The sequence below is a fragment of the Vigna unguiculata genome, chromosome 1 (assembly GCF_004118075.2).
Source record: "Vigna unguiculata cultivar IT97K-499-35 chromosome 1, ASM411807v1, whole genome shotgun sequence".
In the NCBI taxonomy this organism is placed as follows: Eukaryota; Viridiplantae; Streptophyta; class Magnoliopsida; order Fabales; family Fabaceae; genus Vigna; species Vigna unguiculata.
In genome coordinates, this window is record NC_040279.1 from 19,937,146 (window position 1) to 20,009,234 (window position 72,089).

General features: G+C 35.0%; 2 protein-coding genes across 3 annotated transcripts; one reads left to right on the forward strand and one right to left on the reverse strand.

Annotated features, from left to right (window-relative positions):
• Nucleotides 1–7,983: 7,983 nt before the first annotated feature.
• Nucleotides 7,984–21,826, reverse strand: LOC114177812. 2 transcript variants are annotated; one of them, XM_028063368.1, is made up of 8 exons: nt 21,663–21,823; nt 21,462–21,552; nt 20,462–20,692; nt 19,768–19,876; nt 10,890–10,935; nt 10,356–10,441; nt 9,802–9,860; nt 7,984–8,406 (listed from the first exon to the last, which is right to left on the reverse strand). In XM_028063368.1, exons 1-8 carry the CDS (start codon nt 21,664–21,666, stop codon nt 8,295–8,297), a joined length of 738 nt encoding a protein of 245 aa, XP_027919169.1. In that variant the 5' UTR covers nt 21,667–21,823; the 3' UTR covers nt 7,984–8,294. The 2 variants fall into 2 exon arrangements, with proteins under 2 accessions (XP_027919169.1, XP_027919176.1); XM_028063375.1 differs by lacking the exon at nt 9,802–9,860 and having other exon boundaries at nt 8,107–8,406; nt 21,663–21,826.
• A 25,535-nt stretch (nt 21,827–47,361) lies between these two features.
• Nucleotides 47,362–54,426, forward strand: LOC114164167 (probable metal-nicotianamine transporter YSL6). The gene is made up of 7 exons (XM_028048725.1): nt 47,362–47,924; nt 48,899–49,071; nt 49,892–49,989; nt 50,200–50,337; nt 51,846–52,035; nt 52,561–52,693; nt 53,186–54,426. Exons 1-7 carry the CDS (start codon nt 47,561–47,563, stop codon nt 54,118–54,120), a joined length of 2,031 nt encoding a protein of 676 aa, XP_027904526.1. The 5' UTR covers nt 47,362–47,560; the 3' UTR covers nt 54,121–54,426.
• The last annotated feature ends 17,663 nt before the right edge of the window (nt 54,427–72,089 follow it).

Consider the following 72,089-nt stretch of genomic DNA (forward strand, 5'->3'; position numbering starts at 1 on the left):
TCTTGAATCATTAAAGAACTTAGGAGAATCACTCTCACTAATAGATAGAAAAAATAATTTCTTAACAAAACTCAATTTTTTTCATTGATGAAAAGGGTTCAGCTTATATAGAAGCTTTAACCATCAGAATTACAAAAGACCCATAAATTGCAATTAAATCCCACTTAGGCTATTAATGATCCCCTACTTAGTGACTGATTGCAACTACAATTTTGGAAACCCAAAAGTCACCCCAAAAGCATTCAACTATGCTTCTTCCTCTTTGTCTCCCAAAGGTTAATTCTTAGGTTGATAAATGATCCCTTATTACAACTTGAAAATAAAGCAAAACTAAAGTCCATTAATTGGTTAACCCAAAACATAATTTTGTCAGTCAATTTTTACAACGGATTGGGCCATTATTTAAACAAACTAATTACATTAAAAAAAATTGCAGTAAAGTGGTGCATTAGTCCTTTTCCATTTGGGCCATGATGCAATTCACAACCTTGGTCTTTTCTTCTTGAAACTTGGGCTTGTATTAAAATAATATAGACAACACTTGTTGAAGAACTTCCTTTGCTTTCCTTTCTATAGTCCTTGTCATGGGTCCTCGAAGTTCTACAAGTGCATCCTTGCCTTTGCTCATTGTCACATCTCCATTACCATCTATCATAAAAGTCTATTATGATTTGAAAGTACTTTCGGAAGAACATGAAACCTATATGCATATTCCTTGTTGTGCTTACCCAGTCAAATGCACTTGCACTGCTATGAAGAGTGCTAAACACTTCCATAATCTTAATCGTGTTATGAGATTAAGGTGCTTATAAAAGTGGTTAATGATAAGAGGTCGCAAGGAAGAGGGAGAGGTTTTGTTCAAAATTCTTGACCAAAGAAAGTATGCACTTACTGTGGACGAACATGGCATATAGTGGAGACTTGCTACAAGAAACATGGATTTCCACCTCAATTTTGAAAAGGGAATTCCTCAATGATCAACAATGCTTTTAGTGACAATATAAATTCAAAGGAAGATTTTTCAACAAATGCAAATATTTCCACTACACCACCTACTTTCACTCATGAGCAATATGAGAAGTACATTTCCCTACCATGGAGGTTTCATTCATGTGCAAAATTTCATCAAATTAATTAAAAAACAAAATAGTGCAAGAATATATGTTGCAAGGATAGATAAGGTTCTTGAATTTTCTATACCACAATTTTATGCCTCAAAAGGAATAATACATCAAACAAATTGTGTGGAATCCCCAACACAAAACGGTAGAGTTGAAAGGAAGCATCAACATATCCTTAATGTAAAAAGAACACTTCTTTTCCAATCAAAGTTACCAAAATAGTTTTGGTCCGATGCTATTCTCCATGCTACATACATAATAAATAGAGTACCTAACACTCTTCTTACAAATAAATCATCATACTTCTTATTACACAAGAATACACCTAACATGCATGATTTAAAAGTTTTTAGTAGAACAAAACTTGCATCAAGAGCTAGGAAATTCATATTTCTGGGATATAAACATTGTGTCAAAGGAACTGTTCTATTGGATCTCAATAATAGAGAGATTTTTATTTCTAGAAATGTCATTCATCATGAACACATACTACCATACAAGCCTTCCTCACCTTTATCAACTTGGTCTTATCATTTATCACCATCCAAGCACCAACAAATTTATGCTTCATAATTTATGACTCAATCTACATCTATTGACATTTCTGCAATAGATTCTACAACACATGTTAACATTCATAAAGAGCTTGCAGAACATATCCTAGTTGTTGAAAATCCAAGAAAATCACATAGGCAAAGGCACCCACCAAGATATCCCAATGACTATATGTGTAGCCTTTCAAGCAATTCAAAGGAAACAATATAGTAATCACATATACTCATGAGCCATACACATATTTGGAGGCTAACAACTATCAATGTTATAGTAATGCCATAAAGTTTGAATTAGATGCTCTTAAGAGGAATGATACATGGTAATGGTTGATTGCTAGAAAATGTGAATCCAATTGGCAGCAAATGAGCCTACAAGGTGAAATACAAAGCAGATGGGTATGTAGAGAGATACAAGGCTAGGTTGGTAGCCAAGGGTTAAGACTATATGGAAGGTTTTGATTGTTTTGATACTTTCTCACTAGTTGCTAAGCTCCCCATAGTGAGAATTTTTGTTGGCTCTTTCTTCTACTTACAACTAGCATTTAAATGAATTAGATGTTAACAATGCCTTCTTACATGATGGTTTGGATGAAGATGTTTACATTGCTATTCCACAAGGTGTTAAGATCTTAAAACCTAATCAAATTTGCAAGTTACTCAAGTCCTTATATGGTCTCAATAGAGAAGTCAGAAAATGGTATGAGAAACTCACATCATTGTTGATCAGCCAAGGATATCAACAATCAAATGCAAACCATTCTTTGTTCACCTTGAAAAACAGAAAGATTTCCATAGCTCTTCTCACTTATGTAGATGATGTGGTTCTTGCAGCAAATTGTCTTGATTAATTTACCAGAATAAAGGTTATTATTGACTCCAACATCAAAATCAAAGACTTAGGTCCATTGAAATACTTCCATGGATTAGAGGTTGCACATTCCAAACTAGGAATATCAATCTGTCAAAGGAAATATTGTTTGGATCCTCTACATGAATCCAATCTGCTTGGATCAAAGCCTCCCAAAATAACTCTTGATCATTCAATTAAGTTACATAAAGATGTAGGGAAGCCACATGAAGATGTAGTAGCATACAAAACATTAATTCGAAAGTTACTTTACTTGAATACCACTAGACCAGACAAGCATCACGTTTGCCACTCAATTAATTAGCCAATTTCTAAATAAGCCATTGACACACTATCAAGTTTCTTAATAGTGAGATATCTTAAAAACAACCTAGGTAAAGGATTATTCTTTCCAAGAAAATAAGAAATTCAACTATTAGGATTCTTTGATGCAGACTGGGTTGGTTGTCTTTACTCTTGAAAGTCCATTTCAGGATATTGCTTATTTTTTGTTCATCATTAATTTCTTGGAAAGCAAAGAAGCAACATACAATGTCAAGATCCTCCTTTGAAGCTGAGTATAGGGCACTCTCTACTATTGATTATAAGTTACAATGGTTGTTATTTCTTTTATATGACCTACACATCATTTGTTCTAGAGTGCATGCCCTTTGTTATGATAATCAAAGTGTCCTACGCATTGCCGCTAACCTTGGTTTTCATGAGAGAACAAAGCACTTAGAGATTGATTATCACTTTGTTTGAACCAAGCTTCAAGAGGGAGACCTACGTTTACTATCAATTTCATCTAAAGAGAACCTAACTGATTCTTTTTACAAAAGCATTACCTCCTATAGTCTTCACACCATTCATTTCCAAGTTGGGCATTATTGACATTTACCATGCTCCATCTCATAAGGATTTTAATTTATAAAAACAATGAAACAACAAATACATTTCACAAGGATAATATTGAGTTTTCATATGAAGCACTAAATATGTCAACTCAACTGCTGAAAAAACAATCATATCATCCCTATAAAATCTTTTCTACTCTCCATAATGACCTTTAACAACCACACCAGACAATAGGCTGGAGAGGAGAAAAAGAAGCATCACTTAGAGTAGGGTTTTTTATTTTACACCTTTCTTTTGTTATAAATAAAAAAACTTTGGTCATTGTTGTAACATCCCATTTAATAGTCATAAACTACTTAACACAACATTATATATTGATAATGTAAAGCAGATAGTGGAACGAGTGTATAAAAACATATATACATATACATACATACATACATACATATATATATATATATATATATATATATATATAGTTTTCAAAGTTAATTATATTAAAAGTTTACTAGTATAAAAGATGATTTCACTTTCTTTAATAAGTTTCAGTTTCAAGAAAAACGAAATTTTCAATAACATTGTGACATTTTTTAAAATATTTGTAACTTTTTATGCTTTAGTTCTAAAATAATCTAAGTCTAATTTTTGCAACCAAGTATTAGGTTTTGGTTATTAGGTTTTAAAAATGTCATCCAATTTTGAAAATTTTATCCACAAGGTTTAGGGTTCAGGGTTAAACTGAACCCTAATCCTCGAAACTAGATAAAAACTAGATCATGCCCTTCTATTGGGTGGACTCACTATTGCCCATGACAGGAGTATCCTAACCTCCATTTTCCTCTACTCACACAATTAAGTGATCATTGCAAAATAGATAACATAAAACATATACACAGAACAAGCAAAAAGGTAAGCTAATGTATACAAAAATGAGAAAATCAGAATTCAAAGGCAATCACATTCACCAATAAACACAAAATACATATGCAAAGAGAATGAATGACTTTAAACTCAATTATCCGAATATATACATTTAACATCAGACTCATGGTGATGTGCACTTGTGGTGGTTTCCAAACTCTGCAGAGTTTGACCTTAAGGGGTTATCACCCAACCACTTATAAGGTAAGCCCCATTCGCGCCTATGACCTGATCAAGTCCAGTGGCTAGGACCTCATGTATCTCCTCACGACATAACGTACTCTACTTTATTTGAGTGTGAACAGTTATTAGAGACAGGATATCACCATAAAGAATGCTTATGCTAATGCATACACTAAAATTCTTCCCCTTAGAATTCCTGCATGAAATTCCATCATTCACATCTCATTCCATTCTATCAGTAACACAATAATATGTATTTATCATCATCAATTATATACAGAAAACATAAGAAAATCCTTAAATTTCAAATTGTAAAATATTTGTGCAGAACCTGGAACACTCACCCAGTGAACCTATCATGTCGTTGCGCGACACACACGTTTCAACTAGCGATCAAGTGGTTCACCCAAAGAGTGTCTCATTGGGAGTTCAGGGAATTAAATCCCCAATAAATCGCCTAATAAGGAGTTCAGTGAATTAAATCCCCAATAAACCTCCCAGTAAGAAATACTAGCCTAGCGAAGCAAGAATTAGAGATATCCCTGTTTTGAAAGTCGCCCAACAAGAATTACTCGCCCAATGACTCCCATATCAAGGTTATCCTTGATTCATAATTCACCCAACAAGTATTTACTTGCCCAATTCGGTCAACACATGATGAGGTGCACTTCGCGTAGAATCGTCGGAATAACGATCCAATTGGTGGAAATCCTTTGTGAAACCTCTAATCTTCAATCTATCTAAGAAGTTTGAAGATTCGCAAAGCGAAAGACTTAAATCCTCTCGGTTAAAGGACGATTCTCTCTCATTCCAGTGGGGAAGTCTCACTTGGATTCTCACTACAACTCTACCTTTAAGAAGGATAGTCACCTACAAAGGCTGCCAAAACAGTGAGTTTCCAAAGCAAAGAAAGCCAGGAAAGTCAAGTGCTTCCACGAAATAATAGCAAATCAAAAAATCAAGAAAAGCTTAAATCTAAAACTGGATACATCAACTGATAGAGTAACTGGACATACTCAAATGAATAAGCAAGGAGACAAACAAGAAAAATAAGTTATAACAAGAATGGTTGGCACACAAAAAGAACCTAAGGAGTAGGTCTAGAATATGATTAACAAAACCAAAATCAAACAAGACTAGAAAACAAGTTGAATCATGAACATATGCAATTAAAATTGAAGAGGGCAGTAGTAACTTTGTGAGTTGTGCTACACTCTTAGCACACTAAGGAATCAAAGAATTTGATATTCCAACAACAATTTTCATTCTATTTTTAGATTCTTTTTCCCATCCTACTTCTTTTTCACTTATTTTTCTTTCAATTCAACTCTCAATGATCTTTTGATAGCAGCTCACAATAGTTTCAGTTTTCCAATTCCAATTCAATCTAATAATTGAACATGACAGATTTCAAAATTGATTCAACTAAAAAACAATGTTGAAAAGCACACTAGGAAATAAGTAAATCTCGGATAGTGTTGTGCAGAAACATTACTATGGTCAATTGAATAATTGAGACTGTCAAACAACACAACGTCCAATTATAAACAATTCAAATTCATGTAACAAATGAATCAACCAAAATCAGAATAGAACCATGAATCAAAACTTCAATCAAGACTTCACAAAGGATCAGAATCTCAAATAGTGCAATAAACTCAATTTATGTAGCAGATTTTCACTCTAACATTTGGCCAGACAGGAACAACATTGTGATTCAATTTCAACACAGGAGTCTATCACAACAAAGACTGCAAGGCAAAACACAACTAGGACAAACATACACTGCACTCAAGGTATGCATCAAATCTTAATAATGCCAAACACTAGGCTAATCACAAAAAACAAGAAAATGTGATGTAGCTTTTAAAGAATATACACGAATGCAGTTTGTAATTCAGATTCAAATAGCCACAAAGACCAATCAAGATTTTCAAAATCTGGATATGATTCAATCATATAGTACAATCTAAATTGCAGAAAGAAACTCAATAAAACTTGTTCATGCTCAAACAGAATGATACAACACCAAACTCAATCAAATATACTAGGCCAACAACAAACAAGTTACCACATAACCAAAATTTAGTTCTTTGTGAAGGAATACAACCCCAAATTATAATTTAGATACAAATTCATACCTCACAAACATCAATGAACACTTCAAATTCACTAGTTAAACTCAATTGAAATCATGAAGGACTAATAATTTCACAATTTCCACAAATCAAATTAGTCTAACTAGCTTCCCTTACCTTTAGATGACTCAGCGACCTAGAGTACCAAAAATCTCCTTTTCACTGACAAATCAATCTAGGAACCACATAAACATTATCAGGGAACATCATTAGAACCATTGATCATCAGAGATTCTCAAGGAAAACTCAAAATTCACATGCAAGCTTTAAGAGAAGTTGACAAAGAAAAGAGCATAAACACGACTTACTCAATTTAGAAAACTGATCGGACAAACGTGAAGATCTCGCTGCAATTATCACTCTCACGATCTTCGATCTTCAAAAAGATGAGCTTACGATGAGAGGCTTTAGAGATAAGTAAGAGAGTTCTAGAAGGATGTATTTTAGAGAGATCAAATGATTTCTAAATAATGAAATTCTTTTATGAAATTTTTATTTATATGTAAATTTTTTATTATTAAAATAAAATAGGATTATTATTTTAAAATATTGTAACTCTTAAAATAAGATTTTCTAGGTTCTCATAATTGTAATATGATTTTCTTATTAGATATGAATGAAATTCTTCTTTCTTTTCTTCCTTATGTTTCATATGTCTTAAAAGAGTGTACAAAAATTTTATAGCAAATAAGATAATCGATTGTAACTCATTCTCCGTTGTATCTATAATTTCATAGAAAAAAATGATTTTCAAGTTGAGAAAAAAAAGTTGATACACTGTATTTCCACCGCTTATGTTACATCTAGTTTGTCATGTTACTCGACGACTCATTTCGTTTTCACATTTTATTTTCAATATTTTGTTTCACTATTATTAAAAATTACTTTTTATCTCGCTCTTCTTAAATTGACTCATGGATTGTCTATTAGAAAATTAAATATTTAAAGTTATAATTTGGTCTATTTTTTTAATAGTTGAGTATTGTCTACCAAAGAATTCAATGTAGTATTGATGTGACGCTGAGATAAATTATTGAATAAAAATAATAAATTAATCTATAATTTATTTTTAATATATAAATGTTGTAATTGAGTGTAGGATGAAAATGACGTTGCTATCATCTTCACATGGTATAAATGCCAATTTCATCCATTTAATAGAAGAAAAAACAGTCATATCTTTTTTAAAAAAAGCCAAATTAAAATTTCAATAATGGTGGATAAAATTTGAAAAATTACTGGACTAAAATTTGAATAAAACTACAAGAAAAGTTAAGAGACTTGATTAATACAACTAAAATCCTAAAAACCAAAATCTCAATCCTGATACTTGAGTTAAGAAATACAATTGTCTCACTAAATTTTGTAAACTTTTACCATTTGTCATTTATATACTGATATTCATTATGGTTGTATCTTTGCATCTCACTGGTGTTAAGCTAGCCATAATGCTTAGGAGGTAGATAGAATGTATTGTGATAATGTTAAATAAAAGAAACAGAGAAAGAGAAACTGTTACTAACTAGAAGTGTATTGTTTACATGGACACAGATTTCAACCAAGGGTCTCTCAGAAATCTATATTCTTTCTCCTTTTCCCAGAAACATCAACTGTTCTTCCTCTCTCTCTGTTGTCTGTATCCAAAAATTGTGTACATGCAACTTCTCTATACCTAGAATCCTGATTTAAGAGAGTATGATTGCTTTTCAACCCAGGCATCATAATCTTGTAGCATCTGCTGTAGTAGCAGTGGCACCAACTTGTCCACCAAAGCCTGCATCATTCTGTTGCATAGCCAAAAGAGATTAATCATCCTAAACAAAATGGAGAGTTACTAATTTTTTCTTCAAAGTTATAGACAAGGGTAAGAACATACTTTGAGTACAAGGTGAAGACATGCAGAAAAGAAGAAAAAAAAAAACCACATCCTTCTATTTGCATGCTCACTTTCTTATATGAGTACTTATTCAAAAGGTTCTTACAAAATGAAACTTATTCATAAGTTTTAATACTAAAGCATATTGAAATAAGCTAAACTAAGTTATAAACCACTTAAATTAGCATAAATAGGACCCTAAATTCATCCTCTAAAAGAAATGATTTAACCCAAAGCATAAACAAATTGAATGGCAGATACACAACGTTGAAAAGAAGAGCTATTCACCAAAATCCCAGGAGATTTAAATTCTTGTCACTTTAAACCTCAATCTGTAATTTCTCATTTAAATCCAAATTACAAAATTGGTTTCTGCCATAAGGCTACAGGTTTTGTAACCCAGAGAGACAACCAATATCTACTGTAAGTTAACTGCAGAATATGACAGCAATCACCTTGCATAAACTGAGTTCTTATTTATCATTTATGTCAAAACAGAATCCATAGCAAAAATAAAAATCTAAAAATAAAACTCTCAAATCCATAAAAAAATTGAATAATTTAGGAAACAAGCATAGCCTAATCTAGGAAACAAGTCACCGAGATTGCTTGCTTCATATGTTAGTGATAAAACCAAGATACAACAACCATACAAAATTACAACCAATATGAATAAAATCTGAAACTTTCTTGACAAAATAAAATCTAAAACTTCTTAAAATATCTCGACAAGAACTTTTGTGCACATCCAGAGAATCACTTGGAATTCAATCTCAACATTTACATTATCTAATATCATAAATTGTAAAGTCAAAACTGAAATTAGGATTGTTCAACTTAGCAGATTAGAAAGACTATTGAGGTGAAAAGTTTACGTGAAGATAGACCACTATGGTTTGAGAAAAGTTCAAAGGATACATCATAGAAAAAAAGTGAGGAGGAGAAACTAAGCCATCAATCAGAAAAATAGTGTTTGATGATTTTCCTTAAATTTAGTCAACAAAAAACTCATCAGACTGCAATACAGTGTCCTACCCGTCATCTAAACTATGTATTCCAGTGTTCTAGAACCTTTCAATTTCCACTTAGTTGCTTTTGAATATATTCCTCATTCACATGAAGTACATAGACCTTAGTGAAAGACATAATAAAAAGGGTTTTGCATGTCATTTATAGCCAGCAATAGTTGGTAATTTAAATTGCGAATCTACATGCAACAGACACTTTATGTACAAATATATCGTAAGACAACTTGACTATGCAGAGTAAACAATCTAAAAGCAAAAAATTAAAAGTAACTAACATATTTCCCGGACCCTCAACAGCAGAAGTAGGCATCATGGTAAATGGTTGTGTGTAGATCTGCAGACAGAGATCTTAATTTTAATGATGAGAAGCAAACACAAAAATGAGTTATGTCAAACTGAATTGATGCTAATATAGTAATGGCTACTAATTTTGATCAAAATCAGTGACCTTTAGTATGCCAATACGCAGCTTCAAAAAAAGAACTAGCAAGGATTACGTTGGAGTTAGTTGGACTCCCACATTATGTAGAAATGAACAGTTGAACGTTATATAATTGAGAAAGAATGAATCTATCAACTCAATTCATAAGTTTTTAGAAAAGAAACAAACCAAAAATTTCACTTTGACAATAAAATTCAACTGAATACCTGAACTTTTCTTACTCTTAAGGCTACAATATAATTTACATGAAGTAAGGCAATTCATGACTTCATAGTCCTTGAAAACAATAACATACATGATTACCACTCTTATATCCAGGAAAAGCGAAACAAATATGAATGCTACAGTATATGTAATATGTATATACTTTATGAGGATAAGACAAACCTCAAGTGTGAGATTTAACTTAACATCAACTTCTAAATATGATTCGGCACCAGCACCACCCCATTTCATGTGGTTTACCATGAATGCTGCAAAAAGGAGAAGTTATTAACAAATTACAATGACAGTTGTTAAAAGCACTGAAAAAACCAAAAAGTCTCACGAAACATGCATCGCATATAAACTTGAATTCAGCAGAAAATTGTGATGAAAGACTAGCAATTAAAAAGTTAATAATTTTAAGGGTTCTCAAGTAAACTTCTCCAGATATCCGGATAAATTGCATTATTTTCTCCCTGTGTACCCAAAGTCGTTTACAGTATTCAGCACCAGGTGATGGAGAATATTACCCTTAATATATGGGCTATGCAACGAGGAGAACGAAACATTTTTCTCTCTATTATACGGAAGACTGATAAATTTCTTTGCACAAGGCTTTTTTTCGACAGAAAATAAAATTTTTTTATGCTTCAATTTAACAAAGGGGGGATTTATAAAACTAGGTACAACTACGCACACAGTGTACATTGTAAATACCTGAAAAGTGGCGGTTTTGCTCTTTCACAACTTCTGAACCTTCAAACTGTGAATAATAAAGTATGAAACAATTAAAATGGGATGAGTAACAAAAGGAATATTACAAAGACTCATGTTCAATCAAACTAAGGTTTATATACATGTATTAAATCTCAGGGCATTGATTAAAGCTGGAAAAAATAGGATAGTAGCTAAATAGAATTGAGAGAAAATGATCAATTTTATTGATTAAAAGATTGTTACATAAACTCTCAAATAACCTCACACTACCCTTCTAGAGAACTCATATCTCAAAACTCTTTTGTTTTGTTTGTAACGTTTATCAATTAGTATATACACATGTCTTTCTGTTATTAAAAACAACATAGGAACCTTTAAAACTTTACATGGATAAGAATGCAGTAGATATGCTTACGAAAGTGCTGACTACAGAAAAGCTAGAGTTGTGCAAAGACATTGTTGGAATGAATGTTAGATAATGACATCCTAGACGTAGCTGGAGGGGAGGAATTGTTGTATAGTTCCACTACATCTAAAATGAAACCAATGGAAGAGTCTCATCAATTTTTGTTGAATCCATGGTCTTGGAGACAACACTTCAACGGTAATATTTCTTTTCCAACTGACTCCACTGTGGATAAAGCAACACACTTCGACATCCTTGATTGCTAAGACACGACTCCACCTGCAAAAGTGTATATGTAACCTGATGTCAATTTTCTACCATCAAGAACTCCAGCCATATCAGCATCTACATAACCTATAGGATTGGCTCAACTTCCTGTAACACAAACACGTCTTAGACGTGCCTTTAAGATACTTAAAAATCTATTCAACTTCTTTACAATGATCCTTTCCAGGATTTGAAAGGCATTTGCTCACTACTCCAACAATATGAGTTATATCTGGTCTCGTTCACACCATCACATCCATCAAACCAACCACTAAGCAGTAAGGAATTGTTATCATTTCATCCATCTTCTTTTTAGAATAGAGACACAAACTCTTAGATTGAATTGATTAGCCAATGGTTAGCTTACTAGCTTGATATTCTACATGTATAACCCATGAATCACTCGTTTAACATACTTCTCTTGTGATAGCCACAACTTGCATACTTTTCCTTCATATGTTTTTTTCTTTATTGCATCCTAACCAAGTATCACCATGTCATCCATGTACAGTAGCAATGGAACAAAGGCTCCTCTTGAGAATTTTTCGAAGTAGACACATTGCTTTACAATTATTCTCTTATCCTTGACTCGTGAAAGACTCGAATATCTTATAGCATTACCTTGAAGCTTGCTTAAGGTCGTATAAACTCTTCTTGAATTTCCATACAAGGTTCTCCTTTTCTAAAACCTCAAAACATCAAGTATACTTCTTCATCAAGTCACCATGAATGAATGCAGTTTTCACATCATTTCAAACTAACAATCAATCCGAGCATGACAAGTATCAATGTCATTTTTAACCCCTATGAGAAGTGTTAGAAGTGGGCTTTAAGCCTAACTCAACCTCACAAAACCAATTTTCTAAGATGAGGTTTGCACCTCACTTATATAATATGAAACTGCCTATGTGGGACTTCCAACACACCCCCTCACGCCGAGGTATATACATCTCGTGTGTGGGACTAGAAATTAATGGATGATCCGTTAGCGGCCCGATAGCGGGTAGAATAGAATGTCCAAGGAATCTCATTAGAATAGGCCTTTTTTTTTAAACGATGGCTCTAATACTATATTAGAAGTGGGCTTTAAGCCTAACTCAACCCCACAAAACCGGCTTGTAAGGTGAGGATTGCACCCACTTATATATTGTGAATTGGTCTTATCTCTAGTCGATTTGGGACTTCCAACAAGAAGATTTCATAAAAATCAATTGGAAGAATCCTTTAACCGCTAGTCACCTTATGTACTTTTTGACCTTTCCACTACTATCTTTAATCTTGCAAACCCATTTATTCCTTAGCACCTTCTTTTCTGTAGGGATCTTAGCTAAGTCATATGTCTGATTATTCTACAAAACAATCCATCTAGTCACACATAGTATGCAACCATTTCTCTATGTTTGGATAAGACAACACTTTTTGGAATCCTTTTGTTTCTCCATTTTCGATGAGAAGAATGTATTGTGATTCTAGATACGTCTTTTAGAACTCTACTTCTCTTTTATCTCCGTAATTGAGGCTCATTAGGTTTTGAGGTGTACATGGTAGTCATGTTAATTGGAAGAATCCTTTAACCGCTAGTCACCTTATGTACCTTTTGACCTTTCCACTACTATCTTTAATCTTGCAAACCCATTTATTCCTTAGCACCTTCTTTTCTGTAGGGATCTTAGCTATGTCATATGTCTCATTATTCTACAAAACAATCCATCTCGTCACACATAGTATGCAACCATTTCTCTATGTTTGGATAAGGCAACACTTTTTTGAATCCTTTTGGTTCTCCATTTTCAGTGAGAAGAATGTATTGTGATTCTAGATACGTCTTTTAGAACTCTACTTCTCTTTTATCTCCGTAATTGAGGCTCATTAGGTTTTGAGGTGTACATGGTAGTCATGTTAATTGGAAGAATCCTTTAACTGCTAGTCACCTTATGTACCTTTTGACCTCTCCTCTACTATCTTTAATCTTGCAAACCCATTTATTCCTTAGCACCTTCTTTTCTGTAGGGATCTTAGCTAAGTCATATGTCTGATTATTCTACAAAACAATCCATCTCGTCACACATAGTATGCAACCATTTCTCTATGTTTGGATAAGACAACACTTTTTGGAATCCTTTTGTTTCTCCATTTTCGGTGAGAAGAATGTATTGTGATTCTAGATACGTGTTTTAGAACTCTACTTCTCTTTTATCTCCGTAATTGAGGCTCATTAGGTTTTGAGGTGTACATGGTAGTCATGTTGAATGCCATATCCCTTGCAATAGGCATTGAACACCTTAGAAGTATACTCTCCTCTCTCCTTTGTAGGCATTGAACTCCTTAGATGTATACTCTCCTCTGAGATAGTTGTCTAAACACAAACACGTCAACTTCTTTCCTACCTCACATTCTGCCATGGTATTAAATTGCAAGAACTTTTCTAATAGTTGATCCTTGGTCCTCAAAAAATACACAGAAACCTTTCTAAAAGTATCTATCATCAATAAAAGTTAGAAAATACATGTTACCATCTAGTGATTCCACCTTCAAGGGACCACATACAAAAAAGTAAACAAACTCAATAATTTTAATCTTCTTACAGATAAGGAGCTGAAACAAATTCTTCGTTGTTTACCATACAAACAATTATTACAAAGATGTCTTGTCATATCCTTGATAGTGATCAACTATTTATTCATCAAGGTTGACAAACCTTTCTCACTCATGTGACAAATTCTTTGGTGCCACAAATCCTACTACTATTGTTCCGCTGTGTTAGATATTGTTTGATATTATTAAGATATTGTTAGATATTGATAACCACAATATCAAACAATATCTTCTATTTAATCTTTTTATTTTCAGTTACTCTTTTTACTTGTACCTCTCTCTATTATAAATAGATTACCCTATGTGTGGTTTATACACAAGGGAGATTAATCTCAATCCCTATTTTCTTTATTCTCAACATGGTATCTAGAGCTTAAGGTTTTTTTTCGCTATCGCTGCCTCCGCCTCTGCCGCCACCGCCGCTGCTGCCACCGGAGCCGCCGGCGCCACTGCCGGAACCGCCGCCGGAACCGCCGCCGGAGCTGTCGCCGGAGCCGCCACCACCGTTGCTGTTGAGTCGTCGTCGCCGGAGTGTTAGTTCTGACCGGCGCCCATTCAGTTCTGCTCGTCCCTCATGCGCCATTCGAAGCCGCGTCTCTTCTAGTTCTTCTATGGCATCTTCCGCTGCCTCTTTCAGTTCTGAAATCTCTTCTGTTTCATCCAATATACTTGTTATGTTTAACAAATTTCTCAAATGGTATAAGGATCAATAGTTTTCTAGTTCCACTGCCTCTGTTGCTCACAGAGGTACATCTTTTGTTGGTCTGACTCAATCTTCTTCTACTGGTCCTTGGGTTTTTGATTCAGGAGCCACTGATCATATTACTGGTAACAAATCTTTGTTCTCTTCTTTATCCTCTACTAGTCCTTTACCTTCTGTTACACTGGCTGATGGTTCTAGAGTCTCATCTCATGGTGTTGGCACTGTTAAACTTTTTCCTTCTTTAACCATTGATAATGTTCTTTATGTCCTTGGGTCTCCTTTTAACCTGTTGTCCATCAGTCGCCTAACTCGTTCTCTTGATTGTGTTGTTTCTTTTACCAACAATTCTGTCTGTTTACAGGACCGGAGTTCAAAACAGGTGATTGGCACAGGATATGAGTCTCATGGTCTTTATCATCTCCGTCCCTCTACACACGTTGGTGCAGTTATGGAGTCTCCCTCTCTTATTCATGCTCAGTTAGGTCATCCAAGCCTTGCCAAGTTACAACAGCTTGTCCCTGCCTTGTCCAAGTTGTCTCGTTTGGATTGTGAGTCGTGTCAATTAGGCAAGCATACTCGTACTTCTTATCCTCGTAGTGTCACACGTGATGCTTTGTCCCCTTTTGCCTTGGTTCACTCTGACATTTGGGGTCCTAGCCGCGTTAAGTCTACTTTAGGTTTTCAATACTTTGTTACTTTCATTGATGATTATTCCAGATGCACTTGGTTATTTTTAATGAAACATCGTTCGGAATTATTTCATATCTTTCAATCTTTTTTTAATGAAATTAAAACTCAGTTTGGTGTTTCTATTAGAGTTTTGCGTAGTGATAATGGTCGTGAATATCTTTCTCATTCTTTCAAACAATTTATGACTTCTCACGACATTCTGCATCAAACTTCTTCTGCTTATACCCCTCAACAAAATGGTGTAGCTGAACGTAAAAATAGACATCTTATGGAAACCACTCGCACTCTTTAGTTTCATGGCGAGGTTCCTGAACATTTATGGGGTGATGCCATTCTTACTGCCTGTTATCTCATTAATCGTATGCCTTCTTCGGTTTTAAAGAATAACATACCTCATTCCATTTTATTTCCTCATGAACCTCTTCATCCCTTACCTTTAAGAGTTTTCGGGTCTACATGTTTTGTTCATAATTTAGTCCTAGTCTTGACAAGCTTTCTCCTAGGTCACATAAGTGTGTTTTCTTAGGGTTTACAAAATCACAAAGAGGATACAAATGTTTTTCTCCTTTTCTTAACCGTTATTTTGTGTCTGCAGATGTCACCTTTAATGAGTTCTCCCTTTATTTTAAGAGTCAATCATCACCTCTGACTCCATCCAATCCTGACAACTCTTCTAATACCTTTAATGTTCTTATTGTTTGTGACCCTCTTACTGTGTCTTCTTCACCCTCGGTTCCTGCTCCATAGTCACCTGCTCCTCCACCACCTCTTCAGGTTTATAGTCGTCGTAATCGATCACAACCACCACCATGTGACTCCACTCCAGTGCCAACTACTTTGTCTCCTCCGGCTCTAACACTTGAGTCTGACCTTCCCATTGCCCTCCGAAAAGGTATGCGTTCTACCCGTAATCCCTCTCCCCATTATATTGCTTTGAGTTATCATCGATTGTCATTACCTTTTTATACATGTCTTTCCTCTCTTTCTTCTGTGACCATTCCAAAAACTGTCTGTGACGCTTTAGCCCATCCTGGTTGGCGTCAGGCCATGACAGATGAATTAAGTGCTCTTTATAACAGTGGAACTTGGGAACTGGTCCCGTTGCCGTCTGAGAAATCTGTTGTTGGTTGCAGGTGGGTGTTTGCTATCAAAGTTGGACCTGATGGTACTATTGATCGCCTCAAAGCTCGTCTTGTGGCCAAAGGTTATACTCAAATTTTTGGGTTGGATTATGGAGATACTTTTTCCCCCGTGGCAAAGATGACTTCTGTTCGTTTATTTATCGCCATGGCTGCTCTTCAAAAATGGCCTCTCTATCAACTAGATGTTAAAAATGCTTTCCTCAATGGTGATTTGCAAGAAGAAATCTATATGGAGAAACCTCCTGGATTTGTTGCTCAGAGGGAGTCTTCTGGGATGGTATGTCGTCTTCGCAAATCCCTATATAGCCTAAAACAATCTCCTAGGGCTTGGTTTGGAAAGTTTAGCAATGTTGTTCAGCAATTTGGTATGACTCGTTGTGAAACAGATCATTCTGTCTTTTATCAACACTCGAGTGCTGGATGTGTTTACTTGATAGTATATGTTGATGACATCGTTCTTACAGGGAGTAACAACCATGGCATCTCTCAGTTGAAACAACATATCTGTCACCATTTTCAGACCAAAGATCTTGGCAAACTCAGATATTTCTTGGGTATTGAGGTGGCACAGTCTAATGATGGTATTGTTATATCTCAGAGAAAGTATGCCATGGATATTCTAGAGGAAACTGGGTTGATGAGTTCAAAGTCTGTTGATACACCCATGGATCCCAATACTAAACTTCTACCAAATCAGGGGGAGCCTATATCTGATCCTGAGCAGTATGGAAGATTAGTTGAAAAATTAAATTATCTTACCGTTACTCGTCCTGACATTTCTTTTGCAGTCAGTGTGGTAAGCCAATTTCTTAATTCCCCATATGAAGATCATTGGAATGCAGTCATTCGTATCTTGAAGTATATTAAAAGATCCCCTGGAAAAGGATTGTTATATGGTTCTAATAACCATTCAAGAGTTGTTTGCTATTCAGATGCTGATTGGGCAGGATCTCCTTCTGATAGAAGATCTACATCTGGGTATTGTGCCTCCATTGGTGGTAACTTGATCTCGTGGAAAAGTAAGAAACAGAGTGTTGTAGCAAGATCCAGTGCAGAAGCAGAATATAGAGCTATGGCCTCAGTTGCTTGTGAACTTGTTTGGCTCAAGCAATTGCTTCAAGAGTTACAATTTGGAGATGTTACTCAAATGACACTTGTGTGTGACAATCAAGCTGCTCTTCATATTAGCTCTAATCCTGTCTTTCATGAGAGCACCAAACACATTGAGATTGATTGTCATTTCATTCGAGAAAAGGTTTTGTTTGGAGACATCAAGACTGAATTTGTTAACTCAAGTGATCAGTTAGCAGATATTTTTACTAAGTCTTTACGGGGGCCTAGAATTAATTATATTTGTAACAAGCTTAGCACATACAATTTGTATGCTCCAGCTTGAGGGGGAGTGTTAGATATTGTTTGATATTATTAAGATATTGTTAGATATTGATAACCACAATATCAAACAATATCTTCTATTTAATCTTTTTATTTTCAGTTACTCTTTTTACTTGTACCTCTCTCTATTATAAATAGATTACCCTATGTGTGGTTTATACACAAGGGAGATTAATCTCAATCCCTATTTTCTTTATTCTCAACACGCTGCATTAATGCATTCTGAGTTGATCATTACTCGAGTTTTGCATAAGCTACGATAAAGTTTTCCATGAGCAAGAACAATAACTCCTTAAGAGAAGATTGTCACAAGAACTTTCAAATAATTTCAACGGACGCTCAAGTACCTCTTGTTGGGAAAAATGGGATAATAGCATAAATAAAACTGAGAGAAAACAATCAACTTATGTGTAAAAGATTGTTACAAAAACTCTCAAATAATTTCACACTACCTTTATATACAACTCATCTCTCAAAACTCTCTTTTGTTCTGTTTTTAATGTTTTAAAGTTTCCTAGTTGTTTTCATCAACCACATTAAAAGAAATGTATATATAGTAATTATAAATAATTTAAACCACTCATGAGTATAGCTATCTTCCTAACTTTTAGTGCATGAAATGGTCAATAAAAAACTTTGGCTTCAGTGTAAATGGATGCACCGATACTTTAATTTGTGCCACGTCTCCGTGTATGATACATATCTATATAAGATACTTTAGAATACTTCACCGATACTTACCAATGAAGTATCTAATCTATAAAACAATAATACTTTTATGATGACAATAATTTATAATTTTTTATTTTGACAATGTTTAATACATATAATTTTAATTTGGATTTACACAATAGCAATCATATATTTATCATATTTAAGATTTTTTGTATATTTTTCGATATGTATATATAACGTACCATATCATATTATTTTTACAATTAGCGTATTGACATATCAGATATGTGTCGTATTCAATACACGTATTGTATCCATGCATCATAACTATGCAACAATTAACAAGCGTGCTTGAGGAATATTATTGACTAAAGTTTTCAAAAGGGGCTTACAAACTAGATATTAAGAAACTTTACTATTTGGTTTGTATTTCATTTACTCTCTCTCACACAGCACTAGTGGACACCAATATCAAGCACTTCCTCACAAACACTATTTGATAACAACTAGAAAATTTACTTTAAGAAATCCAGTTGTTGAGCTACACTTGTTTAACATATTCACTCATACTATTTTATAATATGGGAGTAGATAGTGCAAAAACGTTGTTGGGTCTTTCACACATGTATAAGATAAGAGGGGCAAGGGTGCATAAAGAGAAGTGTTGGCCGAGGTTTATAAGAGAAGAATTACAAATGTATCATGTGACAACAATGTAATGGAGAGGGGAATTGACAAATGATGGGGAGAGGGAGACACAGAAGGAAATATGAAAATGGAGAGGGAAAATAATGGAGAGGCACAACAAAATTTTAGGAATGAATTGGTGGCTTAGGCAAGGAGGGCAGAATCTATGTATTAGCCCATGTTATCTCTTATTGCTTTGTTTCTATTGTCGGTTGAGTTTCAGTTTACTGAAAAGAAGTCGAAAAATTAAAGCTTACAATTACATCATGATCAAAACATTTTTGTTATTTTTGGGTTGAGGAGGACGAGGGATCACACCTTACAAGAAAGCATCTCAACCAAGCAATCTTCATCCGTTGAGGTAACTCGAAGATCTAGCAATGGGGCAGCTTCAAAGTTTAAAAATTGAAGTTTAGGCAGTTCACATCTACACATTCAAGAATAATAATTTGATTACAGATGTATACTTCTGTACAACCCAAGTCCAGTAAGATATTTGCCGTAGTTTATAAAAACGTTTACAAAAGAAGTACTTGCTTTCTAAAATCAACAGTTTCTGACTGTTCGTTAGATAATCATAACCTGCATATTATAAGGAATAGCATTTTTAAACCGATTTTGAATTAGTGCAACTGATTCTATCAGCTGAACCATTTCATTTTAAGTGTAGTTCAGTATAAGCACCTAAATTTAAGAAACAGCTCTACTTTCTTATGAACTCATGAAAATCAACTAATTATCTGCATATGTTCTTCAGTAACACAAAATACTTCAATAATTTATGAAAAATATATTAATTTTGAGTAGTTTCCCTTGGAGAAAAATTCAACTCGACCTATTCTGTTCATTTGTATTGTCAGTGCCCAATATGGCAATATAATTTGGTAAGCATAATAACCTGCACTCTGGCCCTTGACGTGACTCTAATTTTATGTCACAACAATATTTGCATTAGCCAAAACATTGGAAGAACAACTCAAGCCACCAAAACAGAATTAAGGAGGCGGCAAACCTGTATGTGTTGCCATCAATAGATTGAAATGATTGCAAGGCCTTTGTGTTCAAAACGGCTGCAATTCCACTTGGGTGGCTCAGAAATTCACTGATGTGATATTTCTTCCCTCCAAAATCATCACTATATGTTGGAAGTCTGATTCTCTCCTTTTTCGCAGCAAACAAATTTGCCCTCTTTGAATTTGAATTCAAGGAAGCTACTGCCTTCCCCTTGAGGTCTATTTTCTTCCTAAAAATTCAAATTCATGGCCGAAAAACTAACTATTCTTAGCAAATTTGAAGGTTCAAAACAAACCCAACCTAAAGAAAAAGATAAAAGAAAAACAAATTACCCTAATACCTCTAGTGGTTTCTTGAGATTACACATATTCGTCTTTTTAACCCCTATAGTATCCCCTTCCATAGGTGTTTGTAATACATTATAGTGAGAAGTATCAAGAAAACATTACACACTTCTCTAAAAGAAGTTATTGTAAACATTACACACTTCTCTAAAAGAAGTTATTGTAAACATTAAAAAAATAGAGATATGGTGGGCAATTTGAAGAAGTCTCATGAAATGTGAGTGAAATTTGCTCTTAAAATTAAACAAACAAATGCTTCTCTAATCTCTTTCATAAAGCACAAACAAAAAGTGCTACAACTAGATCTCACCAATAAACAAACACTCATAGAAAGGGAAGACTATCCTTCAAGCAAGTTCACCCAACTTAACCCGAATCATTTGAAGCTTGTTGTGTTTTATGGTCACTGATATAACTAAGAAAGGAAAAGAAAACATGTACATGCAATACCCACAACCATATAGATACCTTCTATCACTCATATTATTACTACCTCCGTTCTCATCATAGGAAAAAAAAATAACCAAAATTCACATAATAAATTATATTTAATTTTCCTAATTTCTTAGTATTTTTCCTAAATTGTCTTTACGAATGAAAAGTGAGTTTTAAATTCATTATGGAACCAGTAACAAGTTAATTACGCTAACTAACCCGTTGATAAATTGTTGCATCGTGGGGAATGAACGTGTGGCCCAGAGTTGTTCGTGTCCGAAACATTTGTTGCTCAAAAGGATTGCTTTTGCTGCAAAATGAAAGCAGGAGAGATTAATGGAACCAGAGAAAGAGAAGTTAGAATGGGAGTGTGTGGTTGCAGAGAAAAGGAGAAAAGGAAATGGGGGTTGGAGTAATCACCCATTTAAGTGTTGGTGGAAATGCTGAGAACGAAAAAGATTGAAGCGAAACAAAGCAGATTACGTTGGACTAAGCGCTGTTGTCAGTAACTGACAACTTTGACGGAAAGAAAGGTGATTAACCGGAAAATTGATGTCCCTGTTTGCATGAACAACACACATGATCAATTCTTTCCATTAATTATTAATCGTATATTAATTTAAGGTTAAAATGTTAAAATAATTTTTTATCTCAATTCTTATCAATTTTTTTAAATCGGTCTTAATTTCGTTTTAATATTTAAATAAATTTTTATTTTCTTCAATTTTTTTTAATTTGATTTATTGTTGCTAATACAGTTTTAATTATTAATTATGATGAAAAATGACGGTCACGTGTCACTTCCTATTCATTTTATATATATTTTTTAATTTTTTTAAATGTCCATGTGTCAATGTAATAACGTGTCACATGTAAAAGTCAATATTTATATTCAATTTAGTCCATATATTTATTATTTTTATTCAATTTAGTCCTAATTTTATTTAAAATTAAGCAATTTTGTCACTCTCGAAATTGGGATCAAATGTAATTTTTATATAAAAGTTATAATTTTTAAACTAATTATAACCCAAAACAAAAATATTTAATAAAAATGTATTTCAATATAAAAAGTAAATTTGATCTCAGAGAGGGACAAAATTAGTTCATGTTAAAAAAATTAGGACTATATTGAATATAAATAACGAATATAGGAACCAAATTAAATATAAAGCATTAGTTCTGACAGTGGCATACTATTGGGTTGACACGTGGACATATAAATTTTTTTAATATATATATATATATAAATCAAAAAAATCACAAAGTGACACGTGACAATTATTGTTCATTACCGTTAATTCTTTAAACGGTGTTAACAAAAAAGAATCAAATTGAATAAAATTGACGAAAATTAAGAATATTTGAATAAACAAACAAAAGACTGATTTGACTTGACAAATATTAAGATAAAAAATATATTTTAACCTTAATTTAAATAATAATTACTAAATGTGTTAACTGTTTTAACCACTAGTATTAATGCATTTTATCATCATATTAAATCCAAAATTAAAATAGGAAAGGGAAATATTCGCAATACCCTATCATATGTTTCTAGTATTTTATTCATTACTGGTTAGAAGAAATTATTGTAAATCATAATTTAATCTGACTATCGTCTTTATAAATAAGAGAAGAAGAAAGACGGACTAGATGAGAATTACGTTTCACAAAAATAATGATTTTCAATAAATTTTAATTAATAATAAAAGTATAAAATAAAGTATTAGAAAAAGCATCTAAAAAAAATTATGACTTAATAATTTATTACATTTATAAAAGAACCAATTTAGTTTTTTCTTTCTAAAGAAAATTCAATGTTTTTTTAAGATTTTAGTTATTCGGAGAGACAAATAAAGTAGTTAAAATCGAAATTATACTTATCGTGAAGGACACATACAATCATAAATCGTGGGATCAGATTATAGATTTTTTTATACAAACAAACATAATATATATTACTAAGTACACATCCAACAAAGCAATTATAGGTTCAAAAGATTTTTCTAAGTCAAGAATAGGGTTGAATTGGCTAAGTGCTAAAAAATATGTTCAATTAAAACTTACGAAAACTCTTTTAAAACGAATTCAATTGACCACTAAACTAGAGATGTAATGCTACAAAATCACACTTTTCCGTCAATTAAAAACAAAAAGAGAAGATTAATATGTTCATGCAATATGACTCAATACATTAAAAAATAAAATCATTCAACAAATATTCTAGGAAGTTACGTAGAAATGCGAAAAGCACCAAACTCACTCAAACATCATTCTTTGTCAAACCACTCTCAGGTTAAGTTGACTTAACTTGAGTTTACTTTTTGACCTTTGACTTGAACTGTTTATTTTGTAGGTCAAGCTAGTGCCAACTTGAAGGATGACAGCACTACTTGAAGTGGAAAAGAGGAGTGGGCTTGAAACCAAACAAGTGGGGCGCATTTTGGAGAGTGGAAGAGCTTGGATTTGACCTTCATTTTAGAAGGTAAAAGGCGCCACATATGAAGGCATAGAGGCCGAGCTAGGGTTCTCTCATTTTCAAGACACCTCCTTTTGACCTAACTTTTACAACCATAGTTTGTCTTTTTTGTTTGTGCACCATTTTGATTGGTATTTTCTCTAAGGGACCCACCATCAACTATAAAAGGGGCTTTCCTAGATGACATTAATCTTGAAGGGTGGATACGTTTTACGAATCTATCTAGGTTGGAATGCTAATAAGCAAGAAATTTGGGAAATTATTTAAAACGAGAAAATGGAAATAAACAAGAAGGTGTAGTGGAAATTGATAGACGTCACACTTCTAACGATGGAAGATAAGCCTGAGAGTTTAAACACGCAAAGGGATGAAGGGCCTCTGATAAAACTCAAGGGTTCTTGAATCACTAAAGAACTTAAGAGAATCACTCTCACTAAGATAAAGGAGATAAACTTAATATTTCTAAATAAAGCTCAACTTGTTTTCATTGATAAAAATGGTTTAGCTTATACAAAAGCTTTAGCCATTAGAACTACAAAAGAGCCCATTAATTGCAATTACAACCCACTTAAGCTAATAATAATCTCACTACTTAATGATTGGTTGTAACTGAAATTGTGGCAACCAAAAGTCACCCAAAAGTATTCAGCAAAGGTCATTTTGGTCTTCCGAAGGCTGGTTCCTAAGTTTCAAAATGGATCCCTAATACAACTTGAAAATAAAATCAAACTAAAGCCCATTAATTGATTAACCCAAAATAGAATTGGTCAGCCAATTTTACAAAGGATTTGGCCATTATTTAAACAAACTAATTACATAGAAACTACAACAAAGTGGCATGTTAGTCTTCCTCCATTTGTGCCATAATGATATTCACATCATATAGACTTATGTAAGGGTTGAATATGACCCCCCTAAGTGTAACATCCCTACTTTAATAAGTTGTATTATTTATTTCAAAATAAAACAGATAGAAAATCTTCTATTTTTTCTGATGTTTCGTATTTTATTGTGGTGTAGTTTAAACATTAAAAATATATTTTATCATGATGTAGTTTTTACTTATTGAAAATAACAATAAAAAGAAAACAAAACTAATAAAATATGTATATATATAAATAAATAAGTGCATATATATATGTTCCTGCAGAGAACAAATAAGAGATTAGACACGAGCGTCACCTTACCATGTAGTCCGCTATCTCTTCAATTGGCCTCTTCCCGGTCGATACATGTCAGCTTGGACCCAGGGGGGTTACCTGCAGAAGAATCTCCGAAGCTCAAGTAAGTCAAAGCTCTCAGAGAGTCAAATTAGGGATTAATGAATGCGTACCTTTAAATGATGGGGTCCACGTGTATTTATATAGCATTAATGACGTTTGACCATTTCATGGGCTGGGCCTTGACTTGGGCTCTAGGTAGGGCTTGTGAGTGGGCCAGGGCCCAAACCCAGGCCCTTAAGGTTTATTGGACGTGGATGTCTCCATTATGTTGAGTTCATTAGAGTGGTCGGCCTAGGTTCTAAACTTAGCGGATATGCTGGAGTAGTCGGTCTAGGCCGGCTATTTGTCTTGATGGCTTACGTTGATGTAGGTTAGGCTAAGCTGACCTAGGCTGGATACTTGGCTGTCTTGATATGCACACTTTTTACTTGGTTGAGTTTGGCTAGGTACAGTACACCAGTCTCCCAGCCTTGTCCGATATGGGTTGTCGGTCAAGGATGATATGTGTTGGTAAGCTAGCGGAAACGGCTAGGTGTGATACACTAGTCCCCCAGCCTTTAAGTGTGATGAACAGTGTTAAGGCTTATAATTTGCAACTGTCAGAAGGTAGGTGAAGGGGCGTCAATTGGTCATATCAAAAAAGTTTTGGCGCCGTCATTTTGGAGTGGGTTTTTCGTAATGATGGTGTCGCTTGATCTGTGATATGGTTTTGGCGGGAAGAGGTTCGTCGTTTGGGATCACAGGCTATAAATATGTGCTTGAAAACAAATAAGAGGTTACCTGTTTCATTTGTGATTTCTGAATTTAAAGACCTTGTGCGCGTAAAAGTGTCCGACTAGTCCTCTATCTCGACCGACATCTTTCCGTAAAAAACGAAATCAGGTATGTCCAGTAATAGTAGCGTGTCTACGTCTAGTAGTAGTGAAAGTACCGAGTCAGATAGGAGTAAGGATGGACGACTTGGCGGAGAAGGTACAAGTTCCGGAGTTGTTACAAGCGGAATGCCGATGAAGGTGGTGAGGGAAGTTCGAGAGGATCCTCCTGAGGAGTTGGAGGAGAGTAACTGGCCGACCAAGGGCGGCTACGGATGGGTCGCTGCTGATGTTCGTGACCAGTCATCATTATTTAGGTGGTCCCGTCTGTTAAAATCTTGGCTAAACTGTACACCCGTTATGTCTAAGGGTGTCAGCAGAGATATCGTTTCGTTGGAGAGGGTGAGTGCCATCGACCGGGTATGCCACGGGTAGGAGGGGGCTACCGAGAAATTCTTTTTCATGTATATGTGCCATTTTTCACAGCTTCATGTACGACTACCCTTTGACGACTTTACTATGGGTGTGTTACGGGCATTGAATGTGGCGCCTACTCAGCTTCATCCTAACAGCTGGGCCTACTTGCAGGCCTTCCGCATTTTGTGCGAGTCTTTGTACTTGGAGCCTACTCCCTATGCATTCTTGTATTTTTATGACACCAGACCCCGAAGGCCGGCTACTTGGCTTTCTTTAATCAGTCGTCCTAGCATCAGCAGGTTGGATGCGTTCTCCCAATCTTTCAAGCACTTCAAAGACGGGTACTTCAAGGTCGTTGTGAAGGAGGGGGGTGAGCCGCATTTCTTGAATGCGGATGGGAGTACCAAGTTTCCCTTTAGCTGGACCAACAATCCTTCTCGTTATAAAGACATGGGAGTGGAGGAGTTGTCGGCTGGTGACCAGGAGGTGGTGGGGATGTTGTTGAGATTTGTGGATAAGTTGCCCACTAAGGGTCTAGTTAGGGTTTATAATTCAGTGCATCCGATAATAGATATTGAAGGTATCTGTTTATTTCTTAAGCTGTGTTAATGATGCTAAGTTGTTTTGATCCGAGTTATGATATGTTATTGCAGGGCATATGGCGCAATCTTGTAAGAAGAATTTGGTGCTCTTTCAATCGCTGAGGAAGGAGATGGCCGCTAAGGCCAAGGCAGCTGGGAAAGCCGATGTTCCTAACTTGCAGGACTCGGTTGTGGAAGTACACGTACACGGCGGAACGAAAAGGAAAGCTGAACTCCCGCCTCGACCTGGGAAGGGTAAAGACGTAAAGAAAATAAGGGCGGCTATTCTTGGGTCGGCTAGCGGGGCGGGATCGGCTAGTGGAGAGAGGTTACCTGAGGCCGGGCTGATCGAGTTGCCGGAGATATCCGTGAGGAAGGATATCTCGATCAACTTTCCAGACACTGTTGTTAACTCCATTGATAACATGGAGGTTGATCATATCGTGAGAACAATGGTGGAGTTTGGAAGCAAGGCTTTAGTCTTGGGTCGGCGTGTAGGGTCCCTTTACCGAAGGGAAGTAAAGGAGGTGGGGGAGTTGCAGGGTAAAGTGGACAAGCTTGAGGAGGAGAAGGCGGCCCTGGAAAAGGAGAAAGAAGGGTGGGAGGCGGAGAGGAAGAGGCTGGCATCATGGAGAGTGCGTTGTTTGGACTCTGAGGAAAAACTGAATAAGCGTATAGGGGAGCTGGAAGAAGACTACGAGGATTTGAAGGACAAGTACGACGGGGCTGTTGGGGAGTTGGATGATTTGAAGAACAACGTTATTCAAGAGCATATAAATGGTTTCGAGAAGGGGTTGCGGCAGGCGGCCTTTTTCTATCAGGATGTGGATGCCTTGGATTCGAGATTTGACGTGGATAAGGATGTAGTTGACGGGAAGTTGGTGAGGGAGGATGAGGAGGGTGCGGAGGAGGTGGGGGAGAAGGCGGCAGAGGAGGAGAAGGACTTGGGAGCTGTTGTGGTGGGTGAGGAGAACGAGGGGGTTTAGTTAATTCATTTTATCTTGAGACTTGAACTTTTGTTTGTAATAATTCGTACATTGTTTTACTTTGCCTTTAACATGATGAATGCCTTGTGTATGCTATGTTAGATGTTGTTAATATGTATGATTTTGTTGTGTTAGCGGTATGGATAATTGTGCGGTAAGGGTGGGGAACTTAAAACGAATGAACCATGTTAAAGGGTGTTCGACCCAGGCCGCTTACTTGGGGTAAGGGTGGGGAACTTAAAACGAATGAACCATGTTAAAGGGTGTTCGACCCAGGCCGCTTACTTGGGGTAAGGGTGGGGAACTTAAAACGAATGAACCATGTTAAAGGGTGTTCGACCCAGGCCGCTTACTTGGGGTAAGGGTGGGGAACTTAAAACGAATGAACCATGTTAAAAGGTGTTCGACCCAGGCCGCTTACTTGGGGTAAGGGTGGGGAACTTAAAACGAATGAACCATGTTAAAGGGATAAAGTCATAAAGTAGGGAACCATTCTTTTTATTTATTTAAATTGGGGTGCCTCGTTAAAACCTCCTTGGCCAAAACCCTCCTTAGGAAAAAAAGACCAAGTGAGGAAAAAGAGTACACCCATGGTTACAAGTATTGATTCGCCTATGATACATGTTCAGCTGAAGTAGAACTTGAGGTGGGATACATTCCATGTGTTGGGGATCTCTTCCCCAGATAATTGTTCTAGGCGATAAGCCCCACCTCCTGTGTCTTCTTGTATGCGGTATGGGCCGTCCCAATTGGCGGAGAACTTGTCATCCTTCTTTCTAGCACTGCTGGCCATTCTCCATACTAGGTCTCCGACGACAAACGGTCGTGGGTGTAGATTTGCGTTATATTTCCTGGCAGCTCGTTGTTTGGCGGCTAGATTGCGTATTTGGGCTTTTTCTCTGAGTTCGGGAAGGAGGTCGAGATGTAAGGCCATGTTTTGGTGGTTGTGAGTTGGGTCGTATAGTTCTCGACGCAGGGATGGTTCGCCAATTTCTACTGGTATCATGGCGTCTGCGCCGTAGACTAGGCTGAATGGGGATTCGTTTGTTGATGATTGAGGGGTGCATCTGTAGGCCCATAGCACTTCGATTAACTCTTCTGGCCATCGGCCTTTCGCGGTATCCAACCTTTTACGTAGCTCTACGAGAATAACTTTGTTTGCCGATTCCGCTTGTCCATTGGTCTGTGGATGTTCTACAGAACTTGTGATGTGTTTGATGCCTAAGCCAGTGTAGAATTTTGCTAACTCCTTGTCGATAAACTGTCGGCCATTGTTTGTTATGATGGTATGTGGTACACCATATCTGCATATGACATCCTTCCACACAAACTGCTGGACTTGTTGGGCCGTAATGGTGGTCAATGGCTTGGCTTCAATCCATTTGGTAAAGTAGTCAACGGCTACGATTAGGAACTTGACTTGTCCCTTGCCGGGTGTGAAGGGTCTTAGGATGTTCATTCCCCACTTAGCGAATGGCCAGGGGGACAGTATGTGGTGTAGTTGTTCTTGTTTCTGATGTATCAGGTTGCCATGCTTCTGGCATGGTTTGCATTTCCTGACGTAGTCTTGGCAGTCCGCCTCTATCGTGGGCCAGAAGTATCCGGCTCTGAGAACTCTTGTGGCCATGGTGCGTGCGCTTGAATGATAACCACAGATTCCTTCGTGTAGTTCCTTAATGATATACTAGGCTTGCTCTGGCGTGACACACTTAAGTAGGGGTTGGCCGTATCCGCGTTTGTAGAGGTCTTCGCCTACCATAGTGTACCTGGCGGCCTTGGCCAGCCAAGTTTTGTCCGCGTCGGAAGGAGGGTTGTCGGTTTTGAGGTACTGAATGTAAGGGGTGGTCCAGTTTGGGTTTTGAAAGGGGGTGATGCTGTTTGATGGGGTGTGGGTTAACGTTTGACAAGTGTGCGTGACGGAAGGTGTGGCTAGTGTTTGCTGTAGCAGGGATCGGTTACGGTTTTTTAGTTTGGTACTGGCTAATTTGGAAAGGATGTCGGCTCTGACATTGTCGGTTCTGGGGATATGTTCGACGCGGACCTGTTCAAAGGCGGATTGAATAATTGCGCGGACCAGATGGTAATATTGTTGAAGGATGGGGTCTTTGATTTGGAACTCGTCGTTCAGGTGGCCCACTGTGAGTTTGGAGTCGGTTTTGCATGTTAACTTTTTGACGCCGACTTCACGGGCTAGGGAGAGCCCGGCGAGGATAGCTTCGTATTCGGCTTGGTTATTCGACGTTTTAAACGCGAAGTGAAGAGACTTCTCAATGAAGATGTCGTTGGGGCCTTCCAACACGATGCCGGCGCCGGCACCCCTTGGGTTCGAGGAGCCATCTACATGAAGCGTCCATTGGTCCTCAACAGGTGTTTGTTGTAGGTCATTGACGAAGTCTAAGAGACATTGGGCTTTGATGGGGCCGTGGGGTTCATAGCAGATGTTGAATTCGGAGAGCTCCACGGCCCATGATGACATGCGTCCAGCTAAGTCCGGCTTTTGTAGTATCTTTTGGATTGGGTAATCGGTCTTGACGGTTATGGTGTGGTTTTGAAAATACGGGCGTAAGCGGCGTGCGGCATGGACCAAGGATAGGGCTAGTTTTTCTACCATTTGGTACCTGGTTTCAGGATCTTGTAGTGTCCCGCTTACGAAATAAACGGGATGTTGCGTGCCTTCTGCTCTTGGACAAGGGCAGCGCTGACGGTGTGATCGGTGGCCGTGATGTACACTAGCAGAGGTTGGCTGATGTCGGGTTTGCGGAGGATGGGGGGTGAGGTTAGGGATGTTTTGAGTTTCAGGAAGATCTGTTCACAATCATCAGTCCACGCGAACCGGGCGGATTTCTTTAGGAGCTGGATTATGGGTTGAGTTTGTTCTGCTAGTTTTGGTAGGAAGCGAGAAATGGCCGTGAGGCGGCCAATTAGTCGTTGGACTTCCTTGACAGTGGTGGGGCTGCGCATTTCGATGATGGCCCTGCATTTTTTGGGGTTAACTTCTATGCCGCGCTGGGTTAACATGAAACCAAGGAATTTACCCCGGTCGACACCGAATACACATTTGTCGGGATTTAGGCGGAGATTATACTGGCGCAGGGCGGAGAATACTGCCTCTAAATCTTTAGCGTGTTGATGATGGCTTGGGGACTTGACGACCATGTCATCGACGTAGACTTCGACACAGTGTCTTGTCAGATGGCTGAAGACTTTGTCCATTAGCCGCTGGTAAGTTGCCCCAGCGTTTTTAAGGCCAAAGGGCATGACTCTATAGAAGTAGTTGGCGTCATCGGTGATGAAGGCGGTCTTGTGCATATCTGCTGTGGCCATGGGTATTTGGTTATAACCTGAGTATGCATCTAAAAAGCTAAGCACTTTGTTTCCTGTCGCGCCGTCTACGAGTCGGTCGATGTTGGGTAGGGGGTAAGCGTCGCGAGGGCATGCCTTATTCAGGTCTGTGTAGTCCACGCACATCCGCCATTTGCCATTGGCTTTCTTCACCAAGACAACGTTAGAAAGCCAGGTGGTGTATTGTGCTTCTTCTATGAACCCTGCGTTCAGTAACTTCTCGGCCTCTGCTTTGGCTGCTTGTCTGCGTTCTTCCCCAAGTTTGCGTTTTTTCTGGGATACGTAGCGGGCTTCTTTGTATATGGAGAGCTTGTGGGATGCGACCTTGGGGTCTACCCCAGGGAGGTCGGCGGCTGACCAGGCGAAAAGATCCGTGTTATTGGTGAGAATGGGTGTGATTGTGGCACGCTCATCAGAGTTCAAACCGGTGCCCAAGTTAATGGAATGGCCATTGGGGAGTTCCAGGGGAGTAGTGTCCTCGACTGGTTCGAGGCGGGCATCCCGGCCTATTCTGGGGTCAAGGTCCTCGCCGGATAGGGCTATGGGGGAATTAGGTGGCCGATCGATGTGGTTTGTTTGTTGGATTGGGAGTTGCGGTCTTAAGCTTGCCATGTAGCACTCGCGTGCCAGGCGTTGGTCACAGTGGATGGTCAGGATATCGCCGGATGGTGCTGGGAACTTCATGGCCAAGTGAGGGGTAGAGACGACTGCACCAAGGGTATTGAGGGAGGAACGGCCCAGGAGTATGTTGTAAGATGTGGGCGCATCGACTACAAGGAAGCGGATTGGGATGGTTTTGGTTTGGGTTCCTTCCCGAAAGACGGTATGGAGGTCTATGTAGCCCCGGGTGTATACTTGTTCGCCGGAAAAACCGTATATGGGCTCATCATATGGTATCATGGCGGTGTCAGGAAGTTGTAACTTTTGGTAGGTGGCCCAGTAGAGGATGTCAACTGAGCTGCCTTGATCCACAAGGACTTTCTTAACGGCATAATTTTCGATTTCAACTGTGATGACCATGGGGTCGTCCTGCTGGTGGTCGAGGCCGCAGAAGTCGTCGTTTGTGAATACGATGGGGGGCATACGTCGTCTGTGATGGGATTGAGTGATGTGGTTGATGGATTGTATGTGGCGGAGGTGTTTCTTTCTGGCGGACGAGGTGGAGCCTCCGCTTGCGAAGCCACTAGAGATGGTGTTAATGGTGCCTCGTAAGGGGGGGTCGGCATGGGTAATGTTGGTGTGGGCGGGCTCTGGTTGTTGGTTGTTGGGTTGGGTGGGGTTATTTTGGTGGGCGTTGTTTGGTTGTCGTCTGTGGTCATGTCGTGGAGGGTGGCGGGATCGGGAGAAGGAATGGTCATCCCTACGGATGAAGCGGCGAAAGTGGTCGGCGCGTACCAGTTCTTCGATCTTATCCTGGAGCGCTTTGCACTCTTCTGTAGTGTGACCGTGGTTGCGATGGTACCGACAATACTTGGTCATGTCGGCGTTAGGAGGGGTGGTTGTCTTTCGTGGTGGGGGGAGGAGGTCAGCTTGGAGGGCCTCGTCTAGGATGCGGGAGCGGGCTACTGTGAGTGGAGCGTATCTGGTGAAGCGGGGTTGGCGGGGTTCGCGTGGGCGGGTGTCAGGGCGCGGGTGAGGCTGTGGGGTGGGATTGGAGGTGGTGTTGGAGGTGTTGGCGGCGTAGTCGTTACAGAATTTAGTGTGAAGAGTTTGCATTTCTTCCATGCGAACGTAGTCAGCTGCGCGCAGCTTGAGTTCGTGCATGGAGGTGGGTGGGTGGAGGTAGACGTTGTTGGCGAAAGGGCCGGGTTGTAGGGTGAGGGTCATACATTGAAGTATCATTTCCTGGTTGAGGTGTGGTGTATGAAGTGCGGCTTTACTGAAGCGATCAATGAATGTTCTAAGTGGTTCATTGGGTTCCTGTCTGATACCCAGTAGGGATATGGTGGTGGTTTGATGTGGGCGGCTGCCGGCGAAATGTGTGGAAAACATGTGGGAAAGGGTGTCGAAGTTATCAATGGAGTAGGGTGGGAGGGTGGTAAACCATTCTAGGGCGGGGCCTTTGAGGGTGGTGGGGAAAGCTTTGTAGAAGACTGCGTCTTGGGATGTGTTTAGGGCAACGTGGGTGATGTAGACTTTCAGATGTTCGTCGGGGTCGGTTTCTCCCGTGTAGCGATCGAGGTTGAAGGGTTCCCACTGGGCCGGGAGAGGGGTGTTAGCGATAAAATCGGTAAACGGGTGGCGGCGTCTGGGCTGGTGAGGGGGGGAATGTGGGGTGGGGGTGGGTGGTTGATCATAGCAGGAAAGGTGGATGTGATGTTATGAGGAGGGATGTGGGTTGTGGGAAGATATTGTGGGTTGTAGGGTGGAATGTATGTGGTGTGGAGAGCAGGGGTATGTTATGGGGAGCGTGGGTGGTTGAGGGTGCTGTGAGGCCTGGGTGACCGGATGGAAGGTGATGGGGATGTGTGGAGGCAGGGGGTGTTTGTTGGGTGGTGGTGAAGGTGTGGGGGGTGGGATTGTATTCACTTTCTTCCTCTGTAGGCTGGAAGGTCGGAGACTTCACAGCTTCAGAGGTTTCTTTGGCTTTTCCCTTCAGGTTGGCGTCTGCCTCGATCTTTCTCCTGAGGCGGGAGTTCTCTTGTTTTAGCGCTTCCATTTCCTCAACGATGCGCTTCTTCAAGTTTGTGAGCTCTTGTTGCATCTTTACCTGACCGTCTAGGATGGCGGCCAAGTCAAGGGTGATGCCAGAAGGTCCAGAGGGACCAGCGTCCACTTGCTTGTTAGCTCCAGCTTTGCTACGGGTAGAAATCATCGTCGGAGAAAAACGGGTACTAAAGGTGCTCGTCTCGTGCCCCACGGTGGGCGCCAATTGTTCCTACAGAGAACAAATAAGAGGTTAGACACGAGCGTCACCTTACCATGTAGTCCGCTATCTCTTCAGTTGGCCTCTTCCCGGTCGATACATGTCAGCTTGGACCCAGGGGGGGTTACCTGCAGAAGAATCTCCGAAGCTCAAGTAAGTCAAAGCTCTCAGAGAGTCAAATTAGGGATTAATGAATGCGTACCTTTAAATGATGGGGTCCACGTGTATTTATAGAGCATTAATGACGTTTGACCATTTCATGGGCTGGGCCTTGACTTGGGCTCTAGGTAGGGCTTGTGAGTGGGCCAGGGCCCAAACCCAGGCCCTTAAGGTTTATTGGACGTGGATGTCTCCATTATGTTGAGTTCATTAGAGTGGTCGGCCTAGGTTCTAAACTTAGCGGATATGCTGGAGTAGTCGGTCTAGGCCGGCTATTTGTCTTGATGGCTTACGTTGATGTAGGTTAGGCTAAGCCGACCTAGGCTGGATACTTGGCTGTCTTGATATGCACACTTTTTACTTGGTTGAGTTTGGTTAGGTATGGTACAATATATATATATATATATATATATATATATATATATATATATATATATATATATATATATATATATATATATATATATATATATATTAAAAAAATATCAGGTAAAAATATATTAGTTAAAATGTTATTAAATAGGTGAATGTATTAAAAAAAATGAAGAACCTTATAAAGATATAAGAAGATAAGGAGAGAGAATAATAAGAAGAAAAATAGAAAAAAGAAAAAGGAAAAGGAGAGGATAACCTAAAATGATAAATATTATGTCTTCATTAATGGAAGTAATGATGATTTGGAAAAATTAGCACATGTACGACTTATATATATATATATATATATATATATATATATATATATATATATATATATATATATATATATATGGAGATGAAATGAAGTGAAGGGAATAAGTTACGTGAGAAAGAGGGAGAAGGAAAAAAAGGAGAGAGAGAAAGAAGAGAGAGAGAAAGAGAAAATAGAGAGAGAAAGTTTACCGTCAAAGATCGGAAGGGATTCTAGTCCACTTCAAATATTATTAGTGTGTCATTCAATCAATAAGGTAAGGGGGTAAGATTAAGTTATTTTTATATTAATCTTGATAAACTCATGAGTGTTATATTAATCTTTATTTATTTTGAATCAATATTATTTTATTTACTTTCATTTCAATTATTTTCATTTATTATCCTATTATATTTATTTAATTTATCTCTAGTTATGCATTGGTCCTGATTATTTATTTTATTGAATTTATCTCCTATTATGTACTGGTCTTGTTTATTTATTTTATTTAATTTATCTCTAGTTATGTACTGGTCCCGTTTATTTATTTTATTTTAATTTATTTCTAGTTATGCACTGGTCCTATTTATTTATTTATTTTATTTATTTTCAGTTATGAACTGATCCTTTTTATTTATTTCATTTAATTTATCTTCAGTTACACATTGGTCTTGTTTAATTTATATTTTTCTTATTATAATTATTTATAACATTCTAATCCTTATCTAGTTATTTGTTTAAAGTTCTTGCTTTGATTATTATTTTGTAATTATATTAGAATTCAATAAAAGTTAAAAAAAGGAGTAAAAGTAAATATTATTTTATTCAGTGAGCTTGGATAGAAGAAAATTACATGTACATTTTATTGTTATTTTATATTCTTTGTGTATAGTTTATACAATGACATAATTTGATAGTCATCATATTTTATGACCTTTGAAAATGTCCAAGAGTATGTAAGTTAAGAAAGGGTTAAGTCTGGTTTCAATAAGTTGAGATCAAACCATTGTCAAAGTGTTTGTATTTGGGAAGTAATAGTTTGGTACATTGTAGGATGAAAGGCAGGAACCATGGTGGAGTTTAGGAAGTTTTACCAAGTAGATGAATACCAGGATAGTTCAGAATGGTGCTCTGGACTAGGATATTCATAGGCCAAACTTGGCATTATCCGATACCTGCTCAGCATCACCAATGTTAGGTAGTGAGTATATATCTCTTTTATGGACCAATAAATGACTAATATTCTTGAGAAAGAAATAATTATGTTTGTGCCAATGTTTTATGAGAAAAACTTAACTACCTAATCACTTGCCAAAGTAACTTTTGATGTTCATAATGGATCCTTAGAAGTGGAATATGGATCCATATGTCTGGTATAACGAGATATAGTTTTGTGGTTGTAGGTCTAATTCTAGGACCTCAGTGTCTATATTGGTTGTTGAGTTTATTAAGATTGATATTTAAGACTTATAAAGATCTCACTCTTTTCATATTTTTCATTCATATATACCTGTTGCATGAGTAGAAGGGGAACTTGCTCAATGAGAGTTGTTCGAGATATTATTGATGGATCTTCTAAAGATTGACTCGTGGATAATTTATATTAATATCTTAAGGAGATATTAAAAATATAGATAATCTTCTATTTTGATGCAAAACTCTTAATATTATACAAATACATATTTTTGTAATATTTCATGAACAATTATAGAGATGTAAATTATTGATATATATATATATATATATATATATATATATATATATATATATATATGGATATGAAGTTATGTTATTGTTAGTATCCTCTCAAGGAAAATCTTATTGTACAAAAAAAAATTCCATCTTTTTATCAAATAATAATTATTTAATATAGTAGTCGGGGTGTCACACTAAGTGTCGTGGTTCATCTTGAATACCTCTCCCCTTTCATGTCTTCCATAATTTTTTCTATTTTCTCCTCTTTTGGTTACGTATTTGCACTTTCAATTCACATTTACATTTCTTTTTTATGAGATCTCAAATCAATCCATGGAATAGAGGAAGTTGTGAGCCCTTGATTGAGGACCAAAGGAGGGTGATCAAGAGCATGTATAAAGGCAATTTATTCACTTATTGTGCACACATAGGCACCTAGTGAAGCAGAGTGTAAGCATAGCGAAAAATGTGTGAACATGAATTTAGCCAAAACTTGAGGAGAATAATAACTATAACATCTGAACTTGAGGCAACTAAAACTTGGAGAACATGTTGGCTTCTTTTGCACGCTTCATTAGTAGATAACTTATCATATACTCTTATTTTAATCCTAGTTACGTAGGGCATTAGTTTATGATTAGGCAACAACCTCTCTTCCTATAAATATGAGACATCACTTGTATCATAATCAAATTTGGATTTTAATAGAAAAGAAACTTTGTAGAAATTGAGAGTGAATTGTTCTCTCTTAATCGTGAGTCTCATCTGGAGTGTGAGCTTCAAGTGGCAACTCAACCCTTACTCATCTTTGAGCATCTCTAAAGTGGTGTGGAAACATTCCATTCCAAGCATCATCCACTCGTATCCTTCATCTTCTAGTTCAAAATTAAAGTCTTCAACCACATAAGTTCCTCTTTCCATTCAAATTCTACTGTTGATTGCTATTTTGTCGAGCATGTGTTGTGCATCAATGTTCCATTCATAAATCAACTTGTACAATTTTTGTGTGTTCCTGATTTTGATTTCCATTAATTGAACTCTCTTATTCTCTAGAGCCCTTAGGAGTGAATCTTCACATCTAGATAATCTTGGTTGTCTTAATGTCTAGTGGGGATCTTCCTTGACCTTGCTTAATCACTATAACACCATATAATTCTAAAAATGAAAATGGGTGTTTATCATTTGGTATATAATTCCTAGGTTATCTTGAAGTGTGGTGTTTTATTATGTTAACTTTCAATTGTGTTTTCTTATTTTCTTGGTGGAGTTCTCGATCAACATGGGAAAAGATTGGTATTAGCTCATTTTATACTTGGCTTTGAGGTTAGAGTATCACAATCACATCATCTACATGTTTGATGTGTTTCCAAGTTGACAACATGTTTTCTTGCTTTGTTTATGACATGACTGAATGCTTCTTCTATGTGTCACATATTCACTTCAAGTTTTTGTGTCTTAAGAGTCTTTAAATTTGGTTATCCTTTGTTTTGAGTCATATGCCATATGCCAAGTAGAAGTTTTCTTTTCTTGTTACCCAAGTAGTTGAAAATGCATGATCAAGTGACTAGTTTATGTGTATATGCCTTTGAATTGATTAATTGACCTAAAACTACTAGCTAAGTTTTCAAATAGATATAGACACCTTTCTTGAAATTGTGCTTAGCTAGAATCTCAAAACAAAACAAAAAAAATCCAGCTCTAAAACACACAAGTAGAGAGCTATTTTTTCTCTTTGAACTAAAAAATAAGAAAAATGTGGAGTGGTATGATTCTAGCTTGCATGAAATTGAGTGTTTGATGTGTGTGGAAATTGGTTTCATTACTAATTGGACCAAGTCTTCTTTGGTATATGCATGTTCATTGGTCTTTATGAGTGCACAATCAAAATACTTTGCATATAGTCTTTCTATCAAGCTTTGTTTGTGTTATTATTCTTGCTATTTTTGTCACATATTTTTCCCTTTTTTAGAATTTAGCTTTCCTTATTTTTGTACTTTTCTTTCTTGTCTTTAGGTTCTTGAGCTTTTTCATTTGAAGTTTTCTTTTCTTGAACCTCTTTAGTGTGTTTGTCGTGAATACCCTTTCACTTGTGCTTGCTAGTCTCATTGATTTTAAGACTTAGAGAAGCTTACACCCTTTTAGTAGAACTTGAGTGATAGCCTAGCCCTTTTGCATGTTGTGAGGGAACCCAAACACATTAGAGCTATTATTTTTGGTGCATATTGGTCTCGACTTTATCATTAACTAAATTATTTTTTTGTTTTTGTGTCTCGATTTTGAGCTTTTTGGTTGTAAGCAAAATCAATTTGGAAGAAATTATTGAAGATAAATCACCCATCAAATACACCCCTAGCCAAGGTGAAGCTTTGATTAAACAACATGACAAGGAATCGATTTTGGTGGAGCTCTTTAAGGAGATGGAGTTGTCTAGAAAGAGGATGGATTTGTCAATAAGAGACAATGAAAGATACTAAATAGACACCATCCAAAAACTTGAAGTGGAATAGCAAGAAAGAAATACTATAAGGAGGAGAAGCCCCTCTTAGGAAGAGTCTTGTGGCATGGGACGTAGGAGGCACCATGGAAGAGAAAGAAGGCAACATTATTCCCCAAGAAAGCCATCATCATTGATAAAGATACCTAAGTTTCATGGAGATAATGATCTCGATATGTACTTTAATTGGGAAACCATAGTAGATAAAATTTTCAATGTACGCCATGTAGGGGATCAAGAACAAGTTGATCTAGTGGTGGTAGAATCAAGTTTGTCATTTGATAAACCTTATAGTCGCTTCAGATTTAGTAAAAACTTGATTTTCTCACTAACTAATGTTGTGTAGTGACAAACCAAGGATCAATCCTAGGAGAGAAAACTTAACTTCAAATGATTCTTGAGTGTGTTTGCATAAAATGGAGGAAATAGTGGCATGAACATTAGTCATGGTTTCAATTGATTGATTATCTTTTTCTCTTCATCAAAAGACCTCAAATTGGTGTAGATGACTGTTCATCATTTGGAACTCAGTTCATTTACAAATTGAGTCTAGTATTGAATCGAGATATTAAGAATCAACAATTAAACTCAATCACAAGGTTCAACCATGAAGAACAAAAAATACATGAAGAATGAACAGTGAAAACAGAGAAAATATGAATTCATTGAATATGCACATACTTACAACAAGTTCAAATGGTGAAAATGGAATGAAAACCACATAGAAACTGAGGAATCCTTGATGTTGAAGCTCGTCGTGTGATCAACAATTTCAAGAACTCCAAGGAATGAAAAAAAAATGTAGAGAAACATGGAGAAGAATGGTGCTTTTGTGTGTTGTGGAAGTAGTGTATGGATGTGTCTCATGTGGATGGATGGTTCTTTTTTGTAGCATAATGATCTAACCAATATATCAGTTTTCAGAATTTGAAACTTGAAACTGCCTATTACTAGTTGCAACTACTGCAAAAAATTCCTAAAACCAAAACTAAACTACCTCCTAATAGATTAACCAACTATCTAATAACCTGAGTGGTAGGTTTTCCATTGCAGACACTAATTGGAGCAGGTCAACCATGTTGTGTCATTGTGTCCATTCTCCTATAGCAAGTAATACAACCAGCTAGTTGTGACAACTCATCCTTAGCTTTTGATTCAACTCCTTCATATGCATCCCTCATGGTAGCCATTGTTCCTTCAACTCAGCAACCTTCCTTTGACTAAAGTCACTTCCAGTAGCTCATCATACACTCCATCCTGCACTCATAACTAAAGAAAAGAGTTAGGATCACCAAAGTTATGCTACACTCTAAATCTACATTAATTAACCAAACAAGCAAAAATTAGAATTTCTATGCATCTCTTGATTAATTCTTTGCAATTTCAAGGTTAGCACAAGTATAGTTGAGTACCCTCAAGCTTTCCCTACATGTGCCATGTCCATTGGAGATTAAATGAAAAAAAGTCAACTTTAAGTCAACCCTCTGGTCAACTCTCATGGAAAAGTCCACTTTGCATAAATTTCATGAGGCTTGGCTGATTTGGATTCTCTAGTGGCCTTCAATGACCACCACAATGTTGTCCTTGAACCTTTTAGCTACATTATACTTTCAAAGCTCAAATTAATGTTAGTTAAACCAAGATTCTTCCTAATGACACTTAAATTAGGCCACATACTTTATCATTATGGTTACTCCTAAGTCTATCTACTTGAACTCAAATGCTACAAACCTACATATAATTCTATCATCTGGGCATAACTATATGTCACTGGACTATTCTAAGAGTACTTCTAGGGCTTACACTAAAAATGCTTTAAAAATACCTTATTAAGCTATTTTTATAAAACTAGACTAAAAAACTAACTAAACTAATTCTAAGCTAATTACTCCTAGTTAACAACTTAAAACTGCCTCAAACAACATAAATAGCTAAGAAAAACTCTAGAGATAAGGGACTTATCAATGGCATCAACTTTGTATGAACTCTTACTGAGGGCCACCTACGGTTTCTTGGATGGACATTATGGGACATATTCATGCTAGATTTGTGACCTCCTATTATAGGAGGAAAATTCTTTTGAAGCTCCAAAGGCTTCAATAAAGATCAATGTATGTGAATAATTATTCAAAGTTGCTTGAGTCTTTGCTACTCAAGGCGGGTTTGCATGATGAAAGTGATAAAGCCAAGGTAGCTAGGGTTGTTAGGGGCTTAAGAGAGATATACATGATGTGGTAGAGTTATATGAATACTCTTCAATTGAAAAGAAAAGATGGGGTGAAAAGGAGTGGCTCATATAATGACTACTATACTAGTTCATAAAAGGGAAAGGAAAATGAGAAACATGATAAAACACCTTCCAAGTCTCTCTTAGAGCCACCACATAGGGTCAATTTGCCTAGAACTTCAAGTGCCACTCCTATCTCTTCCAATGCACAAAGGTTAAGCTCCATTAAGTGTTTCATGTGTTTAGGGTATGAACACATAACTTCTAATTGTCTTAACAAGAGAGCTATGACCCTAAATGAAAAAGGAGAGGTTGAAAGTGAACACCCTTCTTCGCCTTTCCCTTATAGAGAATCCTCCTCTCGCTCATCTTCCTCTTCAAGTGAAGATGAAATCAAAGTAAGTGAATGAGACTTGTTGGTTGTTAGACACATGCTATGAAAAGTTCCCAAGGAACTGGAATCTTCTCAAAGAGAAAAAAATCAAAAATAAGTTTTTGAGTGATTTGATTGATGTGATACAATAGAAATTAAGTTTAATTGAAAGAAAGACAAGATTACCAAATTGTCTTTGATGTTGAAAGTAATCTAAAATTACATTTAGATGAGTTAGATTTATTTTATAAAAAAATTTAAAAGAATAAATTTAAAAATAAATATTATTTTCATAAAAAATAACAAAAATACAAAATATTTGTCATTGAAAATTTTTTTGATTAACAATTTAGAAATTTGGGGTATTAATTATTTTTGTAAGCGCAATTTTAAAAGTCATATTTTTATATTATTATTATAATTATGCAAAATTATTAGTGATGATTATCGCCATTAATTTAAATAAAATTATCAAGATAATATAACAACATTCTTTGTGGAAAAAAAAATCGTTAATTTTTTCATCACAAAATTTAGCAACTATAGTTGAAATATGAAATAAGGTACGTACATTACAAGAGAGAATTAAATTTATGATGAATCAAAGTGAATCCCCCTCATTCATATAAGTAAGCAACCTATTTAAACGATATTGTGTTGGCATCCCCATTATACGTCTTGTAAGGGATGGGTGTGAAGAAAGAAAATCATAGCACCTTCTAAATAAGTTTTGATTTGGAATGTTCATTATCCTTAATAAATAAAAAATTTGAACACCTGTATATTCAGCTGTAGCGGTTCCACGACTTAGGTTGTTTCTCTTCGTAAGGATGTTGTTTATATGTTCAATAGTTGCAAGGTGGCGGTTAAGAATGGTAGATTGTTGTCTTATTTGTTCATTTGCTTCATTTAGTGCCTACCTTTTTACTGAATCCATCTGAGTGAAACACACATAAGTTAAAATGACAATAAAAAACTGTCATTTTGTATTAAATAATGAACTATAATTAAATTTCTTAGAATGTAATGGAGAAAAGAGTAGAGGATACAACTATGTCATTAGAATCCTACTAGTCCTCTAATTTGTGTAGAATTTGGTAGACATTGAAACTCATTTCTAGCATCTGTCGGTTTATATCAAGAGTCAAATTCGATAAAGTTTCTTCTATTAATTGAACATGTCCTTCTATTAATTCATTTATATTTTGCAAGTCTTGCACCCCCACCCCATATTTGACTTAGAATTTGAGAATTTGAGTTCAATGAAGGTTCTTCAAATTCACCATTAGAATCGTGCATTTGAATTTCAGGGTTGTCAGTCAAAGGAATTTCAAGTTTTTCCTATGCTTTAGGAGCATGAATTGCATGATCGTGCTTCCATACACCATTAACACTAACAATATTCAACTTTTTCAACCTATTTGTAGAAAAGTGTTGTCTTTTGCCGATAGTCATGCAAGCCTCTATAGAAAGGTCTACTCCATTATATTACATGATTCTTGTTATAAAAATACCATATAGAAGAGGAGTTTCACTACCCTTGCATTTAAGCATATGTTGCATGATATGATGAATCCAATTTATGGAAATGTTATTTTTCAAAAGCCACATAATAAAAATGTCTTTTTTTTTTCATAACTTTTGAAAAATTAGCCATTCTTGGTGTCAAGAAATGCCCCATAGAATAATATAGTAGTTTGTCATTTGCATTTAGACAACCAACAGTTTTGAGACATTCACCGTGCATATCTGGTATGACCATAAAAGCCAAAGCACTAACGTGGTCAAAGAGGAGGTCTTTTGGTAAATTTGTACTCGACAATTTTTGACTCTAATACTTTAGATGCGCAAAATTAAACCAATCATCTAGTTTTAGTTTAATTTTTTTTCTTGTTCACCTTACTTTGTAGGTATCCATTTGTAAAAATCCTTAGATTTGAATAAAAGACTTTTATGAGATCCGAATAGAATGGACAATCCCGTGCGACGAAGCTAAAGAGTCCTTGAAATAATAGGTGATGATGGAAATAAAAACCATATATGGTAAAAGATTCAAAATTCATTATCTTCCGTTCCACAATTCTTCTTATATAAAATTCATGTGCATAATGTTCCATCTGATGATAATCACTAAAGAAACGTCTTTGATGTAATACATATTCTATTGTAGGCTTCTTCGATGTAGGAAGGTTCATCTCTAAATGTTTATCCTTTCAAGTTTTTTGTCTTCTATGTGATGATGATGATGCCATTAAGAATTAACTTCAAATTCAATGCATGAAGAATAATAAATTAATAAGAATAAAAAACATATATCAAATACAAATGCAATAACAATGTGTGAACAATTTAGCAAAAACAATAAAATAATACATGATAACAATGTTTGAAGATTGAAATAAAGCAAACATAAGATAAAGGCACAGACATGGGGCTCAATTAATCCCCATCATCATCTTAACTAGCTTATTCCAATGCATATGTACGGGTAGGTCCATTAAAAGCTTAATATGCATCAGATTTGTGTAAAGAAAATCATAACATTGTTCCAATAACAATTTCCTCCTATATGTTCATGCCAAGTAACACTTCCCATATGTCACTCTCAGAGAACTAGAAAGTTGCATTTAGACGCATCATCTCCACTTACTCAAAATATCATTTCATTTCTCAATGGCAACACTTGCCGCTTTGAAATGCAAGATATTTTTCTTAAAATGAAAGTTACTCGCTCCCTTGATAGACCTTGAAACACGAAAATGAAGAGGAAAAGGTCCATGGTTGTAGCGGAAATGGAGCTGGAATGGAGGAGTGAAGTCAAGCTTTGAAGGCCCTTGAAGCAATGGAGATGAAGTGGAGATGGAGTCTAGAATAGAGGTCCGTTCTAGGGAAGGAGGCTAGAGGTGTTTAAAGTAGAAACTAGTCTAGCAAGTGACTATTGAGGTAATAAGGGTGGAATGATCTCAACAACTAGCATATTACCATTCAAAAGTAATCAAATATAAGAGTAAGAAGGCCCCATTCATAGGATGGATGGCTGGCCTAAATGAAATGAAATGCAACATCAAATGTAATAGAAATGTAACTTGGAGAAGAAGCTCAATTTGTGGCCGTGAGATGCAAAGGAGTGAGGGATCAAGAGCCATGTCTCCCCTCACACTCTCCATGTGAAACTTGCGTACCAATCTAGCTTCCTCCAAGCATTCTCGGCCAAGCTTCAAATTGGGCTTGGATTAGTCCAATTTTGAAGGCTAATTACAAAGGACTTTGACATTTTATTCTACAAAGCATGACCTAACATTTGGCCCAAAAAATAAAATTTATTCTAATGCTCTAATCATGTATCCTCTTGTTATTAGGCCTTTGATTAGGCTTGGACTTGATGTACACATGGGCCATGGATTGGGCCTTGGGGTGGATTCATCACATAATGTCCATGAATTTGTCAAGTTTTGTTGTGAAATTCTTAAATTGTGAGTCCATAACATCCACCATAAGGCTTTGCATTTTGAACCTTTTGATCCTAACGTCCCACCGGATGAGACAAATGGCACAGATTGTGTAGATCGAGACTATACTCATCCATATGGGGTGAGGAAGGTGGAGTCGGGTCAATATAAGGTCGTTCAAATATATAGACTCAGGGACGTACTCCATTTCTAAAAGTGTCCCTTAAGTTAATGTCTATCACAAATTGTTTGTTGATGAGTTTGTCTCATAGATGGAGAGAAAAGTGAAAGAAAATTTTAAGGACAAAAAAAAGGAAAGAGAAGAATGAGAAAAGGTATATAGATAAAGAGAAAATGTCTGATGAATATTGGAAAATACATGCTTCAACCATTTTGAAAGAGAGAGATATAGAAAAAGAAAAACATAGAAAAGAAAATTGTTGAAGAGAAAAAAATTAAAGAAAAGGAGTTGAGAGAGAAAGAATTTGTAGAGAAGTTAAGAGAAAAAAGAGGACATGTTGACAAAAAAGGAAAATAAAGAGGAGGAGTTGAGAGTAAAAGAAAATAACGAGGAGTTGAAAGAAAAATATATTTAAGAAAAAATATACAAGAAAAGAGAAAAGAAGAAATAAGTGAAAAAAAAGGTGACCAACAAAGAGGAAGAAAAAATGATAATAAAGATAATGTCTTTAATGATTGTGCAAATATTGTTATTTTGTCCATTCAACAATACGGGGAAGAGATTTTTTATGTGATGTCTCAACAACAACACATTATTTGGTATTAATCAATCAACTGTTTTTGCAAGGAATGTAGTTTTGAAATGGAACATCAATAAAAATCTTTGATCTGAGTAATATGTTTATCTTGGAAGAAGAATACTCATGACATTTAAGGACGAATGTACTTGAAGAAGGAGGGAATGATATGATCTTAAAGGGTCTTTTGAGTTCTCATTGTAATTTCTATCTTTTAATTAAATATGGGAAATAATGATTCATGTAATAAGAATTAAATGCAATATTACTAGGTATTAAATAGTACTAATTGAGAATTAATGTGGAATTCGCAAGGTCTGCCTAATTCATTCTATAAAAGGATGCACTCTTTAATATATTGAGATATATATGAATATGACATAAAATGAGATTTCTCTTTATGATAACCTTTTGGAGTTCTAAGTTATAAGAAGCTAATAATTGATCTTATGAGAGAAACTTGTGGCAATCATACCCATTACTTATCACTTCACTCACATTCTCATTTCTTGAGTGTGGCGTCAATATCCTTCCCTAAACGGAATATTTAAACGGTCCTCCCCTAGTTTCTCATCACGTATGAGGCATGAACTTGTCAAGATGGGATGGAGAAAGCTAAATGATCGAAGACTTGCATGTTGCACTCAAGGACAACATAAAGAGGAAGGTTGGGCAATAACAAAGGTTTGTCAATAAAGGAAGGAAAGAGGTCACCTTCAAAGAGAGTGATTGGGTATGACTTCACTTCAGGAGCCAACTCAAAGGAAGCCCAAACTCCACCTTAAAGGGATGAGCCTTTCCATGTTGTGAGGAGAATAAATAATAATGCCTATGAGTTATATTTGTTCTCTAGTTACAGCATGAGTCATACTTTTAATATGGGTGACCTTTCCTCTTTGAGTTTAGGTTTTACAAATTCGTGGTCGAATTCTCTTCAAAATGAAAAAAAGAATGATGATGCATCCACAACTACTCATGATAGCATATATGACTATCCTAGAAAGATTCCTAGAGCATTAACATTAAAAGTGATGAAATTATTCATAATAAAACTTACAAACCTAATTAAAAGTTATTAATATTCTATTTTTGTTTTGTGCATATTTTATTTTCTCTTCTTGATTCTTATTTTTGTTCTTTAGTTGTTTATGGTAATTCTATTTTTTTTTCTTGATTCTTATTTTGTTCTTTAGTTTGTGATAATGGTTTTGTGATGTTTTTATTTATTATTTATTTTAATACTTTTTTTTGTTAAGATTTGCAAAACCATGCTAAGAACATTTTGTTTGATTTATATATTCTACAATGGCGTCATTGAAGATAAGACAGAAGGACGAATGAATCTCATTTTAATTTATTAAATTTAATATTTTTAATTTTAAGAAATAAAATAAAAGGTTATATTTAGAGATCAAAACGAAAATCATTTTTGGAATTAAAAAAAGAGAAATAAAACAATTTTGTTTTATACCAGGCAACTTGGCTAAACTAAAAAAATCCAAGCAACGTGATGACAGGTTGTTAGGTTAGGTTGGAATCCCCAGATTAACCCGATCGAGTTGCGTGTCCCGCTGTAGCATGCCCATAAACAATAACAGAAGTAGACATAAATGCTTACAAAAAATCTAACCCTGTCAAAATCAATGTCCAGATACATTTTAAGTCCCATAACCTAACCCAATCATTTATCTCATCTGAATCCACAACAACTGATATCATATTTGGTCTTCTGGTTATTCTGATTCCACCCAAAAACCCCGAATCTCTCTTTGTTACTCTCGGGCACGATGGGCACAGAAACCTCCTCAGTGGATATTTCGGAGCCCCTGCTTGTGAATCCTCACGGTAACGAGGAGAAGGAGGAGTATTTGCGTGAGGAGGTTCCAGAATGGAAGGAGCAAATCACGATAAGAGGGTTGGTGGTGAGTGCTGTGTTGGGGGCCTTGTTCTGCATCATCACCCACAAGCTCAACCTCACAGTTGGAATCATCCCTTCCCTCAACGTGGCTGCTGGTTTGTTGGGGTTTTTCTTTGTCAAGACCTGGACCGGTTTCTTGACTAAGGTGGGATTTTTCACCAAACCCTTCACCAAACAAGAGAACACTGTTATTCAGACGTGTGTGGTTGCTTGCTATGGCCTTGCCTTTAGTGGTATATCTCTCTCCCTTTCTTTATTCCTTAATTGTTTGTTTTGGTTGAAGACCATGTTTTGATTGAAGTTTTTGTGATTTCTAGTACACTAACTAATTGCAATGCACATGTTGAAGAAGGAAAAAGTTGTTAGTTTTAGAGTACAAGTGCTTTTGAGTTCTCCTAATCTGAATCTAAACATTCACTCAGTTGTCTGGTCTTGGCTTAAAAATTGGTCCGCGACAAGGTCAAAGTTTGCCAAAAAACTACGACCCAACTGCAGTTTAAATCATTGATAAGAATGTTCCTGTGGTTTGTTGCTGTTGAATTCGCTTTAGAATTGCGCAACTCTTTGAAAAATGGTCGGTGCTTTGTTGGAACATACGTTTCAGATTGATAAGAATGTTCTGTGGTTTGTTGGTATTGTGAAGGTTCTTAGAGGTTATGGGAGTTTTTGTAAAAGAGATAAGGTTAACTGATAATGGAGTAGGAACTTAACTTCCTTCTTTATTTATAAAATATATTATGTATGTTTCTAATTTTTATCGTATATTTCTTGGAATAATAATAAATTAGCAGGAGATTTTTTGAGTCTAACTAGTAGTCTTGAGTTTGATATTTGGGGACACACTAGTTGCGATAAGTTCACAGGAAATGTTTTACCACCCATTATGGTAATTTCCTGCTCGAGCATGGTTAACTCACATAGAATATACATCTATTCCATACCAAAAAGAATAATAATAAACTAGCGAGATTTCATTTGTGTTCAAATCCATCAACATTGATAAAGTCTTTCTCAGCAAAGGGAAAAAATAAAATAGGGACTGAATGTTAAAATGTGTTTATTTTCTTAATTGTACAAGGTAAAGCATTGTTTGTTACACACGATTGCTTGTTAACTCTTGTTAAGCAATCTGGTGGTCATGAGAGCTGCTTCTTACTTTGGTGAGATTTTTTCCCTATAAACGTGCAAACTGTGATGTTGTTGACAGGTGGGTTTGGTTCATCCTTGATTGCCATGGATCAGAGAACATATGAACTCATAGGCCCTGATTACCCTGGTAATAGAGCTGAAGATGTTAAAAATCCAGGATTGGGTTGGATGATGGGTTTCATGTTTGTTGTCAGTTTCCTTGGACTTTTTAGCCTTGTGCCACTTCGGAAGGTAAATCTATTTGGTTTGTTGTTATTGTGTTACATTTACTTGAACTCTATTTCTTTCTTTGTTCCTTTTCTTCTTTATCTTGTGGAAATTAAATTTTAATAAGAGAGATAAGCAGGAGGGTGCTTTTTGTCTCTTTTAATCCGGAAAGTCAAGTTATTAAATGTGGTCAAACTTTGAGCTGGTAGTCATTATTCCAATTGTTCCATAGGTTTTTTTTAGCTAATGATATGATGAATGCATCTTTCTTCGTGAACTTCCATGTTTGTATTCATTTCTGAATATTTGGCATTCTATAATGCAAAATCTTATTTATTTGTCGTGAAGACTGTACAAAAGCATATTAGAAGATGTATTATTTTCCCATATATTAAAAATAATGCTTCCATCCTATATTGTTTCTTTGGCTGAAAGCACAAACTTTAAAGGAATCATATCTGTGGTGCAAATATATGAATAATTTTGTTTTGGGGGCAAAGTTGTGAATAATTTCTCTGTTGAGAGGGCAATAAAGTTTTTATAGATATGTAAAGAAGGCTGTTGTTAAAAAACCTTAATGGAAAAGTTTATTTAAAGAGGAATTATTTATTTTAAAGCCTTTGACTTTTGAAATTGTTTCCTACAAAATCAAATGGCGTCTCTTTAGTTGTACATCTATAATGAGAAAGTGAATAAATTAAGAGTGGAACTGCAAGGAGCTCAAATTTTGGTTATGGCTTTTGTGTTCTTTGTATGGCTCTAACCTCTGTACTTCCATCTGTTGCGTATTTGATGCATCATTTCCTTTGCTAATGTATACTGATTTATGTGAATGGAATTTTAGGTTATGGTCTTGGATTATAAGCTTACATATCCCAGTGGGACAGCGACAGCAATGCTAATTAACAGTTTCCATACAAAAACTGGAGCAGAACTTGCAGGGTATACTTTACAAATTATGTTAATTTAACCACTCAGAAGATTTTTATAACTTACACTCTGATACAGGTTACGCACATTATTGCTGTATATTTTCGCTTATTAATCCAAGCATCGCTGAAACCTGTTAACCCATTTTTAACCAATTATTATTTTGTTTCTATTTTCTTTGTTTTCTATATTATTAATTTATTGTCTATGAGAATTGCACAGGAATCAAGTTCGGCAGCTTGGGAAGTATTTAAGCATAAGTTTTGTGTGGAGTTGCTTTAAGTGGTTCTTCAGTGGTATTGGCGATTCATGTGGATTTGACAACTTCCCTAGCTTTGGTTTGACACTGTTTAGGAACACGTAAGGCTCTTTATATTTTAGTTTTCTCTTCACTTTACAGAATTAATTTCGTACTCATAATTATGGAACATCTGTTTTTGGCTATTAAAATAGTATACTCTGTTTAATGAGTTTACAGAATTAATTTCGTACTCATAATTATGGAACATCTGTTCTTGGCTATTAAAATAGTCCAAGAGTAACTTGTATGTGGGTCTAAGGTTATATGTTGCGATTAAGAGATGATACTGAAATGAGTAATTTTTTTTTGAAAGGCCTGTATTAAACTATTAATCTACTTTTGTGTTTATTTGGTGACTGTATCATTTTATGATTTCAGTTATGCCTTAAGGCACCAACCCTACAGGCAGGAACTTTGTGGATCCAATAGAAATCCACGAGCCAGTGCTAGGATTTTTATTTTTTATTAATAATCAGAATTTAATGAACTTGATAAATAACGAAAGATACGGTCCCTCATGATGTATATTTCTTGTACTGGGAAGATACCAAAACTGAATTATGGTTATGATTATGAATTATGAATTCCAATACATTCTTAAGAAACTAATGGGGTAATGTCAAAAACTTTAACTAGTTATTTTTGATAAACTCAACCCATAGCTATCCCACTACTAGCATGTCAGTTGAAATTCTGGAACTACATGAATTCCTGAGAATAATTGCGAGTGGTACTGATACACTTAGGAAAAGTGGCTGATCCAAAGTTCCACTGACGCTCGCACTTTTAATAATGCCCCAGCCTGTATCAGACCAGTTAACTCCCTGGTTTGCATAGGAACATGATAATAAGTAGAATTCAGAACGAGAGTGAGAAAGAGAAAGTGATTGCAGGTTAAGAAGTAAAAAATAATTTTAATATTAATGAGAAAGGGTAATTGAATTCTTAGTCTGTAGACTATTTAATAAATGGGATGATAAAAAGAAATGAGGTATGAAATTGTGTTCTAGGTTTGAAATTCAGCCTTTAGTTTGTAGAGTTCTAGTTCTGTCTTGCTGCGATTGGTTGGCCATGGCCCCCTGTGATTTTGTTTTTCTTTTCCAGAACTGGTTAGAGTTTTATTATTCTGCCTCTGGTACAATGTAACAGAGAACACAGATATTAAATGACTGACGTGCATAATGTTAATGGTGGCATAGGATCTCTATTGTCTGTTTATTGAAAGAATACAATTAAACAAGACTGGCACCTTTACTGATTCTGTTATTAAACAGCTGATGGTACCACCATAAGAGGCAACAACTCCCCAGAATAGCCTAATTAAGCAGTTGGTTCAGGTTTTACTTTGTGGTTGTTTGTACTTTTGGACTGCCCCTCCTGATGCCATGGTGCTTGAAGCAACTATTTTTTCATTAATAACAGCATGTCAAAAGTTTGTAATAATTATCAAATAAGTTGATTCATGCTATATTCTTAACTGTTAACTGCCGTGCCGCAGAGTGAATGTATAGGGTTCTGAGGATACAGCTAATTGTTCAGATACTAACATGGCATCCTTTTCATGCAGATTCTACTTTGACTTCAGTCCAACGTATGTTGGATGTGGTCTTATCTGTCCTCACCTAGTAAATTGTTCAGTTCTCCTTGGAGCTATTATATCATGGGGCTTTCTGTGGCCTTTTATCTCTGAGCATGCTGGGGACTGGTATCCAGCTGACCTTGGTAGCAACGATTTCAAAGGCCTTTATGGATACAAGGTATGGCTAAGACAATATACTTGCAGGACATCTCTAAGGAAACTTTACGCAAACAGTACTTGTGATTTCGGATGGAAACAGTGCCTTAATGTTTCATCTAAGCTGCTAGTGTAAATTTGATATTGACATTCGAAAGTCTTGATTATTCATAACTCGAGTTCCAAGCATGAGCAACCTACTATTTATTAATTAAAATACAAATGTAATACATGATATTTGCCTTCTTTATATCTTAACTTTCAGTTTCAAAAGAAAATAGTCGATAGCATAACATGACGTAGTAAACTATATTAGATCATTATCAACTCTGAAATTTTAAATTCTACTTTCATCTTGCTGTGTACAGTAAACTATAGTACTTGTTTTGACTTGAAATTGAAATAGTTTTGTCTTATTCCCTCTAAAACATACTGAGCTGGCCTGAATTTTATTTGGGTTTTCCCAAGGCTTAATGCCTCAAAAAGCGCCATATTGTGTTATAGTTCTGTTGTACAGCTTTTTTCTTACTTATCATGTTTTCTGCAGGTCTTCATATCTATTGCCCTTATTTTAGGGGATGGTATTTATAATCTGGTAAAGATTATAATTATAACGGTTAGGGAGATGTGGAGGGCAAGCTCCAAACAGATCACCCTTCCTGTTGTGACTGAGGTTAATGGTGAGTACAGTAAAATATTTTCCATTATATTTTTTACAAGTATGATTTCTTTTTTCTTTTAACAAAGTTATGTTGGCATCTGCCTAGTCATTTCTCTTGCCAGACATGTAGATTTTGTCAACTTGTCATGCAGGAGTATCTTATACTTTTATAAGTTACTTTCGTACTGACATTTAGTCTTGACCTGTATGACGACTTGGCTATGTTTGGATAATATAGAACTGGTTACATTGTGGAAAACAACGGAACTGAATGTAGTTAATTAACTTTTGAAAATCATTTGATGATCTATTCCCAGTGTCACCAGTTGAAACTAGTGCTATTAAGAGTATGCATTTGAAGTTAACCTTGAGTTCTACTAAATTTTTTCCAATCCATAGTCAAAAGATTAGCCATCACAATAATTTATTTTTATTTGATTATTTGGTCAGTATCTGACAGCAAGTGTATATAATCTATTAAAGTTAATTATTTTCTTATCCATGTTCTCAGATGATGAGAGTTCTCAACTGCAATCAGTAGAAAAGATGAGGGATGAAGTATTTTTGAAGGACAGGATACCCACCTGGTTCGCTGCTTCTGGATATGTGGGCTTGGCTGCAATATCCATAGCAACAATACCAATGATTTTCCCTCCTCTCAAATGGTACTTGGTTCTGTGCTCTTACATCCTTGCCCCTGCCCTTGCCTTCTGCAACTCTTACGGCACTGGCCTCACAGACTGGAGCCTGGCATCCACTTATGGAAAGATTGGTCTTTTCATTATTGCGGCAGCAGTGGGCCAAAATGGTGGCGTAATAGCAGGTGTGGCATCATGTGCTGTTATGATGTCTATAGTCTCAACTGCTGCCGATCTCATGCAAGATTTCAAGACCGGTTACCTTACCTTCTCATCAGCAAAGTCCATGTTTGTGAGCCAATTGATAGGAACAGCCATGGGTTGTGTGATCGCTCCTCTCACTTTCTGGATGTTCTGGACTGCCTTTGATATTGGCTCACCTGATGGCCCTTACAAAGCACCATACGCCGTTATATTCAGGGAAATGGCCATTCTTGGTGTTCAAGGATTCTCAGAGCTTCCAAAGTACTGCATGGAAATGTGCGGCGGTTTCTTTGCAGCTGCCCTGGTTATCAATCTTGTAAGGGATGTAACTCCCAAGAAATTCTCACAGTACATACCCATCCCAATGGCAATGGCAGTTCCTTTCTACATCGGTGCTTACTTTGCAGTTGATATGTTTGTTGGAACTGTGATACTGTTTGTATGGGAAAAGTTGAATAGAAAGGATGCAGAGGACTATGCTGGGGCAGTTGCTTCTGGATTGATATGTGGTGATGGAATATGGACAATTCCATCTGCTATCCTTTCTATAATGAGGATCGATCCTCCCATCTGTATGTACTTCGGCCCTTCTGCAAGTAGCTGAGATCAGCAACTCTGGGTTGTAAATATCTGTCTGTGACACCATAGGGGATTTCTAAGTTTCATTTCCTCTATGTTTGTCCATGTCTGTGTATTCGTAAATATTTAGGGATGTCATTCAGTCCCTGAACTGTCTCAGGAAAAAAAGGGTTAAGGGGTGCTTCCACTCCATTTTCCTTTTCATGCATTTATGTATTATTGCACATTCTTTTCCTTAAAGCTTAAATCAAAAGTAATGTGTGTAAGTTATTTAAAATGCATTGATAGTGTAATAACTATTCGTATTTACCCAAGAACGAGTTGTTAAGCATGGTAAGATTGTCAATGTGTTCATTATTTAAAAAGCTATTGTGTGCTGCAAAAGTTTTAAACTAGTGAGAGGGAAAGGGAGAGGTCTACGATTTAAAATAGAAAACGAAGGGTGCTCGGGAGACAAAATCTCTCCAGGTAAAGAAGTCTCTCCAAGCAAAGTACACATAAGTTCTCCAAGTTGTCTGCTAAACTTCCCCTGAGTTTAACACTAAGCACATAACACCTCTTCAGATTCAGTACACAGGCATTCATGTTTATATAACAATAAAGTTGTTTAATACAAATTCACACTCTTTAGAGTAAATTTCAGAGTAAACTTCAACAACCCTAGTTTTGATGAAGTGTTTTTCACAAAAAAGTATAAAACATGAATATATTTTGGTTTTAAGACAATGCGCTTTATAACAACAAATCATATAAAATACAAGTATATAAGATACACGTGTTTTGTCTAACAAATGATGCAACACCTTGTAATCTTTGTTTAATTTGATTAGCGAAGTCTTCATCACATTATAGGTACACACTTTTAATCTAAACTTTGTACCTAGTGAAAATATTCTTCAAGTTAAGTTTATTTTGTGTTACATGGAATGTTTGTATCTTTAGTCTAACAAGAGGATCTACTAAAGCACATGTCAACATATAAGATTTTATGGGATGGGAGCTAAAGTTGCTTTGTATCAACAATCATCTTGACACAAACATATGTCAACTATAGTCCATCTATCACATATGGTCTCTACTTTTATTTTGATTTGAGTAAAAATTATTTAACCTAGGACTAATAACTATTGTGAGCATGTTTTTTTAGAGGAAATTAACATTTAATATTGAATGATGTGCATTTAAAGAACCTCTATGTTTTAACTTGATCAAATACATGACAATGGCGTGAGTGTTGAAGCACTCAATGGACAAAAAAGGATTTGCAACAACTATTTCTTCCACACTCTTTTAAATTATCTTTTTAAGAAGATAAAAGAGAAGAAATTGTGAATTGTTGAAATGCTAAAGTGTTGAAATCTAAACTTAAATCCTTTTATGCCTATAAAAGTTGAAGAATGTCAATCCTTTGTATACACCTAAGGACTTCGATCCTATTTTAGTGAGAATACCTTATGATATTTTAGATCACACATTTTCACAAACTTGTTTATTTAGCTAGGAGTGGCTGAGTTCTAAATAATACTTGGATTGATTTTAATCAAGAATGAGTAAGGTCCAAATAATACTTGTGTGGTAATATGCAACAATATTGTTAGAACAAAAATGAAACACCTTGATTGTTTTTATTATGTGTTTAAACACAAGTTAAGAGCTTGAAAAACATGAAGCAATTGTCTTGACAAACGTTGAATCGAATCGTGAGTGCATGTGCATAGTCTGACAAATGATAAAGCACTATGTCAAGTTTCACTTCATCTGATAAGTTAAGTGAAGATCCATTAGATGATAAGTACAAATTAAGATTTTAAGCTAACAACTTATGAAGAATGTTCCAAAGCTTAGGTCTAAAGATGTAGAGAATGTCCTCATCATTTGTCGATTCATGCCTAAGTTCAAAGAACTACTCAAATATCTCTTGGGATTTAAGTTAAAGCTTAAATGTTCGCCAACTTTATTTGACAAAAACATATAAACTTTGACCAAGCTATTTGCCCAATATAGTGTGCACTTTTATCATTTAGAGAAGGTAAAACTAAACAACCTAAGGAGATAAGTAGTGCCAACTATAAAAAAAGTTACATAAAGAAGAAATGAGCACTTAACGCTACATGGAACACACTAAATGTTGCTCTACATTAAAGGTCGACAAAAAATAGTTTACAATAGTCATCTCTTCTAAAGCCTATATAAAGACTCTTTCAAAAGAAGAAGATAGAAACTAGATCAGTCATCTTGTAAGTGCCAAAACTCTATTGAATTTTTCTGTGACCTAAAAGATTTGTAAGAATAGTATTTGTGTTCATTTTAGAAAACTAGTTGATAGAGTCTAACCATTGTGTACGTCGAAAGACGTTATTTTATTTAGTAAGTTGAAACTATGATTTGTTGATCTTTTTATAAGCTAGGTTTGGATTGCCAAAAGAATACTTAGTTAAACCAGAAGTAGCTTAGGAAAAGAACACTTGAACGGGGTCAACTAGGATTGGCTGGAAGCCAAAATAATACTTATTGAGGCAAGAGTGGCTTGGCAAAAAATCCTTATTTGAGCCAAAAATGACTTTGAAAAGTGTTAAGTAGTGGACTTTACGCCTAACTCAACCTTACAAAACTGGCTTGTGAGGTGAGGTTTGCACCCACTTATTTATTGTAAATTAGCCTTATTGCTAGTTGACATGGGACTTCAAACACATTACCTCACGCTGAGTCATATATATCTTGAGAGTGAAACTAGACATTAATTAATGGTTCGATATCAACCTGATACATAGTGTGTTGAATAATAGACCCAACAAACAACAAATTTCACTAGGATAGACTCTGTTTCATGGCCCTATCATAACCAGAAGTAGGTACATCAACAACCAATTTACTTGGTACATACAAAAAAGGTGGAACAAGTAGAAGCGAAATTAGGGACAACATGGGACCCCAGAATTTGATTATAAACATGGGAATAGTCATTAGAAAGTCCATGTAAAGCCAATAACATAGAGAACTTTGACCATTTCTCTAGTTCTTGAGAAGAAGTCGACATAAGAGATAATAACTCATTAAAGTCATGAAAGGAAAGAATTAATTTTAGCTAGATATTTAGCCATTGGGGCATGACATTTGGGAGCAACAACGTCAATAAGATTGTGACAAACATCATAAAGATGTTATGGGTCTTGGGTGTATAACAATTTTGCCTGTTCTTAAATTTTTGAACATGTTTCATAAGTACAACATTAGTACAACACAATTGTTTTAAAATGAGAACCATGCATAATTGAGTATCATTTTTCAACTAATGGGAAGCTTCAAAGCCATAAATAAAAGTCACACTCTGGGTGAGATGATCAACAAACGTTTGAGTCTTAGGACAAAGTTTAATGCTTGATGCCAAAGTCTCATGATTAGTGCATCTAATTTGTCAAATGGTTAGATTACCATTAACATAATTAGTGTAAATTGACATATAAGACGAAGTGGTAGCAGTAGGAGTAACAATAGAGGTAGAAGTCATTAAGGCCATAAATGAAGAGGAAAGAGAAAACCCTAGAAAAAAACAAAGTTCTCCAATGAAATCAAGAATCATAGATCCAAAATGAGAGGGGATGACAAACGCTGCCACATGTTACTTAAAAACTCTCGTAGGTGTAAGATTGGAATGGCATGTGAGAGTGGGTGAGAGCTCTGATCAAGGTGATCTTAGTAGTTGGTGGTCACTTGACCGAGACGATCCGATTGATGAAGTCGCTGATTTGAAAGGTGGCTTTGACGATGATGTCGATGACTATTATAGTCTCGACAACGACTATTATGATAGAGAATCAAACTTTGATACCATGTTAATAAGTGAACTTTAAGTCTAACTAAACCTTGCAAAATCAGCTTGTAAAGTAAGGTTTGTACCTACTTATTATGTATTGTAAATTGACCTTATCTCTAGTCGATGTGAGACCTCCAATAGAAATAATACTTTTATGTAATTCACAACGTAAATCTACCTAGTGGAATTTGATTGGTGGATCATGTGTTGGACATATTATTTAAGATAAGATGAACTAGCATATACATATTTAGTATCTTTTCTTATATTTGATATGTTACATCTCATGTTATACATATTTTTAACTAACAGAAAAAAAAAGTTAAAACCAAACTTGCAAAAGAGCTTTTCTTTATTAGTTATATTATCTTCGTATTGTCTAACAACAATTCCAAAACTGATATGAGTGAAAAACAACAAATTTTTTAAAACATAATTCAACCTCTTTTCCTGTATTCTTTCATGTTTCTTCATCAATAGTTTGTATTATGAAACTCAACTAGACAATTAAGAATTGGATGTAATCCACACTATTAGGTGAACCAATATTAAATTCCAAACGTAAATATTTATTTTCCTTTATCTATTATTTATTGCATATTATTGTCTTGTCCTAAAGAAAGAAAGAGAGTTTTATAAAATAACTTTTAGGAAAGTTTTGACAAATCGTTTGGCACATAAAACAACATATGATTGTGCATTGTTATATGATACATTAATTTTTTAAATGGTTTAAACATATATGTTTGTTCACCTAATGTGTATTTAATGAATTTAATCCAAGCACCACACAAAAAAGAACAATTTCATGCTTAGAGAAAGAAGCAAACATGTGAAAAGGAAAGACTTAGACAAGCTCAGTTAAAAGTACTAGTTAGACGAGGAAGGCTGGATCAAATGACCTAGCCATCAAATAACTCAAGTTCTACACAAGTGTTAGACAAGTTTAGACAAGTATGTGAAAGTGAAGTTTAGACAAGTTCAAGGCATATGTGCAAGGATAAAAAAGTCCCAAGTTGTTACACTAGAAAAAAGCATGCATATTGTTGCAGTTTTAATATGGCAGTTGTTTAAAATTAATGCTTTTTACAATAACACGATAGTTAGACAATTGCCACATTTTGCATGTAAAATATGGCGTTTTTAGCTATCACTTTTTAATAGATCTCAATATTTTGTTTTCAAATTCCCTTTCACTTTCACTAATTACCTCCCACATAATTCTCACACGGTTTGTGATTTTTTAAGCTTGCCTCCCATGGGTCTCTTAATTCCCTCCCCTAATGCCCCTTCCACCATCCTAACTCCACTTTTGACGACTCAAATCTCCACTCTAACGATGCCACAACCTTAATCGGCATTAGAGGCACCCTTGGAGAGGCTCAATTGCAGTACAAGAACATCGTCATTGAGCTTTGGACCATTTTCACTACCTTTCCTATACTCCCTTGCATTCTCAAACTCCTTTTGACTTGCAAATAAATTTTGGTGGTTGGGTTCAATTGGAATCGGTAGCCCAACCTTTCAGAATCTAAATTAGAATCGATTTTGGAGTGAATTTAAGTTTAATTAAAAATCCTATGATTCAGGGTTTTGATTTTTTCTTAAAAACTGTATAATAAAATCCTTGATGTTAACATTATAATGTGCCTGTAATCTAAAAGGTCATTTAAATGTTTGTGTGTTGGTAGGTTACAAGGAAGAACTCTAACAAAAGGTCAATCTATTTGGCTTAACAACGTCCATTACGCTTGAACAAAAGGGGAAATGGTTTTGATTTTAAAGGAGAAATATTAATACTGAGGAGCTTGTGAAAAAAAAGGGTTCAGTTATCCGTAATGAAGATGATTAAGGGTGGAACGTTATTGATGCTTACTAGAGAGTGTCGTAGTAAAGAACTAAAGAGGGTATTCTTCACTTCCTAAACCATGCTTTGTTTCATGTTTTACTAGTAATGTATTTTTGTTGTTTCCTTTTTTCTTATCCCTGTCCTGATTGGTGTTTTAGCCCTTCACATAATCCGATGTTTTTCATAGTAAATACTAGTTTTCTTCTAAATTTGATAATGCGAATGATTTTTTTTAGCTATATTTGACATGAAAGAAACACTCTTAGCTTAAAGCATTTAAGCTACTAAAAGTGATTCACCTGGAGGCAAATTGTAAGACCTGGGAAAATTAAATATAAATAAATATTTAATTAAATGGACCAATCCTAATAAGGAAGAATTATAGCTCAAGTGGTTGACTGTGTTGAGTGGTGTTGAGAGGTCATGGGTTTGAATCTTGCATATGCCATTATTGTGTTATTGATTTTATTTTCTTTTTGCAAGTACGCAAAAAAATGTGGTATGCCCTTATATTGGTTTATGTGCATGAAATAACATGAAACATGGAATGTCTTGTTGGTTCCACATATGCTTGGTAATTGTGTGGATGAGAATTCAAACCTTGGCTAGCGCTAAATAGTTCCTTTAAGTTGTGCAAAGAGGAATATTATGTGTGCTTTTGGGTGCGGGAATTCCAAGTAAGGGGAGTTGTGCTTATTTGTAATGCATGAACTATATGATTTTTGTGATGTTTGGAACCCTGGGTACTAGTTTTGTTTTAGTTTCACGTTGTTTTTCGAGGTTTCTACCCAGAAACCGCGTAACGATGATAATGGCCTACCAGGTGACACAACATGATTAAACCCAATTTTTTGGGTTTTGTCAAGAATCTTCTGGTGGTGATGAATGCCCACGAAGCGACTCGAGCATCGTAGTTCAACTTAGTTTTATGGATTTTGGGACAATGTTGATTAGGGATGTCAAAATGAGCGAGGCCTGCCGGGTCGGCCCGCCAGCCCGCCAAAAAAAGGGTGGGCCAGGGTTAAATTTTCAGCCCACCAGTTTAATGGGCCAAAGTGGGCCAGCTCGTGGGCTAGTCCTCCAACCCGTTTTTTTATTTTTATTTTTTATATTTTTATGTTTAAAATTAAAAATAATTAAAAAATAATATTTTTTTTATATTATATAAATAAATTTATATATATAAAATAGATTTATAAACAAAATTTTATAAAAATTTAAAAAAATAAAAAAAAGGCCAGCTCGCCCTAAAATGGGATGGGTTACAATATCCAGCCCATTTTTGGGTGGCAGGCCAGCCCAGCCCGGTACGTTTTTGGTGGGCCATAGGCGAGCCTATTTTCCACCCCTAATGTTGATGTCCTGGATTTATTATGTGCAATAGTATTGTGTGATTTTCATGATCAATTGTTGATAATTTGCTATAGTTTGATGTTAATTTGGTGATTTTACAATTTCATGTTCATGAGGGTTCCATGAGGGTGTTAGGGAATGAATTGGAATATGATTTAATCTGAGAATGGTGATGATTTTATGTTTTCGTGCAAATATTGAATATACATGAATTCTGGAAGCATGATTGGATGTGAATTTGGTGAAATTGCATGATTGGATTAGGTTGGGGATTTTAGGGTTCTCGTAGATGTAGGAAAAATCTTGGATTTACCCATAATCTGATGCACCGCTTGGCGGTACTCAGTTTGCCGCCAAGCGACAGCCACTGGCCAACATTCCTTTTGTGGTTGATTATTTGGGGTGCGAGTTGGGGTTCTATTGGGGTTCATTTTGACTCATGAATATGATATGACGATAGAATGTGTAGAATTATACAGTGGTGAGTCTAATGCATGAATCATGAGTATGCACCAATGTTAAACTTGATCAGTTTGAGGTTTTAGGATGAATGAAATGTTGCAGGTACTGTTTTGGAGGTAAGTTCAATGTGGCATGAGTTGGAAGCATGATTGGGGTCTGTTGTGAGCTTCCCATGAACATGAATGTTCCTTTGTTTTATTCACATGATGAGAATAATTATATGGGTGAATACATGTATAACAATATAGATGAGATTGATGCATAGGTATGTGTAGTTGTGCAAATGACTCATATTGAGTTATCTGAATTTGCATTGAATTTGCATTGAGGTTTCTTGGATATTGCTATTTGTGAATCCTAATATGAGCATGAAGGATCCATTGATAATTGCATGTATGGTTAAATTCAAAGGTGCAACTTGTGAATGTATGGTTAAATTCATGATTAATGCATATGACTTGTGGTAATGCAAATTGAGGCATGTTGAATTGTAAAAATACGCAATTGGTGTTTTGGATGTGTGCTTGTGATGACTTGGTGTGTTAGAGTTGGTTTTGTAGTGCCTTTGATGACTTAGTGTGTTAGACTTGGTTCTGCACTTTAATAACTCCAACATTCATTTTTAGAGTGGTCAGAAAAATTTTTGTTGAAGCTTAATTAGTTTCATGCCTCATAATTATTTGAAGATATTTAGATTGAAGTTAGAATAAGGAAACAATGGATAATTGAAGATATTACTGAAGGTATATTTGAAGAATATCCATAACACAAATTGCATATCAAATTATCTAGATAAGGAAGTATTTCAAATTCCTCTCTAATTAATTATTCTAAAATATTGCCATATGAATATCAACCAATCACAAGATAGGAAATAAACTCTACAAATTGAAGACTACAAGAGAATCTCAAGATGATTGAAGTCTTTACTCTTTACGTGCATTCCTTGTGTGCATTCCTTTCTTACTTATTCTTTATGTTATGTGCATTTTTTTATATTTTTATTTCATTCATCTGGAAAAATAATTATTTTAAAAATCACATCAATTTTGCACATTTAATTGAAGGTAACCATACTAGAAGATATATTGCGGGTTGATAATACCTTTCCTACACGTGATTAAGTCCTAGACCCAAATTCTTTTAAAAGACCATTCTTTTTTCAAAATTTTTATGTAACTTTTCACAATTAACTATAATGGCAACTCCTTTTTCAATTTTCCAAAGATTTTTGTCATCGCATTGTGACCCCGATTTTGGTATTAGCCTTCTTTTGTCTTTGAAGAAAATAATCTTCTAGTGTGACCTTGACTACTAACATCTCACGTTATACACACGTTTTCCATTTCACTACCTCAATTTTGATCTCTTTCTATTTTTGTTTACACTGTTAGATGTTCTTCCTTATTGCTACAACATCATCTAATGATTATACACCTTCATGTCCAACTTCTCATGTAATTTTTTCAATAAGAGTTGTTTGAATGCCCTTAAGCAAGAAGTCGCTCTTCCATAAAGTAAGGTCTCCTTGAAATAATCATGAGTCTTAGGCATTGAACACAAGAACAACTTCTAATCTCCACCTTTGATATTGACGTTACTATTCTCAAGATCCAAAATTAGGTTGTTGAATTCATCCAATTGTTCACTAATAACCTTTTCATCACTCATTTTATATGAGTAGAATGCTTGATTCAAATATAAAAGGTTTAATGGAGATTTAGTCTTCTACAAGCTCGTGTGCTTTATCGACAATAACACTACACTCTTCTTCTTTAAGATTTGCATGGGCATCTAACTACCACATTAATGAGGAATTTATACATTCCATATTGTGTCACTCTCATGGTAGTTAGGACAACGTAAATGCATGAACTAACTATAGTTTTGTAAACGTAAAAGCTTGAAGTTTAAAGATTAGATGATTACAAACTTGACAAATTGGTGCTTCCAAACAAATTTTTATTAATGATGATGCAAGTGTTAGAGATATTGATTTTGTATTGGATCTATGGTTTGGGTTGTAATTTGTTGTTTTAATCATGCTATAAGTACTTCCTTTACCTTAATTAGATTATCCATTGAGAAAGTCTTTAAACATACTTTAAATCCTTTTGTGGTTTTTAGTTATATTTTCATAAATTAAAATGTGTTTTAATATCTTAAAATGTTGTTAGATTTGTTGAAAAAGTAAGGAAAAACATTTTAATTGATTAAAATGACAATTTAATCAAATAAAGTATATGCTGACACCCAGAGTGATGGTGTGTCTTGTGAATTAGTCTAGTAAATGCACTAGGTGAATTGTAGCATAACAAGGTCATACCCACAAGGATTTGGTGGATAAATCAATAGTTTATAATTTAACTCAAGTTTGGGAATGAAATAGTAATCAAGGGTTTGGTTTGGTATTGTTAAAAATAGATTAACATTAAATTTGAGAGAAGTAATAAAGCATTGGGATTGAACTTGACTTCTTAACTCAACTTTATTGCCCTTAATTATCTATAAATTACGTTCTTTATTTTAGTGTTTCTGTAAGTACGCTTACATGTAGATCTAACCTCATGTCCAAGAGTTATAACCTAAGGGTGTTAGACGCGGAATGTCCCCATCCAGGTGCAGGAACCATTGCATTGAGAACCAGACTCTTTAAACCAATTAAAGCCGCGCATATCTAGTTAGGGGTGGCAATTTGGGTTAGGCCCCTGTAGGCCCGCAAAAAAATGTGGGGCGTGCAAGGAGTTGAGCCCGCTGGCCCGTAGAAGCCCAACGTGAGAAATCCTGTAGCCCACACGGGCTGACCCGCATAAAAAAACACTTTCAATTATGTATATCAGTTACTTTCCTTCTAGAATTTTGCATGAACGTTCCAAATTCTTGTATGTCTGGAAAAGACAAGTATTATATATTTTTGAATGTGCTAAAATTTGAAGAATACATCGTGTATGTCAAAGTACGAACATGAATATGATGAAAATGTTGAATTATCAATTTATCATCCAACTCCCCCAAAGTCTTTGCTTAATTATGTGAACTTGTTAAAGTTTCCTAATTTTTTGAACATTGAAAGCTTTATCATAAGAATTAAAAAAAAAGTGAGCTAGCCTGTGGGCTTGCATTTATGCGGGGAGAGCTAGACTTTTCAGCTCGCGTTGAAAATACGGGGCATGCCAACCCGACCCACATTTTGCAGGCCAAGTGCAAGCTATCCCGCATTGCCACCCCTCTGTCTGGTATATGCCAAGCATTAGAAGGCTTGATTGAATCTAAACACTTTTTGATTAGATGTCTCTACATCTAGTGCTGATGAGGTATGATGATTGGCCAAGTCACCAAAGCAATCAACACAAATCAAGTAACTAACATGTAAAACAAGAACATAATAAATATATAATCAAGTGAATTACAAAAAGAGTTTAGAAGTTACATTCAATCCAAACTAGGAAGGAATTAGCCGCCCATGATGATATATACAATAAGAAGATGGAGTAGTTTTCCTCCTTCCATAGCTTTACAAAGATGTACACTAAGAACTAAAGATAACTATGGAGTTTCTCTCTCTAAATTAATTTACAAAATCAACATATGAATAACATAGAAAGGCCCTGTATTTATAGAAAATCAAGTGTTGCTCTAGCTTCCATTCATAAAGATCAACCATGGAGGTTTCCTCCATGAGTAGGTTTGCCTCCAAGCTTGCGCAATCATATTGGTGGTCAACAATGGAGCTTTCCCTCCCATGGGGGTTTTCTCTTGATGTTGAACTTCGATTTTAGAGCTTAAGGTTTCCTTATAGTGAATGTTTCTTAAAATGTGGCTCAACACCAATATCGCTGTTCAACCACATGGTTTAAATTTGAATTTTCTCAATTCATCTTTTTGGTAGAGCTGCAACTTTTGGGGCTTAGTACCAACTTCTCAATTTCCTTCAATTTTCCAGCAAAAATAGAACAAATGTGTGATATTCCACTTTTTATGATTTCTAATCTCCTAATTCTATATTTATATGCAATTAGGACAATTCTAATGATTTTTTTATTAATTTAATACAAGATAAATGTGTAAATGATACACAATTTAACTAATACTAGACACTTATCAGTGTATCAAAATAAAAAATTATTATTTTGGCTCTATTTTAGTTGATTAAAATGAGTTTTTAATATTAAAATCACTTAAATAACTTAATTGATCAAAACAACTTAAATGCTACTAGAAATGATTAAAATATCATTTTAATATTCATTAGAATTGTTAAGTATCAAAATATATATGACGATACATATTTTATGTATTATAAGTTTATAATATATTGAAAACATTTTCCATATGCTTTACTTTCCGGGGCATCAAAATGAACATATTATTTGCTGGCTTTGAAGTCTTATGCTATGATTTGGGAAATTTGAGGAAGACTTTTTGCATATCAATATATGTGGCTCTGTTTGTACATATTTTAGCTTAGACTTTTGTAATTGGCCCTATAGATCCAAGTTAGAGTCTGAATTAGGCTCATGCTCACATTTAATTAAAGAGCTAATATATTAGATTAAATTATCTCTAATTAGATTTACTAAATTCATTTGTTTATTTTTTTTAGTTTTAAAAATTGTCTTCTTCTTTTCTCCGAATTATTGCATTTTGTCTTTATTTTTGTTTTCTTTTGTGTTCTTCATTCTTCATCCATGAGAAGTAATTCTTGAAGTTCAATTGACAAAATCAAGAGCATACAATTCAAATTGAGTTTTGTAGCAATCATTTAACATTCAAGTTTGTTCTTCTTTATAATTTTTTATTTGCACTTTATGATTGAAATTTGCATTAGGAATCAACTAAATCTTGATTTGATAATTATACATGAATTAATTTTTTTTTGGAATTATGTTTTTAATAATCTGTTATGTTTTAAGTTTTTTAATCTTGTGTTTTCAATTCCATTGCATTTTACTTTTCTTTCGTTCTAAAACACCCTATATTAATTTATATAGGAAGGATGTTAAGGTCCAATGCAATAGATATGTGTCATTTGGGAATAAACTTATGTTGCATTCTATATTGAAAAACTTTATATGAAACCTAGATGATTTCATTTGATTATAACAATGAATATCACTCCCTCGCTTCAAAACCACATTGCTTAAATCAAAACCATTATTTTTGAAAACATTTTATCTAATGAGAGGGACTTTGACATGAGACTGAAAACACTTCCCAGTGCAAAAAGAGATTTCCACGTCATCGATTGTAGACATTTAACAAGCCATCGTAGTAAAACAACACATGATGGAAAATTTGTCATTTCAGTGAGCTTTTTAATGACGATTTGCTAAATAACTGTCGTTAAAAGTGGAAATAACAACAGTTATATAAAGAGCCATCATTAAAAGTGGGATAGACAAGAAACAACAATGGTTATATAAAGAACATCGTTGAAAGTGTGATACTTTCATTAAAAAAATATGCGCGAGCTTTTTTACCATGTGCAACTTTCATTTGAGTGTTTTCTCTCCCCTTTGCACTTTCATTTTCTCTTCCCCTACATTTTCATAGTCGTTGCTACCACTAGTGGGAACTTTTGCGAGCCTCCATCAATCGTGAAGCTTTGCACCAGTCACGAACTGCTCCGCCTGAACCTTCACTAGTTGCGAAGAATTGCCAGTCTCACCACATGTCGTGAGTCTCCACTACACCGTGCTATAAAACCCATGTGTCGCAATGTATCACATAACCTTCATCATGATTCTCCTCTTTACTGCATCATGTCCGTCTCCATTCACCAATGGCCTTTCAAAACCCCATGCATTCATCGCGAGAGATATTCTCCCTCGCGTTCGACAAAACTCCCTCTTGTCTTCTACATTGCAGCTACTGTCGCGACCCAAGTTAGCTTTTTTCTCATCTATATGATTTTTTTTATTTAAATATTATTTGTAATTAAATAGGTTAAATTTAGTAATTTAGAACATGTTGCAAGTTATATTATATTTACTTATTTAGAATATGTTATGAAGAATTGAAAGTATTGAAATTTGTTTGGTAATCTCCCCCATGCTTTTTATAGCAGAGGTATTCCAAGCATGAATTTCATGTTAAGATGTGCATTTCAAAATTTGAATGACTTACACCTTTTTCCATGCTTCAATTTATTTTCTTTCTTCATAAAATTGAAATAACATTTCAAAAACCTTATCATTTTCTTGCAACATCTGTATGTGTATGGGGTGTTAGTGTTTGAAGCAATGACAACATTTATTGGCCAAGTTTATGTGTTGTTACTCATTGCCCTTTTTGGACTTGCCACAACAACCATGGTATATTAGTCTCACAAGTTTTCCTAGTTCCATTATGTTTGTTTGAACTTTAGACCATATGACTCTAACATTACATGTAGTAACTTATGTCCAAAACATATGGGCTAAGCATTTTTTTAACATATATAAAAATTTAGGGTTGTAGACAAGTAGTTTATTTTGTTAAGCTTTTATTTAGAATTAATTATCTTTTTAAATTTTTATTTAGAATATGTTGAATTGTTGTCTTAAATGGTTGTAAAATGAATTCTAAAAAAACTTATGGAGGAATTGTGGGATTCAAAAACTAAAAGAAAAATGAAATTAAATAAAACACACACACACTTATAATGATGACTGTTTAAAATAACTGTAGTTGTTTCTACTTTTAGGATCTCATAGAGAAAGAAAGTTTGTTATTTCAATGATTATATTGTTTATCTACAAGAGTCACAAAATAACTTAGGTATTGATAATGATCCAGTTTCATTTTCAGAAGCCATTAATGGTGACAATTATGATAAAATGATAGATGCTATGAAAGATGAACTTAAATCAATGGCACAAATGACATATTTGACCTTGTGAAATTGCTAGAAGGATGCAAAAGAGTTGGGTGTAAATGGGTCTTTAAGCTTGTGTTTGGCTTGAAGGATGGATTTGAGGTGGTGAATTTGAGTTGATTTGAGAAGAAAGAGAAATGTGATTAATTTAATAGATTAAAAAGTATTTTAATTGATAAAATTGTAATATTATAATTTTATTCTAGTGTTTAAAATGTAATTTAAAATAAATTATTGTTTGTATAAATTATGTTATAATAAAATATGAGTTATTATTTAAAATAAAAAATTGTAATTGATGAAGTTATTGTAAAACAAAAAAAAAATTATTATTATTACAAAATAAACAACTTTTATTTCATTATTTATTGTTATTTTATATAACAATAAAATATATTTATAAATATCTAGTTATTATATCTTAAATTTTAATTTACAAATATATAATAAAATCAATTTAAAAATTAGTAATTAAATTAGATTTATTGAATAGTACTTTGTCTTCAAATCTTCTCAAGAAATGTAAAGAAAGTATTTAGGGTGAATAAGTTATGATTTTCAATATTTTAATATTATTTTATTCATTGAAATTCACATTTTCATCTCATTTCTTTCCTTGCAAACACTACACATCCTGAAACAAACACACCATGAGACTAAATATGACTTTCATGTCAACATCGAACATTATAAGGTCCAACTTGTTGCCAAAGGTTTTACTCAAAAAGATGACATTGACTATAAGGAAACATTTTCGTCTGTTTCTAAGAAAGATTCCTTTAGAATTATCATAACATTAGTAGCTCATTATGATCTTGAGTTGCATCAAATGGATGTTAAAAGTGCCTTTCTAAATGAGGATTTAGAAGAGAACGTTTATATGTACCAACTAGTGGGGTTCATTGAAGAAGGAAAGGAACACATGGTCCCACTTAAGAAATCAATATATGGACTTAAGCAAGCTTCTCGACAATGATATCTTAAGTTCAATAATACTATAATGTCCTTTGGATTTAAGAAAAAAATTGTTAATCGGTGTACATATCTAAGGTCAATGGGAGAAAATTTATATTTTTGATTCTGTATATTGATTATATCTTGCTTGCAACTAATGATCTTGGTCTATTAAGTGAGAATAAGAGGTTTCTCTTTAATAAAGTTGAAATGAAAGATATGGATAAGGCATACTATGTGATAGGAATAAAAATATTTCGTGATAGATCACAAAGACTGTTAGGTTTGTCTTAGAAATTATATATTAAGAAATTTTTAAAGATTTTGAGAATAAATAAATGTTCAACATCTTCGTTCCAATATAGAAAGGAGACAAGTTTAGTCTCATGCAATGTCCAAAGAATGATTTGGAACAGAAATAGATGGAAGATAACCCTTATGGATTTGTTGTTGGGAGTTTGATATATGTATGCTCAAACATGTATGAGGCCAAATATTAGCTCTGCAATTGGCATGCTTTGATGTATAACTTTATGAAATTTGTGTTTTCTTCTATATGTTTAAGCATGCAAATTATGATGAAGAAAACAAATTACGTTATTATTATTATTGAAATGATATTATGTTTGAACCCATTATGAACTTCTCATTGTAATGTCATATTAAGGAGAAAGAAGATAATACAATAGTACATGATAGAGAACATGTCAATTAAATGATCTACAACTGTCATGACTCTTGTTATTTTTGTATCTTTAATTATGAATAATGATGGAACCAATTTATGTAAAGTCCTTTAATGCACATTATGTTTATGTATTAAATCACAGAATGTTATGACATCACAAGTCAAGTGGGAGAATGCTAGAATTAACTGATGAATTAATTCTATTATGTGACTCATTTGAAATATTATGATGACTCAAATGTGATTTAATAAGATATAATGACCTATTGGTTATTATAGGAAGTTATAATAAATAAAATAAAGATAAAATAAAAACTAACTTGATGGACATTGGTTTATGGAAAGGAATCAGGGCTCTGTCTCTAGCCATAAGGTTCTTTCACAGTTATCCATCACGAAAATGTGAGAGGAGAAAGAAAGACAAATAGATAGATTGGAAAACAGAGGTTATAGAACAAAGAGATTGAATAATGCATTCTCATATCAAGGTCAATATCCTATTATGATTATATTGTGAGAATTGTAAATCTTAAGGTTCTACAAATTAATTTGCATCAACATCTTGTTGTTTGCATTGTATTTTCTTATTTTCTTGAAGGATTATTGTAAAACTTGATAATATATTTGATTGGTCTAATCATAGTGATTAGGCAACTAGTTCTAGCTCTTGTCATAGGATAAATCAGTGTAAATCTTATGTCTCTCTATCTCTCTTCTTTTCTTGGTATACTATATATTTTATTTTTCATATATCTTGTATCTTGAAATATATTTAAACTAATTGTTTGTGATCTTAATCAATTCAGTAATCATTCATAATTCATATATTTGAAAATTGGTGATAGTTTAATCCATTCCCTCTCTCTTGAACCTAACCTCATAATTAAAACAAGTTTCTATTTTGTTTGTTGGTTTCATATATCTTGTATCTTGAAATATAAACAAAGGGTTCCCTTCACACATTCTTCGTACTTGAAATTGAATGAATTATACATTTTGTTAAATTATATGAAATTCTTTTCTCTTTGTTTTTATCTTGAAGAGCTTCTTCAACTACTGGATCTTCATTGCACTTATTCATGGGGTACCTAACTAGCGTGTTCTTCATTTTTTTCCTTAATTCACTTTTATTTTGTCCAATTGTGTAGTGATATTTATATACAAAGTGCGAGAAGAAAATTAGGAGTGAGAAGATCTCTTATCTTTAAATCTAGACTTTTAAATTAAGATAATCTACATTTCATATCAAATATGAGGAACACACAAATTTTAAACACATAACACGTCAACTAAGTTGACACTAACTTATATAATTATAATATTAAAAATAAATAAGATTAACCTCAATTTAACTGATAATAACTTTATTTATTTTTAAATTTTTTTCTTGTTAAGATCGATTAGTTGACGCTAACTTAACTAAATATAAATATTAAAAATAAATAAAATTAACATCTACTAAGCAATCTTTACTTATTTGTAAGTTTTTTACTTCTTTTGGAATTAGCATCCTTCCATACTACACAAATATTTATTTAATAGTTTTTGTTAATAATATTGTATTTTTTAAACTTCTTTGTTTTAAAAAATATCTTAACGTACACTAATCTAATAGTACTATAAATATTTATTTATTAAAAAAATAAAAAATAATTTTGTTATATTAATTATTAGCGTCGTATTAAAATCAGTTAAGTCGATCGCAATAGCGTCATAGGCCAACACTATTATTTAGAAGCTAAATTGATATTTTCTTATGAAGAATCTCTCCATATTTCATGCTTTTCACAAATCACTTTCTATTATGAGGTTTAATTATCTGCTTCTTCTTAGAAGCCATAATCTACCATTCCACTTCAAATAACCTGCTTCCACGTTCAAGTTTCCGCAACATCAAAGCTTTTTTTACTGATCCAGATATCCTCTTCAAAGAAAATCCATCAAATACTAAAAATAGACACTCCTAGCTTAAAAAATAAAGGTTGGAACAAAAATTCATTTTAATATTTTATTAATCT

Excerpts from the sequence above, each read along its gene's own strand:
- LOC114177812 (XM_028063368.1), bottom strand. Across the intron at positions 19,877-20,461 it reads ATTGATGGCAACACATACAG|ATGTGAACTGCCTAAACTTC; the intron begins GTTTGCCGCCTC and ends TTGAATGTGTAG. Across the intron at positions 9,861-10,355 it reads AGTTAAATCTCACACTTGAG|ATCTACACACAACCATTTAC; the intron begins GTTTGTCTTATC and ends CTCTGTCTGCAG.
- LOC114164167 (XM_028048725.1), top strand. The coding sequence starts at position 47,561 with ATGGGCACAGAAACCTCCTCAGTGGATATTTCGGAGCCCCTGCTTGTG. Across the intron at positions 47,925-48,898 it reads CTATGGCCTTGCCTTTAGTG|GTGGGTTTGGTTCATCCTTG; the intron begins GTATATCTCTCT and ends TGTTGTTGACAG. Across the intron at positions 52,036-52,560 it reads AAGGCCTTTATGGATACAAG|GTCTTCATATCTATTGCCCT; the intron begins GTATGGCTAAGA and ends TGTTTTCTGCAG.